General features: G+C 41.3%; 2 protein-coding genes and 1 long non-coding RNA gene across 22 annotated transcripts in view; 1 reads left to right on the top strand and 2 right to left on the bottom strand.

Moving 5' to 3' along the window:
- LOC307024595 (uncharacterized protein) overlaps positions 1 to 12,811 on the bottom strand; it is a 26,846-nt gene extending 14,035 nt beyond the window's left edge. For 9 of the 15 annotated variants that reach the window (XR_013803926.1, XR_013803927.1, XR_013803928.1 and 6 more), the window contains exons 1-4: positions 5,900 to 6,740; positions 5,372 to 5,549; positions 2,149 to 2,490; positions 1,161 to 1,204 (exon numbers count right to left, since the gene is read on the bottom strand). Coding sequence is in view for 5 of the 15 variants with exons in the window: in XM_079658876.1 (XP_079515002.1) it covers positions 1,485 to 1,558; positions 2,149 to 2,490; positions 5,372 to 5,549; positions 5,900 to 6,112 (807 nt within the window). In the remaining 10 variants the exon portion in view is untranslated. The other 6 variants (XM_079658877.1, XM_079658876.1, XM_079658880.1 and 3 more) reach the window with 6 other exon arrangements.
- Positions 12,812 to 21,182: 8,371 nt separating this feature from the next.
- On the bottom strand, positions 21,183 to 27,713 carry LOC307023583. Its single transcript, XR_013803739.1, has 2 exons — positions 25,889 to 27,713; positions 21,183 to 25,816 (listed from the first exon to the last, which is right to left on the bottom strand). It is a non-coding gene; the product is annotated as an uncharacterized lncRNA (long non-coding RNA).
- Positions 27,714 to 41,912: 14,199 nt separating this feature from the next.
- On the top strand, positions 41,913 to 66,016 carry LOC307024456 (pleckstrin homology domain-containing family A member 1-like). Of its 6 annotated transcripts, none has more exons than XR_013803891.1 (14): positions 41,913 to 42,045; positions 44,280 to 44,465; positions 46,516 to 46,572; positions 46,936 to 46,981; positions 49,791 to 49,888; positions 51,325 to 51,447; positions 55,307 to 55,441; positions 56,978 to 57,046; positions 59,327 to 59,391; positions 59,483 to 59,546; positions 60,154 to 60,243; positions 62,489 to 62,529; positions 63,739 to 63,913; positions 65,009 to 65,148. XR_013803891.1 is itself a non-coding variant. In XM_079658572.1 (13 exons), the coding sequence occupies exons 2-13, from the start codon at positions 44,325 to 44,327 to the stop codon at positions 65,244 to 65,246; spliced, it is 1,200 nt and encodes a 399-aa protein (XP_079514698.1). In that variant the 5' UTR covers positions 41,913 to 42,045; positions 44,280 to 44,324; the 3' UTR covers positions 65,247 to 65,380. The 6 variants fall into 6 exon arrangements, 3 of the variants coding, with proteins under 3 accessions (XP_079514698.1, XP_079514696.1, XP_079514697.1); XR_013803892.1 differs by having other exon boundaries at positions 62,489 to 62,562; XR_013803890.1 differs by lacking the exon at positions 62,489 to 62,529.
- Positions 66,017 to 72,089: the final 6,073 nt, after the last annotated feature.

Genomic DNA, 72,089 nt, shown 5'->3' with positions numbered 1-72,089 from the left:
ACTTAAAGTATTCTTTAATGTTTAAATGAAGCCTATTTAGTTTGTCTGTTTTGCACATCCTCCTATTAATATCTTTGGACGTCCTGCACTAAACTGTTTTATTGTAGAGATCACAACAGTATCTTCTTAATATTTTCATCTATATTTCTATGATTGAACTTCTACTTTCCCCTTATGTATGTACTCTTAATATTTTTATGTTTCATCAAATATAATATAATTCAACAAAAAAATTCAATAACGTGCTTTAACCACTAGGCGGTACAGGTTAAAAAAAACTCAACTTTAAAGTGTTAACAAGACAAATTATACTGCTGTTTCCAGTTTAGTTTATGATGGATGTATTTTGTTATCGACACATATATTTTTTTGATATTTGTGACACCAATCTTCGGAAAAAGTGTGTTTGGTATCTGAAATAAATTAGGGTTATGCAGGTAGCTGGGAGTGGACCGGCTCCGTTTCCACGGCAACGGTGGCTGAGGATCATGGGTAATCTAGCCTTCCACTTTCCAAAAAAGACCACAAAAAAACGAGTAAAAAACCTTTGAAGCCCCTGTACTGGTATTTAGAAGTTATCTACTGGCACTTCAGCATAGCTTAGTTAGCTGGGAAAATAATAATAACAGTAAATTCCTTCCATCAAGAGCTCCCCATCAAACACCGCATTGACTTTAAAATATTGCTTTTCACTTTCAAAGCCCTCCACAACCTTGCCCCCACCCGTCGCCTCAGATGTTAGCTGAAGCTAACCTACTGCAGCCCATCAGGACAAAGCTCCGGACCTGGGGCAGCAGCCTCCCCCACTCCCTCTCCAGCCACGTCAGATCCGCCAACACTCTCACATCATTCAAACAATCTCTCAAAACTCACCTTTTGACTCTTGCCTTCAACTCCTAATTAACTAACCCCTTTCCCTTATTCTGTGGTGTAATCAAATATTGACACAGCTTTAATTAAATAAACTACCTAGTTTCAATGTATCGTTGAGTGTGGACTTTGCACATTTAAAATAACTTGTGTATAGCTGGTGGTACAGACAGCAGAACTTTTTGCATTTTTCTTTAACAAATGCCACCTAAGATAATGGCGTGCCAACAATTACCACAAATGTTAACAGCACACATAGATGTAATTGTAAAAAAAGCCAATTAACATACCAAATGGTGCAGGGCTCCCAGTCATAAAGGTGCTCCGTCCCCCCCTGTGGCGGGCAGACAAAGACATTGTACATCTGTATGCTCTTTGAACTTTGTACTTTCACAAGTAGTTATGATATGTGTATTGTTCAAATAGTTTGCATATATTTAAAAATGTAGTCGTGAAAAAAGACATCTGACCGACTAGAGGGATTTACAGAATGTTTACACAAATAGCTTAATATTGTGAATTGGACAACAGCATTCCTTCAAGGTAAGATAAAGTAATTGCTATACAAATTCAGAAAAGTTATGCAACAGCAAACACTGTCATCAAGATAATCATTATCCTAGCTTTCGGTTCCTTGTCTTTATTATTTTGCGGACAGGGAACACCTCGAGATGGTTGTGAGAGCAATCTGTAATTGTATGGAAAACATTATTAAGGTAAAATACGTTTTGTATAGGGCTCGACTCAGAATGCAAACATTTCCACTGTGTGACATAAGCACATTTAGTGTTTGCTACTGAGAAATCACAGAAGTTTAAGAGTCTACACATGGTTTTATTCAAAATCTTAGCTTCTCTGCCATTCCTTCGGGATGTTGCTGTGTGTGCTAATGGACTTATTACATCTTACATTGCTACTGAGTGGATATGTTTTAGTCTTATATTCATTACACTGGGACTTGGGCTCTGTAGCAGTATATTACTTTAAGCAATGATGTGCAAGCTTTCTATTAAATTATAAAGTATAGAAAGGTTTTAAGGAATGTGACTTCAGCTTATCAGACAACATACATACAGGTTACTCTGTTGTGTCTTTGTTTTTACTCCAAAATGTGCATGTGTGCGAAACATAAATATAGCATCCATGCATAACATTTGAAGGCAAATATGAGTCCGGCCTTTAATAAATCAATGTTTGGAACGTCTACAAAAATCGCAACATTAACTTACTGATGCTTGTGTGGCATTTAAATGTGAGTAGAATATAAGCTAAACATACCTTTCATTGTTTTGGTTCTTTTACGTGGCTGCCGCATTGGTGGGATTTGGTGTGATGGTTCCAGCATAATTTGGACCTGGTTTGGTGGTGGGTGGGTGCTGGGAGCCTGGTGTGGTGGTGGGTGGATGCTGGGAGCCTGGTTTGGCGGTGGGTGGGTGCTGGGAGCCTGGTGTGGTGGTGGATCTGCTGTTTCCTGTGGTTGCTGTCTATGGGTGATGGGTGATGGATCACATGGCACCAAATTTAAGATGTAGCTTCCATCGGGCAGTTGGTTGGGTGAGTTTTGGGGTGGTGTTGGTGTGTCAGGGTTCTCCTCTTGGTCTGGGTTGAGTCTTGTCCAACCTACAAAGGGTTTGTAGTACAAATCTGTTTAAAAGCCCACATATTTATTTATTATGTATACAGGACTGTCTCAGAAAATTAGAATATTGTGATAAAGTTCTTTATTTTCTGTAATGCAATTAAAAAAACAAAAATGTCATACATTCTGGATTCATTACAAATCAACTGAAATATTGCAAGCCTTTTATTATTTTAATATTGCTGATTATGGCATACAGCTTAAGAAAACTCAAAAATCCCATCTCAAAAAATTAGAATAGTTCCTCAGACCAAATAAAAAAAAAAGATTTATAACAGCAAAACACAATCAAACATTTGAAAATGTCCATTAATGCACTCAGTACTTGGTTGGGAATCCTTTTGCACGGATTACTGCATCAATGCGGCGTGGCATGGAGGCAATCAGCCTGTGGCATTGCTGAGGTGTTATGGATGCCCAGGATGCTTCAATAGCGGCCTTTAGCTCATTAGCATTGTTGGGTCTGGTGTCTTTCAGCTTCTTCTTCACAATACCCCACATATTCTCTATGGGGTTCAGGTCAGGGGAATTTGCAGGCCAATCGAGGACAGTAATGCCATGGTCAGTACACCAGTTACTGGTGGTTTTGGCACTGTGGGCAGGTGCCAGATCATGCTGGAAAATGAATTCCTCATCTCCATAGAGCTTTTCAGCAGACGGAAGCATGTAGTGCTCTAAAATCTCTTGGTACACAGCTGCATTTACTCTGGGCTTGATGAAACACAGTGGACCAACACCAGCAGCTGACATGGCTCCCCAAACCATCGCTGACTGTGGGAACTTCACACTGGATTTCAAGCAACTTGGATTTTGCTCCTCTCCAGCCTTTCTCCAGACTCTGGCGCCTTGACTTCCAAATGAAATACAAAACTTGCTTTCGTCTGAAAAGAGGACTTTGGACCACTGTGCAACTGTCCAGTGCTTCTTTTCCTTAGCCCAAGTCAGACGCCTCTTCCGTTGTCTTGAGTTCAGAAGTGGCTTGACCATGGGAATACGGCTATTGTAGCCCATTTCCCGGACACGTCTGTGAACAGTGACTTTTGATACCTGGACTCCAGCTTCAGTCCACTGTCTTTGAAGCTCCCCCAAATTCTGGAAGCGACTCTTCTTCACAATGCTGTTAAGGCTGCGGTCATCTCTCTTGGTTGTGCAGCGTTTCCTGCCACATTTCCCCCTTCCAACAGACTTTTTGTGGATGTGCTTTGAAACTGCACTCTGTGAACAGCTTGCTCTTTGAGAAATTTCTTTTTGTGTCTTACCCTCCTGATGGAGGGTGTCAATGACGGTCCTCTGGACAGCAGTCAGATCAGCAGTCTTCCCCATACTTGTGATTTAGTTTACTGAACCAAGCTGAGTGTTTTTCAAGGCTCAGGAAACCCTTGCAGGTGTTTCGAGTTAATTAGACGATTCAAGTGATTCGTTGAACACCCTACTAGTATACTTTTTCATGATATTCTAATATTTAGAGATAGGATATTTGAGTTTTCTTAAGCTGTATGCCATAATCAGCAATATTAAAATAATAAAAGGCTTGCAATATTTCAGTTGATTTGTAATGAATCCAGAATGTATGACATTTTTGTTTTTTTAATTGCATTACAGAAAATAAAGAACTTTATCACAATATTCTAATTTTCTGAGACAGTCCTGTAATACCATAATGTTGCATTGGTTAGTTATCTGTTCATATATAATACATTTATTATACATATCCACATCTGTTTATACAACCTTTTCATTCATGCCTCCCCATATTAGTATTTCATTTTACTTTCTGTCTTATCTTATTCTATTTTATAAGTATATATTTGACTTATTCCTGCATGTTAGTTTTGCACCTACGTTGTTGGACTAGTTTCTTCTTGCACTATTTTATTTCTTCTTTTACTATTTGTATGCTGTATTGTTGGAGGAGCCTGGGAGTTAAGATTGTCATTTCCAACAACTACGCTGTAGCGGTGCATATGACAATAACACCTTTGAACATTGAATGTTTGAAAACAGGAACATGGAATACACAAACATACATTATAAAATATGAAATTAGGCCAATGTGAAAAACATGCAAACAAAGGCAACCCTAATCAAGCTAAACTGTAAAAAAAAAGATTGATTGAGTATGATGTCACCCACAGGTATCTGCTTAGCATCAGGGCAGAGAAGCCAGAGAAGCTGAGGGTTGTCCACAGAGCCACTGCTCAGCGCAATTTATTTGAAGAAGAAACACATTTTTTTTCTGACTGTGTGACTGTGACTGATTGTGGTGGAAGATGTCCCAGAACACTTGTCCCCTCTTAATTCTTACATGCAGGGGGTCCTAGCAGTGCCAGTGGTCCACCATGCAGCATCATGAGTATCATACAGTAATTAAATGTTTACAGCAATCAAACTGATCGCTTCAATATTTGCAAAAGTCAATTGTATTGACACACTGGGTTATCATTGGAAAATGGAAGTTTGATAAGTGAACAAAATGTATTTATTTAAGTTTTGGCCTGCAATATAATTAGGACTCATAGGCTTTATTATATGTATAATGATGCTTATAACATGTATATCTACAATCTGGCTTCAATTCACCACCTCACCATCTGCATAGACAATTTCCCCTGTCATCATAATATTCTGTCAATTAAAAAAAATATATAGATTACAACTTTTGCATGGGAAGTGGCATACACCTCTTTCAAGCCCTGTTTTGTGCATACATAACAGTTATAAATGAGACCCCAGCTCTTTAAAATTACTCTCTTTGTTGCTTTGAAATAAACAGGACAAATCAACACCACACATTGTATAACAGATAGTCAATATATGCATGAGTGACTCGTGCAGATGGTTATTAAATAAATGCAATCTCACCTGCAGCCATCAGCTTGAAAATGGCCTCCACATTGTCGATGCATGTCCTGGCTGATGGGCTAAGCTGGGCATGCATGGGCATCAAAACCTTCATTTTAGATGTCCGTGGCACCCTTTTGGTAGGGGGATACGCCAGCAGCAGCAGGGGCTTCAAGCCAAGGGCATGCAACTTCTCCAGCTGGGAAAATAATTGTTGAGAGGTAGAGAGATCAATTAGATAAATACACAAAACTGTTGTTTACATTTGAATTTATCCTAATATCCTGGCATCATAATAAAAACAATGATTTGTTCATAATGTTTTGTTGGATAGATTTGGGATTTTTAACTTATGAGACACTTCCTAAACTTCCTACACATAATAGTTAATTCTGTTTGAAAATCATTAATCATGAATTATATTCTCATTAATGATACAATTAATACTGTGGATGTGAAGCAATACCAGTTCATTTATAATCCTCTGTCAAAGTAATACAACTACTTTTCACACTTTTGGTGAATGAGATAATTCTGTAAACTACATACCAGAAGGGCGGCGTCATCAAGAACGTGGGACTTGATTCTGTTTTTAGTCATGGATGACAACCACTGCTTCTGCTGGCTTTGGAATTTGTCCATTTTCTTTTTGAGTCTCACATTGTTTGGCTGTGGATGTTCACATAGTGGGCAGATTTTATTTCCACAGTAAATATTTTCTCTACAGTTTGGGCAGGTCTTTTTTTGTGACCCTCCAGCCATTTGTAGGAGTGAGAGTGATTAAAAGAGAAAGTGAGAGAGTGATTGAAAGAGATTAAATGAGAGAGAGTGATAGAAAGAAAGACAGTGAGAGAGAGAGTGGCTCTTAAAAGAGCCGTTGGTTTTATATGTGTGTGTGTGTGGATATGTGTGTGTTGGTGATAGTAAGCGTTGTAATGAAGCTGTAAAACAGGAAAAATAAATAGGATTATTTAGAATAACAGTAACATCTGTGCAATACTCTATGTAATAATAATTAATCTGTGCATATTATGCAATAATAATTAATCTGAGCATTACTCTAGCACACATTATGCATTTATACTGTGCATATCAGTGTTTCCCCTACCATTGTCTAGGAGGGTGTCATGGCCTGGCTCTTGGCCATAACAAAAAGCGTGGGAAGGACAAGAATATGTATATAAAAAGGTATTTATTTGGCAAAACGTAACGTGGCCAAAAAACAAACATAAGGCAAGGCAAAATAAGAATAAGCGCCGCTGCTCTCCGAGGTCCAGTCCTCTGGCGGGGAGAGACCTCGAGGCTCTGGCTCAGGCCTTTTAATCCTCCGGTGCGAGCTGTCAAGTGTCCTCAATCAGTGCGTCAGGTGTCCTCAATCAGTGTGGGCACAAGCAGAGGAGGATCATTAAAGGGCCCTACGCACCATAGGAGACCTCCAAGCAGGGGTCGTCACAGAGGGGCGCTGCGCCCCAACAACGGAGCCCCGCGCTCCCCCTGAAATTCAAGGTGTTTAAAAACACTTTTTTATAAAAATGTTTTAATTTCCACAGTGGGGCAAAAAAGTATTTAGTCAGCCACCAATTGTGCATGTTCTCCCACTTAAAAAGATGAAAGAGGCCTGTAATTTTCATCCTAGGTATACCTCAACTATGAGAGACAAAATGAGAAAAATAAATCCAGAAAATCCCATTGTCTGATTTTTAAAGAATTTATTTGCAAATTATGGTGGAAAATAAGTATTTGGTCACCTACAAACAAACAAGATTTCTGGCTCTCACAGACCTGTAACTTCTTCTTTAAGAGCCTCCTCTGTCCTCCACTTGTTAACTGTATTAATGGCACCTGTTTGAACTTGTTATCAGTATAAAAGACACCTGTCCACAACCTCAAACAGTCACACTCCAAACTCCACTATGGCCAAGACCAAAGAGCTGTCAAAGGACACCAGAAACAAAAATTGTAGACCTGCACCAGGCTGGGAAGACTGAATCTGCAATAGGTAAGCAGCTTGGTGTGAAGAAATCACTGTGGGAGCAATTATTAGAAAATGGAAGACATACAGGACCACTGATAATCTCCCTCAATCTGGGGCTCCACGCAAAATCTCACCCCGTGGGGTCAAAATGATCACAAGAACGGAGAGCAAAGATCCCAGAACCACACGGGGGGACCTAGTCAATGACCTGCAGAGAGCTGGGACCAAAGTAACAAAGGCTACCATCAGTAACACACTACGCCGCCAGGGACTCAAATCCTGGAGTGCCAGACGTGTCCCGCTTCTTAAGCCAGTACATGTCAAGGCCCGTCTGAAGTTTGCTAGAGAGAATTTAGATGATTCAGAAGAGGATTGGGAGAATGTCATATGGTCAGATGAAACCAAAATATAACTTTTTGGTAAAAACTCAACTAGACGTGTTTGGAGGAGAAAGAATGCTGAGTTGCATCCAAAGAACACCATACCTACTGTGAAACATGGGGGTGGAAACATCTTGCTTTGGGGCTGTTTTTCTGCAAAGAGACCAGGACGACTGATCCGTGTAAAGGAAAGAATGAGTGGGGCCATGTATCGTGAGATTTTGAGTGACAACCTCCTTCCATCAGCAAGGGCATTGAAGATGAAACGTGGCTGGGTCTTTCAGCATGACAATGATCCCAAACACACCGCCCGGGCAACGAAGGAGTGTCTTCGTAATAAGCATTTCAAGGTCCTGGAGTGGCCTAGTCAGTCTCCAGATCTCAACCCCATAGAAATTCTTTGGAGGGAGTTGAAAGTCCGTGTTGCCCAACAACAGCCCCAAAACATCACTGCTCTAGAGGAGATCTGCATGGAGGAATGGGCCAAAATACCAGCAACAGTGTGTGAAAACCTTGTGAAGACTTACAGAAAACGTTTGACTTCTGTCATTGCCAACAAAGGGTATATAACAAAGTATCGAGATTAACTTTTGTTATTGACCAAATACTTATTTTCCACCATGATTTGCAAATAAATTCTTTAAAAATCAGACAATGGGATTTTCTGGATTTTTTTTTCTCATTTTGTCTCTCATAGTTGAGGTATACCTAGGATGAAAATTACAGGCCTCTTTCATCTTTTTAAGTGGGAGAACATGCACAATTGGTGGCTGACTAAATACTTTTTTGCCCCACTGTGGAAATTAAAACATTTTTATAAAAAAGTGTTTTTAAACACCTTGAATTTCAGGGGGAGCGCGGGGCTCCGTTGTTGGGGCGCAGCGCCCCTCTGTGACGACCCCTGCTTGGAGTTCTCCTATGGTGCGTAGGGCCCTTTAATGATCCTCCTCTGCTTGTGCCCACACTGATTGAGGACACCTGCATAATTGGTGGCTGACTAAATACTTTTTTGCCCCACTGTATATATAGCACCAAATTGCAACTAATCTATATCTACTGTCACTTTTCACATTGAACATGTGTTCTTTTATTAAATAAATTAAATGCTTTCATTTTAAGTTGTGAGTTTAGTGTTTTTGACCAAAACACTGATGCATTAATCAATAACAATAATCCACAGATACTATCTCACCTCAGCCAGCACCCCCCCAAAGCAGTAAACCTAGGGGAAACACTGCATATTGTTATATTATGCACATATTTTTACATACTTGTTTTTCGTATATCTTGTACTATATATTTAAATTCTACAATGTAAAAATCCCAATTTCCCCCGGAGATCAATTAAGTATTTCTGATTCAGAGTGGGACATTGGGTGGTCCCCACTGGCCAGTCAAATCCTCTGGAAAAACTCCAGTTCCACATTTCTGTTCCACTCCATCACCGATGCCCTTTAGCCACTATTAAAACTCTGTGTTGAACACTGTCTTTACAACACATGTGCAAATACATGCATTTAAACATATTTTTCTAGCACGCTATCCAACTGTGCCGGGGACAGCTAATGTCATGTAGCTGTATAAACTATAAATGCTATCCAGCTAAAAACTTTGACCGGAAGGCCGGAGGCCGCTAGTGGCTGGTAGCTGGACGTGGCCGCTACAGTAGGTTGCGCGTAGCCTATTGTAAAAGCTAAACACACTACAAAACTCAACCTAATATCCAGGAATGAAACGCTATAGAGACTGTGCTACAGTGGAATAAATAAAAGCAATATTATTTCGTGTTTTAAAGAAATAAACTCCCCTTGATTTTTGATACTTACTGTAGTCCGTTGTCAGATGAAATTAATGAAAGTGAGAGGTGATTGTGGGTAATGTAACGTGGCTACGTCACGTTGTCGTCAAGCGCGACGTAACGTTGCCGTGGTAACGACGGAATCTTCTTCTGGTTTATTGTTGTTATAATAAAAAGGATTATTATTACTATTAAACAAAAAGCATTTAAAATACAGTCAGTAGCCATCGTCATTCCGATGTGGGGGGAGTGGTTTTCACCATCATTATCATCATTATATATTTTTTAAATGACTAATATTGGCCTACAATACCCCTTTATTGATCAAATAGGAATTATAATAACGTAAACTAAAGGGAACAATCTATTTGACACAGCTGAAGCTCTGGCCTTCCTTAAAAAATAACTAATTTAATAAAAATCACAGTTGTATTACACACAATGCACTGTTTTTTGAGAACACAAATTTGGTAAATAATGCACCATAATACATTCTGACGAAAAATAAAAATTATTATGAATACAAATAAAATAAAACAAGCCTCCCGTGAGTTACTACAAGCTATAAAGTAGATTTTAAAAACGTTTTATAGAATAAAAAGCTCACTGCAGGACGTTGTAGAAATGCGTGTGTGCACGACAAAGGAGCCTCATTCACTTTACATTGGCGTTGTTTGCGTGGTGCCGACACGTAAATGTAACAAATGTCGTGACTCCACCACGCAATGCGGTGTTAAGGAGTCGTGGTGGAGTCACGCATTCTGGTGATATCAAATAAAAGCAATAATTGTGGCTTTCTATTGAGTAAGAACATGTTTTCATGAACCACACAGCTTCCGGTCTTCCTATAACACGTAATCCCGTGAGATTATCAATAGAAATACATTGCTTTTAAAATCGTGCTGTGCAACACGAATAAAAGGGGAAAATCGTGTTGGTGAACACGAATCAATAGATTAAAAATCGTGTTGGTGAACACGAAATGCCATGAGACTGGGTTGTCTCATGAGCGAGGCAGAAAATAATAGTTTTAACATGCCAAAAAGCTGCTGTGTCGTTTATTGCACCTCAAACATTAAAACAAATCCACAGTTACAGTACGTGTTTCTGTACTTCCTCTAAGAAGAAAGGACAGTAAAAGAAGATCTCCGTGGCTTGAACGCCATTCAAATGACAGCGTTGGTTTCCCTAAAAGTGGGCGGGGCTGTAATGTGACGTAGATTTTACTCTCATCTATTATTCGAAACCATTCTATTTATTCTAACGTAAATTACATGCCAGTGTTTTATCTTTTTATTACTTATCTTTTTATACTTTATTTGTTATGAGTTATATCTGAAGCAAATTATGTTTCTCAAGGAGAGCACTCTGCGGGTACAGGGAAATTATGGCCGGAGTATTACTGTCAGAGAACACACTACGCCTAGATCAAAGACTCCAATGCAGTTTACCGTGGTGGTAAAGGCTTCATTAGGGCGGAGCACGCACTCACACAAGAGCACGGGGCGGTGCGTTCAGGGTCCTCAGTAAATAATCGGCCCTTTCTGTGTCAATCCTCCATGGGCAAATCTTCCCTTCGCGGGGAGTTTTGCGGCAGAACGGGTCACCAGAGAGTATCACAGCTTCATAGCTGCGGCTCCACAGCTGAGGGCTTGTCCATTAACACAATGTTCTGGGGAATGGAAACTCAGCTGTGTGCTAAGGTGGAGGGACAGGACGCTGAAACGGGGCTATTCACTCCAGTTTTGCAGCGTCCCACTGTACCACATGTCTATACACTGTACCACTGTATCACATGGACCACTGTCTTATGGGTGTCCCACACCCACCTCTTTTTATGGGCATGCAAGAGGTAAATCTGTCCTCCCGGGAGGAGATGTGTTTCCTCTCAGCAGAGATTCAGGCTCTGGTGCAGAAACAGGCTGTGTCTGTTGTGCACCTTCAGCACAGAGAAAATGGTCTTTATTCCATGTACTCCCTGGTTCTCAGGAAGACAGGGGAATTCAGACCTTTTCTAGATCTCCGCGTCCTGAATCGCCACATTTCTTGAAGGAAATTCCGCATGTTAACTATGAAACAGTTACTCGGGCGATTGGTTCACCACCATCAGCCTGAAAGAGCCATACATTCATGTAGAAATTGCTCCAGAGCACAGAAAGTGTCTGTGTTTTGCCTTCCAGGGGATAGCCTACGAGTTCAACTGGCTGCCGTTCGGCTATTCCCTATCCCCACACACATTCAGCAAATGTGTAGCCACAGCGCTTCAACCGCTGCGCGCCCACGGCATGAGAGTTTTCTTTTACTAGACGACCTCATAGTCATGGCTGGGTCCCGGGAACAGGCAATGTTTTGCACAGCACAATTGATCACACACCTAACCAAATTAGGCTTTGCGATCAATTGAAAAAAGAGCACCCCCATACCTCACCAACAGGCGTTGTAGTTGGGAGTGGTGCTCGATGCAGGTGTCACAGTCTGCTCCATCTTTCACCAGTAGTTTTCCATTCACCTGTCTCACCTGTTCACCACACCCACGTTTTTGCTCACATACCCGTTGCCAGATCGTACTTTGCCTTATGCTAGTCTTTCACGCGTTTGATATCAGATTGCCTACCCGGTTCCGACCCTGCCTGTCCCCGACCTGCCTGCTCTGCTTGATCCCGCCTGTCCTTGGACTATCCTGCCTTGCCTGCTGTCTGACCCTGCCTGTACCTATGCTGACCGCCTCGCCTGCTCCCTGACCCTCTGCCCGGCCCTGACTCACCTTCTGCCCGCTGTCCTCTGGTTCGTTTGACTGTACATCATCCGGTATCCCTCTGCTCTGGTATTATTACCAATAAAGTACATTACCAATACTCCGGGGTTTCTCGAGTGCTGCATTTGGGTCCTTCATAAGATTGTGACATTGTAAAAGCAATTGGGCTATTTTAATCTCACACACACACACACACCCCCCCCCACACACACACACACACTTCTCCGCCTCATTCTGTTTTCATTTACTCGTTCGTTATCTGACCAGCTTCAATCTTGTAGGCTACTCAATTCGTTTCTTGTAGCCCTCGAAAGGGTTTTGGAGGTTGATGCTCACCGTCGATTTTCTCTTATGCTCCAACCAATATACAGTCTACGGCTCCAACATACAGTTGCAAGGGGTGCAGAATAGTTTCCCCCGACTTTTTGCCCGGTCTTTAGTAGAAATGTTCGTCGGTAAATGAGATGGATTAGATTTTTTCATCTTGGTGTTTTCTCTATCGTGTGAGCTCCACACGTTCACTCTATACAGTGTTGTTTACATTCTGTGATGCGCGAGCTGATGACGTCACGTAACTTTTTTTTCCCTCAACTTTGTGTGGAAAAATGCGGGGATTATGCGGCCTTTTGATAAATATGCGGCCTTTTAAAAATCTGCGCCATTTTGCTGATTATGCGGTAAATTCTGCGATCGCAGAATTGCGTTTTTCTGGAGGGTCTAGACAATGCATCTTCCTTGCATTGACAGTTCTCTGTGCTGAATTTCTGCTGAGTTTCCTTTGCCTCATTTTTTATTTTGTGACCTGTCTGGTTTAAATGAGTGTGTTGCTGCTTTGATGAAGCCTAATTTGATAAAGTTTCAAATGAATTTCTGAAATATTTCGTTAATAAATATTTCATGAGTAATATAGTTGTCTTTGTCACATTTTATTTGGCATTAGTAAATAATTATGCACATTTACAGATATTTTACATGTTATGAGTGATAACACGTGTTATAAGGGCTATTTTGCACAATAGGTGTGCCTTGAGATTTTTACTTGTCCTTTGGTGTGCCTTGGGCACAAAAAGTTTGGGAACCTCTGATGTAGGAAACCGGGAGCTGCTAGCAATGAAGTTGGCTCTGGAGGAGTGGCGTCACTGGCTCGAGGGGACCAGTCAACCTTTCCTGGTGTGGACCGACCACAAGAATTTGGAATACATCCGGTCGGCCCGCAGACTGAATTCCCGACGGGGAGATGGGCCCTCTTTTTCACTCGGTTCAATTTCTCCCTCTCCTACCGCCCTGGTTCTCGGAACATTAAGGCTGACTGTCTCGTCAGTTTGGTGAGGGAGGGAACATTCCCAGAGGCTCGGACACCATCCTTCCGACTCCTCAGCTCGTCGCCGCCCTCACCTGGGCAGCGGAGGAGAGGGTCAAGGCCACCCTGGAGGACCAGCCGGGACCCAGTGCCTGTCCTCCGAACCGCCTGTTCGTTCCGCAGATGTTGAGGTCTGATGTTTTTCAGTGGGCCCACAACTCCAGACTCACCTGCCATCCTGGTATCCAACGTACCCGGGAGGTTGTCCAGCAAAGGTTTTGGTGGGCAACACTTAAGGAGGACACCAGGGAATTTGTTAATGCCTGCCCTGTGTGCAATCAACAGAAGTCTTCTCACCAAGCTCCTGCTGGTTTCCTACAACCTCTGCCTATCCCTCATCGCCCCTGGTCCCACATTTCTCTGGACTTTGTTACTGGTCTTCCACCGTCCAACGGGCACACTGCCATCTTGACGGTGGTAGACCGGTTCAGTAAGATGGCTCATTTTGTGCCGATTCCCAAGCTCCCCTCAGCTAAAAAGACGGCGGAGCTGGTCCTGTTCCATGTGTTCCGGCTCCATGGGCTACCTACCGATGTGGTTTCCGATCGTGGTCCCCAATTTACCTCAGTGTTCTGGAGGGAATTCTGCACGCTCATTGGGGCCACAGTCAGTCTGTCATCGGGTTTCCATCCTCAATCCAACGGTCAGACTGAAAGGAAGAACCAGGAGATGGAGACGGATTTACGCTGTATAGCCTCAAAGCACCCAGCGGCCTGGGCTAAACAACTGCTCTGGGTCGAGTACGCCCACAACACGCTGATCAGTTCGGCCACCAAGTTGTCCCCATTTCAGTGTGCATACGGGTTCCAACCCGCTCTGTTTCCGGCCCTGGGGAGGGAGGTTACCTGTCCGTCCGTCCAGGCTTTCATCCGTCGCTGTCGTCAGACCTGGAATCAAGCCCGGATAACTCTTGTTCGTTCGGCCACCCGGTACGCCTCCTCTGCCAACCGCCGTCTACCAGGTGGGCCAAAAGGTATGGCTGTCCGCCCAGGATATTCCTTTACGGGTGGAGTCCAAAAAGCTTGCACCGAGGTTCATTGGACCTTTTGAGATTATAAGGATAATCAATCCCGCAGCAGTAAGGCTAAGACTGCCTCGGACTCTGCGGGTCCATCCCACCTTTCACGTTTCCAGGATCAAACCTGTCCGAGAGAGTGCACTGGTTCCTGCGGTCCCTCCTCCACTACCCCCCCGGATGATTGGCGGCGGACCTACATACACCTTTCATCGACTGCTTCGTTCCCGTCGCAGAGGGAGAGTAATCCAGTACCTGGTAGACTGGGAGGGTTACGGCCCTGAGGAGAGGTCTTGGGTTCCAGCTCGTCATGTGTTGGAACCCCGGCTCATCAGAGAGTTCCATCAGCGCAATCCCGAGCAAACTTCTAAGGTCATCACATCGACGGGCAGAGACACAGGGAGTGTCTCTACACATACTGTCTTCCGAGGAGGACAGCGAGGGGCCTGCTTCTGATGAGGACGCCAATTCCCACAGGGGGCAGGAGAAGGAGGCCGAAATAACTTTTTCAGATGAGTACTAACCCTACCTCCCACCCTCCTCTGTAGATTAGCGTTTAGGGACGTCAGGAGCCGTCCATTAGGGGGGGGGGGGTTCTGTCACACTCTGCTCCATCTTTCACCAGTAGTTTTCCATTCACCTGTCTCACCTGTTAACCACACCCACGTTTTTGCTCACTCTCTTTCTCTTCTGCACCCATTAGCTTCACTGCCAGTATTTAAACCCTCACCAGACACACACCCGATGCTAGTCTTTCACGTGTTTGTCATCAGATTGCCTACCCGGTTCCGACCGTGCCTGTCCCCGACCTGCCTGATACCTGATCCTGCCTGTCCTTGGACTATCCTGCCTTGCCTGCTGTCTGACCCTGCCTGTACCTACGCGGACCGCCTCGCCTGCTCCCTGACCCTCTGCCCAGCCCTGACTCACCTTCTGCCCGCTGTCCTCTGGTTCGTTTGCGTGTACATCATCCGTTATCCCTCTGCTCTGGTATTATTACCAATAAAGTACATTACCAATACTCCGTGGTTTCTCGAGTGCTGCATTTGGGTCCTTCATAAGATTGTGACAGCAGGCGTGCTACGCGCCACCCTGTCAGAGAGCAGAAGTGCGTCCCTTCTCCGGGCGGTTCACAGGATGTGACAGGGGGCGACAGTGACAGCTTTAACTGTCATGCAGACTTTGAGTCTCATGGCGGCTGCTCACATTGTGGTCCCGCTGGGGTTACTGCATATGCGCCGCCTGCAAAGGTGGTTCTCCAGCCTGCGTTTGGATCCCAAGAGGCACAAACGGCGGCTGGGGACCATCCCCCCCTCAGTGGAGGGCAATCTCCGGTTTTGGGGGTCCCCGGATCACCTCCGGAGGGGGTCTCCACTGGGACGGATGACCTCCTACATCACAGTGGCTTATATCAACAGGCAGGGCGGAGTCCAGGAGGCTGCGCCCAGTAGTGCACGCCTCCACCCCGCAGTGGGACCTGCCCCTAGTGCTCGAAGCTCTGGTCTCAGAACCATTTGAGCCTCTGGAGCTCTCCTCCCTAAAAGCACTGTTGTGGAAGACAGCTTTGCTTCTTGCCTTAACGTCAGCCAAAAAAAAAAAAAGTGTCAGAGTTAACCGCTCTGGGTGACCTGAGCGGCGCGACAGTCAGACCGAACCCCTCCTTTGTGCCCAAGAGCCTAAGGAGTGTGTTCAGGTCGAGGGCTATTCAGTTAGGGGGTTTTAGTCTTCTCCCCTATGGTGGGAACTGCGTGCGCTAGCATGTTATGTGGAGCGCACGGCTGCCCTTAGATTCACCGAACAGCTGTTCGTGTGCTTCGGGGGCGGAGTGATCGGGAAAGTTCTGTCCAAGAAACGCCTGGCAGGCTGGCTCTGCGAGTGCATTGCATATGCCTACGGACAGGGAGGGAGAGCCTGCCCCACAGGGGCTCGTGCACACTCCACACGGGCTGTGGCTGTGTCGACAGCCTTTTTCAACGGTGTGAGTGTGGAGGATATATGCACAGCGGCGTCTTGGTCAACGCCAGGCCCCTTCATAAGGTTTTATCTCTTGGACATGTCTGGCTCTTTCTCCTCGTCTGTGCTTGCTGAGGCAACACAGGATTTGTAGGGGGGGGGGGGGGGGGGGGGGGGGTCCCCGGCACTGTTTTTTTAGCACACTTTCTGTGAGGTAAGCACAGCAGGGTGTGCTCTGTCAGCCACAGCCCAGATTTCTCCTCAGTCACAACCGGGTTAAAGGAGAATGTGGGGCAGCAGCTGCTGACCAGAAAAGCCGGTCAGGGACAGTAGGTTGGAATGTTGTTTTTGGACCGACAGTGCGCGTATACATCGGGGCTCCACCCACTGTACCCATAGAGTCCAGTAGAGGGCGGAGCCTGTGAGAGATATAACGTTGGGTTACGTATTGTAACCCTTGTTATATTAGCACAGGCGGAGCCCTCTACTCAGGGCACTGTCTGTCCTATTCCGCTCGCTGAAGAGAGGTGTAGGGTGATAGTCAGGAGGCGAGGCCTCCTTTTATACGGTGTGATGCGCGCGCATTCAGGTAGGCCCGCCCAAGGCCGGCTACGTCTATAGAAGTCTCAGTGGGAGAATGCTCGCAGGGTAAGGTAGTACCCATAGAGTCCAGTAGAGAGGGCTCCGCCTGTACTAATATAACAAGGGTTACAATACGTAACCCAACGTTATTGACAGATTTGAATTTCCTCGGATCAGTAACACATGAACATAACGTTATAAAAATACAAACAACATGACTTCACAATCATAGCAAGGTAGACAACAAGCTACAGAGTCGTTTTTATCAGTACAGTTCGATACGCGCCGTCATCCGAGCTAAACATCAAGAATTGGTCACAATCTGCAGTTTGAGGAAGGAGAGGGGTGCTTAGGGACCGTCTACAAACTGCAATGGGGTTTTGCGAGATATCGAAAAAGTACTGCGAGATCTCGCAAAGGGGTTTTGCAATATCTCGCAAAACTCATTTTATTTTCCAATTAAATTTTTTTTCTTCTCCATGTCCCCTAGGGGGCTCCGTACAAAGTAGAAGCTCAATGATAGAAATATAGAATAGAAAAATTTAAGAAGATACTGTAAGTGATCTCTACATAAAACAGTTTAATGCTGGATGTACAAAGATATTAATATGAGGATGAGCAAAACAGACAAACTAATTAACCTTTATTAACACATTAAAGAATACTTTAGGTTAAGGTCTTCTTTTAAATAAGAAAAAAGCTTTGGGGGTATCTATCTACAGATAAATATTAAGCCTGACAAAGTACTTAACGTCTAATATATTGCTGTCCTGCAATGTTAAATATGTTGAAGCACTTATTTTAACTAATATTATACACATTAATTATACTCTTATGTATGTAGATAGTATAAGAAATGTGCAGAATTTGACAGTTTAATGGTGGAGGTATACACACATATTGATAGATGCACTGTAAGAAACGTACCGTGAAATTCACAGTATTTAACTGGCAGCAATTAACAAGTTACTTACTGTTATTCATTTTACAGTATTTAACTGGCAACGCTTGACAAGTTACTTACTGTACTGTAGTTCATTTTACAGTAAGTAACTTGTCAATTGCTGCCAGTTAAATACTATAAAATGAATTACAGTAAGTAACTTGTCAATTGCTGCCAGTTAAATACTGTACAATGAATAACAGTAAGTAACTTGTCAATTGCTGCCAGTTAAATACTGTAAAATGAATAACAGTAAGTAACTTGTCAATTGCTGCCAGTTAAATACTGTAAAATGAATTACAGTAAGTAACTTGTCAATTGCTGCCAGTTAAATACTGTAAAGGTAATCACAGTATTTATAAGTTTTTATTTACAGTAACAGTGTAAAATAAAACACAGTAACTTCCAAGTACTGTATTTGTGTTTACGGTAATAGCGTTTTAACTGTAAAATGAAACACAGTAATATTTAATTACTTTATTTTTTGGTTACAGCAGTAGTGTTATAGCTGTAAAATAAAACAGTAATTTCCAAGCATTGTATTTTTTTTAAGCTAATAGTATTTTAACTATAAAATAAAACACTGCAATTTAAAAAGTATTGTATTTTTGTTTACGGTAATAGTGTTTAAATTGTAAAATAGAAACTTTAATGCTATAATTTTAAGATACAGTATCAGTATTGTAAAACTATTTATTATAGTATACTTCATGTCATGCTGGTAATTTACAGATTACCAGAAATTCGTAACACAATTTTAAAGCCCACCAATAACTGCAGGGAGACAGCAAACAATACATTTTAACAATGTATTCTTAATTGTTGAATGGTATCAAGACCATGTATTTTCTTATGCTAAATGATAAATATTTTCATCCATAAAAAAATCGATATTAATATCCAAACACATGGAGATTGCATTTTTAAAACAGTGGCGATAAAACACAAAGAATATGAAACTTAAACTAACAAAACAACAAAACCTGACAAGACTGGAAACGATCCTCTCTTTGCTGAGGCCTGGCACGACCACATGTGAGAACAAACATGAACTGACACAGGACAGGGGGAAGACAGGACTATTTAAACATGAGGTGAGTGGGAACAGGTGGAAACAATCAGGGGTGGGGCAGACGCTGACGATGGCGGGCAAACACACAAAGGGATGAAGTAACAGGGCCTGAAATGAGAAACAAGAGGGAAAATGAAACAGGAAATGGAAAAGGAGACAAAAAACAGGGACTTAACTAGAGATGAACGACAGACAGAACTGTCATGACGTGAATAAACATGAAAACCTTACTCAACATGAAATGACAGACCATTATCACTATTCTTAGATAATACACAACATGTGAAAACACTTTGAATACAAACAACCAAATGCATGCAGGAATGGACCCTGTAGCTACTGAACTTACAAACCTTACACGTGTAAGACATTTTGATAAGCTTGCAGAGTACAATTAGCTTAACTTGCTTTTTCACTAAGCGGCCTGACGTCGGACTGTCAAACTTTGGCTAGGGTTACATAAATTAACTCACAAAATTATTTGTATTAATTACATTTCTTTGTCTCTTGAGTTACCATGTCCATTGGGGCAGTTTACTTCCTGGTTCAGCAAAGGGCGTGGCCTAGCGCCGAGGACTAAATACTGCAAGGAGCCAATTGGGACAAACCACCTGCTTCCATGTTAAAGGGGGAATTTGGGTTTTGTCAGTGTCCTTTGTGTATTCTGTTACTATTAATTATCCCTTGGTTTCAACTTGGTTTGGCCAAGCCACTATATAGGTTCCTTGGTTTTTCATTGTAGCAGGTCAACATCAGGCAATATGTATTGTGAGCTTATTACGTTTCTTAGAGAAATTGATAAATTAAAAATAATCTAGAGTTTTGGTTTTATTTATTTTATTTTTTGTTGTTTTTTGTTTGTTTTATTTTGTTTATTGTTTTCTGCATAGTCTCTTGTCCATACTCCAGTCCAGTTGGTGGCGGTAATGCACCTAACATTTGGTTTGCCAACCGCCAATAAACACTAAAGAAGAAGAAGATTGTAGCAGGTCAGTTTGTTGAGTTAACACTAGTGATGGTGAGATGAAGCCTTATGAAGCTTTAAAGCTTTCCAGCCAATTGTTTCGCAAAAGGTTTAACCTCATGAATCTTCATCATGGGCTTCATTTGAACACAAACCCCCTGTTGGTCAAAGTGTGTAAAACAGGCAGATTGGACATCTCAACAGTGTGCTCTATCTCATACCGAGTTCCCAATGAGTAAAGCCTTAGAATAACTCAAACAACGAACATAAAATCATATGTTCATGTTAACAATATTGTTTTTATTCCAGTTGATTGTGATTGAAAAGCCTAAGGAGGCTGACATTGCGAAGAGGGATTTGTATTCCTTAGTAATATTCATAAACTTAACCATGTTGTAACCTGAGAAAGGCTAAACCATATCAAAGAATACATTTATTAACTAGGCTACATTATCTCATTTAACTGTAGCTTTTATAAACAACAAAAAAGACGTATTGACGAGTCGTTGAACCAGGGACCCTACGGTCGTGAGTCAACTGCTTTCCAGCTGAGCCACAGCACACACGCTGAATCTCCCTGAAAACACTAAGATATTTATTCCTGTATTTATTCATGTTTTTATTCCTACATTTATTTATGCTTGTATCTATTTATACTTATGACATGTTCCGACCTCTATATAAGTGACGTTCTGATCTCTTTTAATTCCATCGTGTCACCAGCGGGCCCGGGTACAGGAGGGGTAATATGGTTCTTATTATACATCCATGGGTATTATGAGCGTTGTGGTTCAACGGTTCAACCGATCTGAATCGCTTCCTGAAGCAGTCACGTGGTATCGACAGGCAGCGAGGCTTTGTTTGTCATCGATGAAGTCACTGGCCCAAAACGATACAAGCCTTGATACATGCTTCACAAAAAGCTTCAGGGATTACTCGACACACGCTCCAAAGCCTCGGCGCAATACGTAACATCACTAGTTAACACCTAAGTGTTAAGTTGATGCCATGTTTCTTTGAGGTATTCTCGTCTACTTTTCAATCAATCAATCAATGTTTATTTATATAGCCCAATATCACAAATGTTACATTTGTCTCAGTGGACTTCACAGTTTGTACAGAATATCAGTATGACAATACGACACCCTCTGTCCTTAGACCCTCACATCGTACAAGGAAAAACTTCCAGAGAAAACCCACAGTTTAAAGGGAAAAATGGGAGAAACCTCAGGGAGAGCAACAGAGGAGGGATCCCTCTCCCAGGACGGACAGACGTGCAATAGATGCCGTGTGTAAATTGAAAAGATAATACATTTGCAACATAGGTAGTCCAAATGTTTGGAAATGCATGTGTGTATAATAGGAAGATGAATCCACGAGGATATCCATCCAGGACTTATGATCCAGGACCACGGCCACGACTCAAGATCCAGGACTCACGATCCATGACACAGGACCGCAGGATCACCCATGACTCCGGATCCCGGCGTATATAGACACCAAAAAGAAAGAAATTTGGGGAAGCTGGGTTAATCGGAACATGAGAGTACACAGGTATAGACAGAGAGAAGGAAGAAGTAAGATGTCCCCCGACAAACTAAGCCTATATCAGCAAAACTAGGGGCTGAATCTAATCAGCCCTAACTATAAGCTTTATCAAAAAGGAAGGTCTTAAGCGCACTCTTAAAAACGGATATGGTGTCTGCCGCCTGAACACAAACTGGAAGCTGATTCCACAAAAGTGGAGCTTGATAAGAAAAGGCTCTGGCTCCCATTGTACTTTTAGAGACTCTAGGAACAACCAACAACCCTGCATTCTTGGAACGCAATGCCCTAGTAGGACAGTAGGGTATAATGAGTTCTTTAAGGTAAGATGGCGCCTGCCCATTAAGGGCTTTGTAGGCGAGAAGAAGAATTTTAAATTCTATCCTGTGTTCTATAGGGAGCCAGTGTAAGGCAGCCAGAACAGGAGTAATGTGGTCCCTTTTCCTAACTCTGGTTAGTACACGAGCTGCAGCATTTTGAATCAACTGAAGCGACTTGACTGACTTCTTGGTACACCCTGATAATAAGGAATACAAATAATGATTATTACCTTACTTTTTTCTATTTTTATTCCTCTGTGTTGTGTTTTTAAGGTGCAAAGACACATTCTTTGTATAAATCAGCACCACATTTGTAGTTTGTCCGGTTTGCAAAGACATAGGGTCTTACAAATAATACGTATCTACTAAGTATATAAAATATCTAGCCAAACTAGTAATTACACTGCATCAAGATGATATATATTAAGAAACATATGTTGGTTTATTTTAGCTATAAATGGGGTTTTTCGGTTGGTCCTTTCTTTTTTGGTTACTGTGATCTTCTACAGTACATTGTTGGTTACTGTGATTATCTACATTACATTGTTGGTTACTGTGAATATCTACAGTACATTGTTGGTTACTGTGAATATCTACAGTACATTGTTGGTTACTGTGATTATTTGGAGTACATTGTTGGTTACTGTGAATATCTACAGTACATTGATGGTTACTGTGATTATCTACAGTACATTGTTGGTTACTGTGAATATCTACAGTACGTTGATGGTTACTGTGATTATCTACAGTACATTGTAGGTTACTGTGATGTTCTACAGTACATTGATGGTTACTGTGATTATCTACAGTACATTGTAGGTTACTGTGATGTTCTACAGTACATTGATGGTTACTGTGATTATCTACAGTACATTGTAGGTTACTGTGATGTTCTACAGTACATTGATGGTTACTGTGATTATCGACAGTACATTGATGGTTACTGTGATTATCTACAGTACATTGATGGTTACTGTGATTATCGATAGTACATTGATGGTTACTGTGAATATCTACAGTACATTGTTGGTTACTGTGATTATCTACAGTACATTGTTGGTTACTGTGATCTTATACAGTACATTGTTGGTTACTGTGATTTTATACAGTTGGGACGTTACTACTGCTATTTCTACAGTAACTCCAGAGTTGCTGTAATTTTTGGTTGGAAACACGGTATTATACTCTAAAATGGTATACAGTAATTTACTGTGCACAAACATTGTAAATAACTGTGGATTTCACAGCCATTTTTTACATTCTGTCTTGTAATGCACTGTTGAGGAACCTGTTGTCTGCTTAAGCTAAAACCACACAAACAATTATATGTTTTTATGTTTTTATTGAACACACCATGTAAACATTCACAGTGCAGGGTGGAAAAAGTATGAGAACCCTTGGATTTAATAACTGGTTGACCCTCCTTTGGCAGCAATAACCTCAACCAAACGTTTCCTATAGTTGCATATCAGACCTGCACAACGGTCAGGAGGAATTTTGGAACATTCCTCTTTACAAAACAGTTTCAGTTCAGCAATATTCTTGGGATGTCTGGTGTGAATCGCTCTCTTTAGGTCATGCCACAGCATCTCAATTGGGTTGAGGTCAGGACTCTGACTGGGCCACTCCAGAAGGCGTATTTTCTTCTGTTGAAGCCATTCTGTTGTTGATTTACTTCTGTGCTTTGGGACGTTGTCCTGTTGCATCACCCATCTTCTGTTGAGCTTCAATTGGTGGACAGATGGCCTTAAGTTCTCCAGCAAAATGTCTTGATAAACTTGAGAATTCATTTTTCCGTCGATGATGGCAATCTGTCCAGGTCCTGAGGCAGCAAAGCAGCCCCAAACCATGATGCTCCCTCCACCATACTTCACAGTTGGGATGAGGTTTTGATGTTGGTGTGCTGTGCCTTGTTTTCTCCACACATAGCGTTGTGTGTTCCTTCCAAACAACTCAATTTTGGTTTAATCTGTCCACAGAATATTTTGCCAGTAGTGCTGTGGAACATCCAGGTGCTCTTTTGCAAACTTCGAACGTGCAGCAATGTTTTTTCTGGACAGCAGTGGCTTCCTTCATTTTATGACCAACTTATGCAGAAATCCAGGTAATTCCAAAGGGTTCACATTTCAAGGGTTTTCTTGCAACTGTATATACTAATAAAGGACTGGCTTATCTAAAGCAGTTGAGTAGCACTTGAAATATTTTAGCTCTATGAAACCTGATGTACTTATATGATTCTGCTTTCTTGAAGTTTGTATCTTGTTGGTCGAATGCACTCATTGTAAGTCGCTTTGGATAAAAGCGTCAGCTAAATGCAATGTAATGTAATGTAGTCGGCCAGAACCAGCCATTTCCTCCTGCTGAAAGGAAACAATGTCCTCCAAGTCCGCCTCTCAAGTCACTTATGAAACTATGACTTTAATCGTGTAATTATTACTTTATTCTCGTAACATTACGACTTTATTCTCGTAATATTACGACTTTATTCTCGTAACTATGACTTTATTCTCGTAACTATGACTTTAATCGGGTAATTATGACTTTATTCTCGTAACATTACGACTTTATTCTCGTAATATTACGACTTTATTCTCGTAACTATGACTTTATTCTCGTAACTATGACTTTATTCTCGTATTATTACGACTTTATTCTCGAAGTCTCTCTGTTTCTTTTCTTCTAAGTGTGGCCCTAATACTCCGTCGTACAAAGCGGACAGGCGTCGTCTCAACAATAGCTGGGGATTGTGTGTAGTGTAGTCTCTTTGGCGCTCCACATTTCAGAGAAAACAAGTTGTTTCTCAGAATTGAAGGGGAAAAACACAAAAGCATTGTACACAATTTAAACCTATCAACGTAGTTTAATAAACAAAAATCTGGTGGTTTTGAGTCGATGAGTAGTGGAGATATATCACTGTCAAATCAATCGACAGTAAGGATAATACTTACTTCCGGGTGTAGAATTCTCCGTTATCCAATGGGAATGGACGCTCACATTGCCTTTAAGAGTTGCCGACATAAACGGATGCGGTGCTTCCCTGAGCATCAAATACCGCCAGAGGCGCGGGAAGGTATTTTGAGTGGGGGTGCTGAGGTGCTGGACTCCAGTGAACACTATTACGGGCACTATAGAGCACGCACAAAAAAACTCCCCACACGCAAACACACAGTAAACCCGCGACTGTTACAATGAAGGCTCGATAATCAGCTCACGGCATATAGGCAGGGATAAAGTGCTATTTTTTACGAGTGGGGAGCGGACCTAGCCTCCTCTAGGGGGGTCCGGGGGGATGGTCCCCCGGGAAGATTTTTTTTAAATATTGAAGTTAAAAGTAGGGCTGGGCGATATATCGAGTTTACACGATACATCGTGGATTGCACTCCATGCGATGTCGTAAATGACCACATCGTGAACATCGAGTATTATGTTGTCAAATCAATTTCCCGCCGCGGCCAAAATGAGCTTTCCTTTCTCCCTCATAGACACAGTCACACACGCAGGCACACACGCAGGCCCCGTCTAACTTGCACACAAACATTACACACATGCACAGTGACAGAGAGCAGGGCTCGACATTATAAATGGCCCGCTGGCTCGGAAGCACTATTTAGACACCCCGGGCCAGCATAACGTGCTTTCCACTTGCCCGCTCGGGCCACTAAAAATATTGCTTAAAAAAAATAAAATTGTCTAGTGGTATAGGTACTTTGACAAGCAATTTTGTTAAATTGTTTCGTTTATTAACGCTACAACATAGCGTTTCGTGAGGCGGTTGTCGTTGTTGGGTGAAAGGCAAACGGGAGCCTGCTCGCGCTGGCTCCGCCGCAGCTGTTTGCTGCAGAGCCAGCGCGAGCAGGCTCCCGTTTGCCCGTGAGCGCCGGGCAAAAAACTATCTTCAAATAAAATAAAGTCACCGGAGGAGTTAAAGGAGAGTGACAGGGAGCATGAGAAGAAGAGGGAGAGAAAGTTTCAGCCAGCTTGATCGATGGAGTTGGCTTCTAGTGGTGCAGCGACGCGTCCTAAAACCCTTTTATAATCTATCGATTAGAGTTATGATTCGAAAATTATAAAAGTAGGGTAGACATGTGGAGATTATCCGGCTGAAAAAAACGTGCATTTATCAAACAGGTTTGTTTTCCACAGACCTTATTTCCAGCTATTTTCCAAAACCCTGTGGAGAAATCCCATTGCTTTTTTGTCGAGGGAACCAGCAGCTTCCTTCCTGGTTTAGGACGCGTCACTGCACCTCTCAATATGATGCCCATATAAACAAGGTCTTCTGTCGGCTCTGTACATCAATGCCGACCTATGCTGACAAGTAAGTGAAGAGTAGAAAATATAAAAGGTATTGGCTATAGGGAAATGTCCCAGCAGTTTAGGAGAATGAAGGTTCTAATCTAATCTAATACATAGCCATTACATGTCTAATTCCTGATAATGACAGGAAGACAGAAAGCGCATTATACTACTAATAATAATAATACTACTCATAATAATAGCAGACATTTTTGAACAATGACCACAATATCATTATTTTCATAAACCAAATATGAACAATTGAGGAAAATGAGGAAGAACTGATGATTCAAATGTTGTAGTACAAGTAGTAATGTAGTAAGTGCATAAATTACAATTGCAACAAATGTGTTAATTTTCTTCATTATTAGTCGATTTTTTTTAAATGCAGACATATGTTGCAGGGACTACTAGAATCATCATACTGGCGTGACTGTAAACATCAGGGGGTTAAATAAAAAAAAAATGTTTAGAGGACATTTCAGAATATCGCGATATATATCGTAAATCGCGATATAGTCAGTAAATATCGCGATATCATTTAGAGACCATATCGCCCAGCCCTAGTTAAAAGCATCAATCTGGTGCACTTTGGGAGCAACATTAAGAGATCTATGGATACATCTCTCAACACCCAGATGAAACACAACTGTAAGCAGATGTTCTTTTTCTTTATGGATATTTTACAAATCACTCTCCTTTCAAACTGTAGTCTTGTTTTACTGCCATATAGTATTTCATAACTGTTTTTCCTTTATTCTCTTATTTTTTTTATAACTATAATGATCATATGAAGGTGTGCCGCGGAAATAATCTTTTGAATAATTTTTGACCAAACCGTTTGAGACCCACTGAGATAACTTAGACTAAAGTTAACTATCTAAACCAGACCTGGGCACTGTACGGCCCCCGGGCCACACACGACTTTAGCGCTCAAAAATGTCAGCTGATGCTAAAAAAAGAAAGGTAGATGCCGAATGTAGGGTTTTCAACAAAAATTGGACTGCTAAGTATTTATTTACTGAAGTCGGAGGTAAAGCCGTGTGTTTAGTTTGCGGGGAGCAGATCGCCGTGTTCAAGGACTACAATTTGAGTCGGCATTACGAGACGAAACACGCGGAGAAATACAAAAACTTGACTGATGCTGAAAGGGCGCGCACATCGAACGCTTTGCTAGCTAAGCTGCAAAAGCAGCAAGGCTTTTTTACCAAGCTTCACACATCCAAGGATGCAGCAACCAAGACCAGCTTCGTGATATCCCACAAAATAGCTAAACACAGTAAGCCATTCTCAGAGGGGGAGTTTGTCAAAGAGTGCTTAGTGGACTCTGCAGCACTAATATGCCCTGAAAAAAAAGAAGCCTTTGAGCAAGTCCCGCTGTCCAGGCGAACCGTGACGAGAAGGATCGAGGACATTGCGGGGAATCTGGAGCTTCAGCTGCAACATGAAGTGGCAAGTTTTGACTTTATCTCCTTGGCTTTGGACGAGAGCTGTGATGTCCGCGACACAGCGCAGTTACTCGTATTTGTCCGTGGGATAACGCCGGACTTCAAGATTACGGAGGAGCTGGCAGCAATGCGGCCGATGAAAGGGACGACGACAGGGAGCGATCTGTTCACGGAGGTAAATGCGTGCATGGACACGCTGGGACTGAAATGGGACAGACTGGCAGGTGTCACAACAGACGGTTGTCCAAATCTTACAGGTAAAAATGTTGGACTTTTGAAACGTATGCAAGATAAAGTGACTGAAATCGACGCAGATCAGAAATTGGTATTTTTGCATTGTATTATACACCAACATGTGTTGTGCAAGTCAGTGCTAAAAATTCACCATGTTATTGATGTTGTTACTAAAATAGTAAACTTCATCAGGGCACGGGCATTGAATCACAGACAGTTTGTTGCACTTTTGGAGGAGCATGAGACTGAGCATAGTGACATCGGCTACCACACAGCTGTCAGATGGCTCAGCCTGGGCAAAGTGCTAAAAAGAGTTTGGGACCTGAAAGCAGAGATTCAAGAGTTTTGTGAGAAGAAAGGCAAAGACATCCCAGAGCTCTCAGACGAGGACTGGATGGCAGATTTTGCATTTGCTGTTGATGTGACTGCACTGATGAATGAACTGAACACCAAACTGCAAGGCAAGGGCCTTTTTGTTCATGAAATGCACAGCCTGGTGAAGGCTTTCATGAGAAAGATACAGTTTATTTCAAGCCAACTGGAGAGCAACACTCTCACTCACATGCAAACCCTGAAAGAAGTCACACCATCAGCTGATCACCTCCGCAGGTACTCATCCATGTTGGGAGCATTGCATGGTGAGTTTTCAAGGCGATTTGAAGATCTCCGAACAATCGAGGATGAAATGCTCATGATTTCCTCTCCCTTTACCTGCAGTATGGATAATGCACCCAGTGATGTTCAGCTGGAACTCATTGACCTGCAGTCTGATGCAGTACTGGCAGAGCGCTTTAAGTCAGGATCTCTGCTGGATTTCTACTCTTCTCTCGAGGAGGAGAACTTTCCAAACATGAGGAGACATGCTCAGAAGATGTTGGTTCTCTTTGGCTCTACCTACATATGTGAACAAACATTTTCAAAGATGAAGTTGATGAAATCCAGGTATAGATCCTCTCTCACTGATGATCATCTGTCAGCTGTGCTTCGCATCTCCACCTCAGACATTCAACCTGACTTCGATGCACTCGTTAAACCCCAGCAGAGACTAGATTTCTCTCACTGAACAAGAAAAAAGAACTTAAAAACACCAAATGAGGTGGTTAGACTACAAATGTAGGCATGTAAAGGAACCAACTAGCAGTGAACTGGGACACTTTCTTTGGAAGCCTTTTCTCAAAATCACAGTTCAGTGATGTTCAGTGACAGTTCAATATGATGTATCTTGCTGAATGTTTGGAGCACAAAGACAATGTTGTGATGTCTTAAGAATGCTAAGAACCTTTACACAACTTTCCAACAGTATATGAAACTCAAAATGTGTTTTGTAGTGAATGCGACTGAAAATGTTCACTAATATGAGTCAGAAATGGTGAAAAACGTTCACATTTTGTTTACCATTGTTTTGGGAAATTTGATTGAATAAATTACATTTTTTGTAAGGCAACCTCACTTTTTCATTGCTCAACTATAACATATACTCTTACCAGCTTGTCAAAACAATGCTATTTACTGCTTTTTATAAAGAAATACAATTAATATTATGCAGAATTGAGTTCAGCCTTTTGGCCCGGCCCTCCACAATATTTTTTGTTTCTCATGTGGCCCCATGGAAAAAATAATTGCCCACCCCTGATCTAAACACTCAGAGTCCTTAGCTCACCTGAGCCTCTCAGTCTGAGAGGAGAGCTCTCCTCCAGCTTGTTGTGGAACAAACAGCTCCGTATGTCCGTTAGTGCAGCTAGCTAACCAGATGCTAACAACACGGTCCCTGCTGCTGGCACCGGTCCCTCTCTCTCTCCCCCTCTCTCACACACACTAAATGCGCTATTTCCGCACACACACAGAGCCGCGAGTTTGAATGACACAAGCACACTTTTATTTCCATGCAACTCTCTGATTGGTCTGGTGTCTTGCCTCTGTTGCATTCATTGAACACGGGAAATTACAGTCCTGCCGTCCTTTCTAGTGTCTTGATGAGGTTCACGTAAAGCACGGTTAATGTATTATATTATTGAGGTAGAATTGTCCGGGGCTACAGAAAAAACATTCGGGGCAGGCCAAAATATTATTTTACCAACAATGTGGAATTTATTGGCTACATATTACACAGATTATGCACAGCGGGAGCAGCAATAACCGTCAAATAATAATTCAGACAGGGGAGCTCCGCACCTCCTGCCTGCCGCTATGGGGTGCTGCAGCGCCCTCAGCACCCCCCTTCCCGCGCCCATGAATACCGCCGCCGATGAGAATACATTGCAATCAGTTGAAAGCTCTTTGCGTCCGTTTATGAAGCTGAAGGAACCTCGGCGCGCCCCGACTGCACGCCACGGGGTCCCTGACCAAGCGTCGCTCCTGGACGTTTAGAGGCTTGTTTGAGACGAGCTGCGGCTCGCCTCGAAAGTAGACGAGAATAGCCGATCGCAGCCGGGGGAGGTCTCAAAAAGCTCGCCTGAAGTCGGACAGCTCGGAGTCGGCTTCGGCTTCGGCTTCTTCTTCTCTCGGTTATTTCGCGGATTGCAAACAACTTTAAGGTGCATACCGCCACCTCCGGAGTTGGCTGGACTCGATTTGCATTTATAAAGAATGCACAAATGTGTTTAATCGTTAATGTCAGATATGTACGAAGTAAATACATTTGTTCCTGCTCAAGATTAAATTATACTTTATTGTTATTACACATATTACATGTACCGACACAACGAAATGCAGTTTAGCTTCTAACCAGGAGTGCATAAAGCAGTAAAGTGAAAAGTAATGTACACAATCTACAGAATAAAAGATAGAATGAAGTGAATGATGAATAAACAGTGAGGAGGGGTATGAATACACTAGATATAGCCTACACAGCAGCCTGTGAGCAGTATTAACAGTGTGTATGAATATGTTAAGATATATAAAGTATGAAAACGGTTAGCAGTGCAAGTATAGTATAAAAATATATAGATATTAATTTCATGATGATAAACATTGTGGAACAATGATGAAAAATGTGAATGGAGGTAAAACTGACACAAAACAACAACAAACTTTTGCCGAGCCAATTGGAGAGTTTAATCACCAGCACGTGCAAACCACCAATGAGCGCTCAGCTCGAGATACCAGCGAGTCGTTTCCCATCAAGCATTTCGCTTCCTCAGCCCGTGGAGAGGAACTGCGCCGCCTCGCCGCGCCTCGCTCTCAAGTCTGCGGGCGTCTTTGTCCCGCGAGATTTCAACATCTCATGTAGGCGAGCCACCATAGCAAGTCGGACAAAATGACTAACCATCATGCAACGCACTAGCAAGACGTTGATCGCAACTGCGCAGGTCTCACTTGTCTCAAACAAGCCTAGTGTGTTGGTGAGGAAAGTGCGTATGGCACTTCCTACGCCGGTTTCCCTTTATAAATCACAATCGACTTGAAATGCGGTGCAGCTTTTGCGGGCTTCACGTAACGCCCATATTTACCTATAAATAGTCAAAGAAACGCCCATTCATTCATTCATTTTGACTAGGCTTGTTTGAGACGCGTTGCGGCTCGCCTCGAAAGTATATGAGAATAGCCGATCGCAGCCGGGGAGGTCTCAAAAAGCTCGCCTGAAGTCGGACAGCTCCGAGTCGGCTTCCAGAGCAAGTCGGACAAAATGACTAACCATCATGCAACTCACTAGCAAGACGTTAGTAATTTTGTCCGACTTGCTCTGGAGGCTCGCCTGATAAAAACATTATATTAAAAGGTTTTTTTCACAACTGTTTTGGGTTCAATCTTGAAAGCAACTTCCGCCCTAATAGAAAATACCAGAAATGTAATCATTTTCAGGATTTTAACCCTTTAAATGCCATTTTGAATACATGAAACTGCTGGGTTTTTTCATGATGAAAACAGAGAAAAGGAGTTATTTTCCAAAAAATACATATCTGGTGACTGGCTCTTTTTTTTTATAACAGTCTTGGATATGTCAAAGATTAGCAACAAAATAGATTTTTTTCGAATTATTCGTTTTTGCAACTAATCAGATTGCACAAAAAAGTTACATATTAATCATTCGGGACAAACATTTCCAATTCCAAAAACTACTCTAAAATGACAACAGATTAATATTTTTTTTAACTTTTTGGGGTTAAATCTTTCAATCAATTTCAGTCCTGATCAAAAATACCAAATGTTAAATTATGTTCAGGATTTTAACCCTTGAACTGCCAGTTTGAAAACATGAATTTGCATTTTCTATGAAAAACATGCACAAAAAGGCAGTTATTTTCCATATAATAAATGTTGGGGGGTCGGCTTTTTTTTTTTACACACACACACACACACACACACACACACACACACACACACACACATTTCTCAGCTGATACCACTCTTCCACATCCATACCAACACACCTACATCATATTAGTTGCATACATGTATTCCAATGGCTGTCAGGACCCCATTATACAACAGGCAAAGAAACCAAGAAATGACAAGCATGTAATTCAATGGTAAAATGTCACATCTGGTGATGTAGAATAAAAAGGACAAATTGAACTATTTTCCTCCAATATAAAACCCTGACATTACAAAATGCATGATTTTATACCGGTATGGCGGATAGATCAAAAGATGTGGTTATAATGGGAGTGGATGGGACACGAGTGGCTAATGTGTGAGTTTTTTGTTTAATCTGATTCTGTGCAAAAACTAATAATCCACCAAAAATAAATGTTGTTGCTAATCTTTGACATATCCAAGACTGTGATAAAAAAAAAAGAAAAGCCGACCCCCTCAACATTCATTATATGGAAAATAACTGCCTTTTTTTGCATGTTTTTCATAGAAAACGCAAATTCATGTTTTCAAACTGGCAGTTCAAGGGTTAAAATCCTGAACATAATTTAACATTTGCTATTTTTGATCAGGACTGAAGTTGATTGAAAGATTTAACCCCAAAAAGTTAAAAAATATATTAATCTGTTGTCATTTTAGAGCAGTTTTTGGAAGTGGACATTTTTGTCCCGAATGACTAATATGTAACTTTTTTGTTCAATCTGATTTTGTGCAAAAACTAATAATGCAAAAAAATACATTTTGCTGCTAATCTTTGACATATCCAAGACTGTTATAAAAAAAAAAAGAGCCAGTCACCAGATATGTATTTTTTGGAAAATAACTAATTTTCTCTGTTTTCATCATGAAAAAAAACAGCGGTTTCATATTTTCAAAATGGCATTTAAAGGGTTAAAATCCTGAAAATGATTACATTTCTGGTATTTTCTATTAGGGCGTAAGTTGCTTTCAAGATTGAACCCAAAAAAGTTGTGAAAAAAACCTTTTAATATAATGTTTTTATCAAAGTATTTTGCAGTATTCATTTTTGTCTCGAATGACTAATTTGCGTAGTCGATTTGTTACACAGTGAATTAAAGACCGATTTGAAAAATTGAAATTGGAATTTCAAAATAGATCGAGAAAATAGCCTTGTTACAAAAAAATCAGGCCATTTGCACCAACACAACCAAAGTTATTGCAAAAATGAAAAGTGAAAAATGACCCATATGGACAAAAACGTCCACAGTGATACCGGAGGGTTAACATTTTTCATCATTGTTCCACAATGTTTATCATTATGAAATTAATATCTAGATATGTTATACTATACTTGCACTGCTTACCAGGGCCGTGGGAAGTAAGGGTGCTGAGGGTGCTGCAGCACCCCCTGATAGAGGACAGGGAATCTTCACGTCCACAAGATTAAATGGAAATATAATACAAAAAAACGAATTTTCAGCCCTGATGTAATAACATTCATAATTAAGTAAAGATAACACCCTTTTCACCCCGGTTACAGTTTCCATTTGCCCTGTACGATGAAAGTGGGCGATGTTGGCTTATCAGGCGCCCGCAGCTCACACACAGGACAGATATCAGCTGTCTGGACAGGACTGATAGCCAGACAGACTGAGAGGCTCAGTGAGGTAAAGGACTGACGGTTTAGATCAGGGGTCGGCAACCTTTTTGATATGAAGTGCCATTTAAAAAAAATTTTATTATCAGCGTGCCAACTATCGAGAATTATCAACGGGGGCGGGGAAGCATCGCTGCGGGGAAGCAGTGTGTGGACCTGTCAACGAAACTTACACATTTACCACATTTCAATAATTGGTTTAAACGGCATAATACTAAGGACAATCGTCCGTTCTGTGATTCTCCAGGACACACAGGTTATGATATTAGGGTCATGCAGAGTGAGATGGGATCGCTGTCCCTTTAAGAGAGAGAGAGAGGGGTGTGGCTTGTGCTTGTGTGTGTGTGGTTGGCAGAGCGACAGTGAGGGAACGTGTGTATGTTTCTGGAAGTGAAACGAGGAAGCAGAAAAACAGAGGTCTGTGATGTATTTTGTGAAACAGAAGAACAGCTAAATAAATGCAACGGCCTCCCAAGAGCTCGCCTCTCTCCAGTCATTTAAGCTAAAGTGGGTTATTGAACCTGAAGCTTGTTGCTTCTGCCCTCCTCGACTACGGTCTGGGAGCCGACAGGAAAGTTCAACAGAACACACAGATGGCCAGTCCGCCCCAAATTTGTAGCATATTATTTCGATGAGCAGATCGCCACTGGGCTTTCAACTAAAGACAAAGCCACGCAAAAACTGCGGCATTTGTATAGCTCCTTATGGGTAGGCCTACTGCAATGTGTGAAGTGCTTTCCTCTGTGGTGAAACGATCAGCACTGCACCACGGAGGAAAGCGGCAGAACGTCACCTGGAGTTAAAGAGAGCGGGGCTGCGTTGCGTGCATGGCTTCCTTCTGCAGGTAGACGCGCTCTGGCGGCGGTCTCGTTCAAGATCCGAAAATACAATTTAAATATTATTGCACACTTATTCCACTTATTCCTAGTGTGCCACTGGTTACGGTGCCGCGTGCCAATGCTGGCACGCGTGCCAGGGGTTGCCGACCCCTGGTTTAGATAGTTCACTTTAGTCTAAGTTATCTCAGAGGGTCTCAAACGGTTTGTTAACAATTTATGTAAACAAATATTTCCAAGGCACACCTTTAAAATTATTGGGATAAATTAAAACAGGTTTGAAATCATTCCAGTGCATACTATAGGACAGGAAACCAGAAATATTGTTTACATCTGGAGAGATTAAAGAATATGCATAAATAAATAAATGTTAACTGGTCAAATAAGAAATAAATGAACAACAAAAATAAAATAAGTTACATTTACTTGTTATTGGCTATGTTAGGTTATTGGTTATGTCCACACACTTATTTGATTATTAAAATGTAAACCGATCTTTTCGATATGGGTGTTTAGAGTTGTACCCCTTAGATCTAGTCTCTGGCAATTCAGCTCAAAGTGCACCAGATTGAAGCATTTTACTTTATAATGTTGAAAAAAAATCTTCCCCCTTGACCCCCCTAGAGGATGCGATCCCCACAGCACCCCCCATTTGAAACATGTTCCCACGGCTATGCTGCTTACCGTTTTCATACTTTGTATATCCTAGCACATTCATGGTTCATACTGCTCACAGGCTGCTGTTTATATTCATACCCCTCACTGTTTATTCATCATTCAATTCATTCTATATTTTATTCTGTAGATTGTGTACATTACTTTTCACTTTACTGCTTGTTGCACTCCTGGTTGGAAGCTAAACTAGATTTCGTTGTCTCAGTACCTGTAATATGTGCAATAACAATAAAGTTGAATCTAATCTTGAGCAGGAACAAATGTATTTACTTAGTACATATCTGACATTAACGATTAAACACATGTATGCATTCTTTATAAATGCAAACCGAGTCAAGCCGACTCCGGAGGTGGGGGCATGCACCTTAAAGTTGTTTGCAATCCGCCAAAAAACCGAGCGAAGAAGAAGAAGAAGAAGAAGAAGAAGAAGAAGAAGAAGAAGAAGAAGAAGAAGAAGAAGAAGCCGACTCGGAGCTGTCCGACTTCAGGCGAGCTTTTTGAGACCTCCCCCGGCTGCGATCGGCTATTCTCGTCTACTTTCGAGGCGAGCCGCAACGCGTCTCAAACAAGCCTAGTGACTAACCATCATGCAAAGCACTAGCAAGACGTTGATCGCAACTGCGCAGGTCTGCGCAGGTCTCGCTTGTCTCAAACAAGCCTAGTGTGTAGGCCTACGCATGGAGTTTGCGTGGGACCGCACGTTTTCCCGTCAAGTTAGAATTTTATAAATCACAAACGTTGCGTAGAAACTGGCGTACGCCATTTGTTGAGCGTATATCCCTTTTTAAATGAGGCCCCTGCACTGTAAATATACACAAGTACTAAATATAATAGCACTAAATATGTATAGAGAACCGCAGTGACGCGTCGTAAAACCCGGAAGTAAACTTCTTCCGGTTCCTTCTTGAAAAACCAATGCAAATTCTCCATGGGATTTTGGAAAATAGCTCGAAATAAGGTCTGTGGTTGACACACATTTAAGAGAGGGATCACGTTTTGTTCAGCCGGATAATCTCCACATGTCAACCCTACTTTTATAATTCCTGAATCATAAATCTAGTCGCCAAAAGCGAAATGCTAACGTTATGCTATAAACGAACTACAAGCCAGTACAGCAGCAGGGTCGCACGACTTCAACGTCACGCCAACTTAAGATCGTTTCAACTGACTTGCACTGAAACTGCACTTTGAACACTTTAAATTAAATATATTAACATTTTAAACTGTATACCCCGGTTATCTAGGCCCTTTTGGTTTTGTTTAATGTATACCAAGTTTATCTAGGCCCTTTTTGTTTTGTTTTATGTATACATGTCACTCTGTGGGAAACGATATTTCTGGATGTATAAACACATGTAGAATTTTTGACAATAAAGCTGAATTTGACTTTCGCATGCTTGCATATTTTAACAACGCTTTTCATTTTAGCCACACTGAATTTAACTAGAAGTCATGGCTGTGTCAATTACCAGTCTGATATCGTTTTACAAAGATGACAAGAAGAATGTAGATAGAGGAGAGAACCACTACAAGTCAGGACACGTAACAGTGCAGCCTAGATGAAGGTGTGCTTACCGGTGTTGTCAGGGCTAGCATGAGGGACAAGGTTTATAGTGTCGGTGAGTAGTGATAGCAAGAGTACCGTTAACCTAGAGTTAATTTATTCACATTAATTCCCATCAACAAATCAATTGTATGCGTCACATGAAATCTTTATTAGGCAAGGCAAGGCACGTTTATTTATATAGCACTTTTCAACACAAGGCAATTCAAAGTGCTTTACAAAAAATGAAAGACATTAAGAAAATGGCATTTAAAATCAGTCATTAAAAAGAAAAGCTAATAAAATAAACATTAAAAGATAAAAGTTGGATAAAAGTTACAGTGCAGTCTAAGATATGAATAGTTCAATTAAAAGCAGCGACAAAAAGAAAAGTCTTCAGCCTGGATTTAAAAGTAGTAAGAGTTGCAGCGGACCTGCAGGTTTCTGGGAGTTTGTTCCAGATATTTGGAGCATAATAACTGAACGCTGCTTTACCATGTTTAGTTCTGACTCTGGGGACAGAAAGCTGACCAGTCCCTGAAGACCTGAGGGATCTGGATGGTTCATAATTTAGCAGGAGGTCAGAAATGTATTTTGGGCCTAAACCATTCAGTGCTTTATAAACAGCAGCAGTATTTTTAAATCTATTCTTTGACACACAGGAAGCCAGTGTAAAGACTTCAGAACAGGAGTGATGTGATCCACTTTCTTAGTGTTAGTGAAGAACAAGAGTAAAGACTTCAGAACAGGAGTGATGTGATCCTCTTTCTTAGTGTTAGTGAGGACTCGAGCAGCGGTGTTCTGAATCAGCTGCAGCTTTCTAATAGATTTTTTATTGAGACCTGTGAAGACACCATTGCAGTAGTCCAGTCTACTGAAGATAAAAGCATGGACACGTTTTTCCAAATCCTGCTGTGACATTAGTCTTTTAATCCTAGATATGTTCTTTAGGTGATAATAGGCTGATTTAGTAACTGTTTTAATGTGACTGTTGAAACTAGGGGTGCACCGAATGGGTAATTCTTGGCCGAAACCGATACCGAAAATAGGAAACAGTTGGCCGAAAACCGAATGCCGAAAATGATTAATAGAAATATATATATATATTTTTTTACGAATGTTGTTCAGCTACCTGATTATGGAAAAAGACATGATTATGGCAAAACTTAACTTAACTAATAATCACTATTATGGGTCCATAAAACATTTATTCAGCACTTTTGAATGCACACAGTACATTAATTCCAAGTCAAGTGCATTTTCTTTTCTCTGTAGGATAACTACAACAAAGTGCATTCAGAACAAAGCCAAGGTGCTTTAAAACGGCATAAACATCTAGACCAGTAGGCCTACAACAAAATAGTGTAAATAAAGACTGCCAGGCCTTCAACAACAACAAATGCACTTATAAGTTTGGTAACCTAACGTGTTGTTGTGATGACGACGTAATCAAAACGCGGCGACAAGCACGGCGCGCGACCATGCTCGCGGCTGGCTCACAGCCAACTTGTCTGCCGCTTGGAGATATTTCAAAAATATCAGAGTGAGAGGCGCGGATTGCGATTTGTAAAACGTGTTCAGCTGACATTTCTCGAGGGGGTGTAAATGCAAAGACTTTCACCACTTCGGGATTACTCCACCACTTGAAATCAAAACACCCGGACAAATATGCGGAGTATGATCAACGTAACCCTGTTCTCGGACATTCTGTGATGTTTTTTCAAGCCGAAAGGGCCTTTTTAAAAAATTTCGGCCGATAATTTTCGGTGGCCGAATATTCGGTGCATCCCTAGTTGAAACCAATAACTAATTTAACCCGCTCACAAGAGAGCCCACCTCCGAAGATCGTGACTGGCTGAGGGACAGACTCGGGGGCAGGTTTTCAGGAATTTCTTGGCTCCTCTCCCCCGAGCCAGAAGAGGAACACTGCAGCTTGGAAACACTTACTGTTCCTGAAATTATCAAATCTGTTGGGCATCAGGGACCTGAGGCAATTGTGGCAAGCATGGCATTGTCTGAGGAGCAACAGAGGGCAATTCAGGTTGCTACCACTGGTCAGCGAACCAACCCAAACTGGCATTTGTTCAGGAAAGGAAGGTTGACTGCCAGCAACTTTGGAGCTGTCCTGAGGTCAAAGCGTGTGACTGCTTCCTTTATCGCCAGGGTGCGAGGGCAACAACAGGCCCTTGATGGTGTTTTGTCTGTACAGTGGGGGACTATGAATGAATGTGAGGGCGTCAGGGCATTCACCACTGCAAACCAGATGCAGGTCCATGAGTCAGATTTGTGGCTCCCCCTATCAGGATTGTTGGGGGCATCTCCAGATGGTCTGGTAGGGTCTTCCGCTGTGCTGGAGGTAAAGTGTCCCAACGGAGCCAGGGAAATGACAATTAGTGAAGCATTGCAAATCAATGGCTTCTGTGTCAGTAAGGAAGGAGTAACATTCAGCCTGCGTGAGGAACATCCTTACTGGCACCAAGTGCAAGGTCAGCTTCACCTCACTGCAAGAAAGAAGAAGAAATAAAAAAATTGTGAATTTTTTTTAATTTACATTTACCGGTACTCGCCTTTGCAATGTTGTGGTTTTTAGAGTGTTAGGTTTCCTGTCAGCTCGTCTGTTGGGAAGATATAAAATATTAGTTTCATGGAAGTCACACCGTGACATATAAGAGCATTAAGACATACAGTACATAGGCTAAAATAAAACATCTCAAGATATAACCTTGCACTTCGATAAGTCTCGGGAACATTTTCACTATTTTGACCTTTTTATAGATGAAAATTGAACTAAAGAAATAAATGGTAGATTAATCCATATTGAAAATAGGTGTCAGCTGCTACACTAATTATAATAGTTATATTTCTTAATTAATTAAGATAAGATATTACTGTATTGATCCCAATTTGGGAAATGTTTGTGTTGCAGCAGCATAACAAGAAAAACAAAATATAAGTTATTATATATACAAAAGTATGTGAGGGATGGAATATTAAATTGAATATAAATGTAAAATGTACATGTGATTTTACGTCCAAGAGAAGCTATGGAGCCGAGAGTTCTCTGCCAGCCAGAGGTGATTTGTTATTAGTTCAATATGTCAAACTGATTTCCCTGACTACAATCTTTAGTTACATCATGGTGAAACGTTATGCTGCTTGTACTAATTAGACTTATCATATAAGCCACGCAGGTTTTAATAGGATGTATTCATTATCTTTACTTATGTTGCGGTCTTTTCAGCAGCGCCATCTCTAAAACGGCGATACAGTCACTACCCATCATTTACATTTCACCGTGACATGGACAAAAATGTAACGTCAGCTTACCTCATGACACGAATCCAGACTCTCCTTTGGAAAACATCGGCCGGGAAACGATAGAACAAGCACGTTTCATGCGAAGACCTGTGGCTGCAACCCGGAGCAAAGCAGCAAACCATTGCGTAGCTAACTAGTAGCGCTAGCTTTAGCTAACGTTAGCTAACGAAACGAACTGCAGAGTAAAATTGGAAAACACTGGTAATTAATGATTCTATAATTTGTAAAACTACGGTGTTAAAAACGACAATTTCAAAAATGCAGATTCTAATGGTCAGATATAGATATACAGATACTAAAGATATGCAGGTACTTGCTTTCAAGAAGAACACAGGGGAAAACAAATTTAGCGGGAGTGTTTACGTGTTCGGCGTAATTACGTAAAACGGCCTCGACCATTTCTGTAGTCCTATTCAGCCACTCGGTAACAACCATCGTTTTTCATACACGTAAACTCTTCAAAAATCCCCAGTGGGGTCACTGCTGATGTATTTAATGTCGTAGAACAAAACGTGATTTATCTCTTAAATTTGTGTCAACCACAGACCTTATTTCGAGCTATTTTCCAAAACCCTATGGAAAAAATGCATTGCTTTTTGAGGAAGGAACCGGAAGTGCTAAAAATGCTAACTTACTTCCGAGTTTTACGACGCGTCACTGCGGTTCTCTATTCTTCATCAAATTAGTGACCCAATATAACATATTGTACCATGTTCCTATAACACATCATTATATATACCTCATACTTAACATTAATTCCAAAATGTTTCTTGTACTCAACTTCTACACACTGCACACTTCTGAATTTCTTTCATTTTTATTTATTCATTCAGTCTCTGTCCTAAACTACTTGCAAATCAAGCACTTTAAATGGAACATTTTATAAATGACGCAAACTTATTTTTAAACAATTATTACCAATTCTATCAAAAGCTTTCCCTGCGAGTGTGAGTCTCTTATAACCTCTATGTAATAAGTATGGTTACCTTTTTAGGCATTTCCATTGGGAAAAATGATGTTCTGAGAAAGTACTTATTGATCAAGCAAGACAAATATTTAAGGTTGAGGCGTGTATATATAAATATACAATATTTTTGTGTTAACATTTTGTAAAGAATAATAAAGTTTGTAAATGTCAAACAGGATGGATCTGATAGATCTGTGTTTTTAAAAATAACTGCTATGTTTTTTAATTGTCAACTCCAAATTCCTCTTTGAAAACACAAAATAATGTCAATTATGTTGATAAAAAAAACTGTAAACCTGCTTGTCAACCGTTTCTATAGATATCTTAGAAGTAGAAAATTACACTAAATGAAAAATGTAAAATGTACAACTAATATAATAGTGCATGTTCCATAATAAAATAAATACTCTTGTGCACACATGTATAATCTTTATGTTTTATTTTCTCTTACATTTAGAGTTAGGTACAAAATATGCATTTGCTACATAATTTGGTCATATGCTACAGTTTTTGGGGTCATCTTTATCCAGTATTATCAATATATTCCACTTATGAACTCATTACATCCTTTTTTAACCCTCACCATGTTGCTGTAATGAAGTCGTCCGTCCCTCTGGCAATAAGGTATTTGACTTTGAAGTCCAAACGGAAGTAACGTGGAGGCGTCAACGCTTTTATTTTTTAAACAGAAACCGGAAGCAGTCTGTAAGTGCTTAATCTGCATGTAACTTTACGCTCGTACCGGACAGCTGCCACACTCTGGACTCGGACTGAGCCGAACTGTGTAAGTAAACCCACAATCCTCCGTTACAGCCCGCGAGCCGCCTAACGGTTACACCGAGCTGTACACAAACAAATGCTGTCCCAAAAATAATAATTCATAAATATGTGATGTCGAGCACAGCGGTAATGGAGGCGGTAGGGAAATCGGTCGATGTTCCTAGGCCTGTGTGACAACAGTTTGATTCGCACAGGCAATAATTGTGTTTAAATGGACTTATTTACCACAGTGATATATACGTGTGTGACTGTATGGGTCCATGATTAATAATGCAAGATAACGTCGTCAGTAATGGAGCTACAGCAGTTAAATTGCAGTGCAATGAAATGTTATACAGCAAAATGAATATGAAGGAATGTGTAGTGTTGTGGATTTCCCTTATCGATAGTGTAGATAAACATCATCCTTTAATATTATCTAGATTTAAGACGTTTAAATCTCCAAATATTGCCATAGAACTGTATATTGAGCCTGTGATTTATTACCGTTAATAAATACCATTATGTTTGCTCCACTGGTTTACCTTTTATGCGGTTTTTTATTATTATATGATATACTTTAATAGTGTCTCTCTGATGTATATCTACTCAGTTAGTCGATAGAAATAACATGAATCAGCAGTTATTTTGATAATTGATTAATTGCTGTGATCTTTTTAAAGGAAACATTTAGAAATGTGATTGATCCAGATCCTGTAACTGGGGGATGTGCTGCTTTTTGATTTGTAAATGGAATATCTTAAGGATTGTTAAATAATAATAAAAAACAGATTATTAACAGTAATAGCTGTTGCCATACTACACGTCCATTATAGTGACTGTTTTGGACTATATGTTTCACCTGTCATTGTGGAGTTTCTGCATTGTCATTTTAATTCAGTATCTGTATGACATTTAAACACTTTCCAACAAGAAAATATGGTAGCCCTCCTAAATCGTTTGTAGGATTAGTGTAGGTATGCGGTGTAAGAAAAAGCATGGTCAAAGGGGGGGATGTGGGTTCCTTGGTAACAAAGTCTTCCTGATTTGAGAGTTTTTGAATGCCAGTTTCCCTGTTCATTGTCATTGGAATATCAAGCGTTTTTCCTTCACACACACGCATTACACTTCCTTTTGATTGTATAGTGTGAACTTTTTTCAGGTGTCTTCACATTGTTTTTGAAATCCCTCCTCTGCTTGAATTGACATTGAAAAAATATCTTTTAGGATCTAAATGGCCACAAAGGTGCAACGTTTTCAGTATCCTTTTAATACATTGAGGTGTATTATCAGGCTTTCTACCAAGGCTGCATTGCAAAAACAGAAAATGTAGGCTGCATTCAAAGCCTTCTCCAGTTTTGTGTTTGAGGCGGTTCAGCTGGTCACCTGCTTGTTACAACGCGTTTATTGTGAGAGGGAAATGAAGGTTGTTAAAGGCATGACTCAGCAGCTGGACAGTTACTCATCCATATGTCGTACAGACCTTACAGATACAGAGTATTTAAAACATATTATGACAATGTATGAGTTGAAATTTGTAGCCCTTTCTTGATTGTTTACGATTGGGTGATCGGAACATTTCTCACAACTCTATAGAAACTTTAAATCCTAAAAATCTAAACTTTTTTAAGATAAGAAAATTCAATAATTTCCAAAATTCACAACACGTTTTTATTTAACGACATATTCTGATTTAATCCATATGTGCAGGCATTTAGTCTTTTAGAAACAACATTTTAGATTAGATCAGATTTAGATATTTTATAGTACTACCACTTTTTTTTTTGTTCCAGCTGCAAAAAACACACAAGAGTGAAACATAAAAAAGTATTGAATACAATTTAAATAGAAGAAAATAAAAGATAAAGATAACAAACACTTTTCACTGAGCTCAGCACACAAAGAGAGGCATTCACCTATATCAGCAATCTAACAAAATTAAAATGACATATGCAGAATGTAGCCACATAATAAAACATGTTTTTCTTTCCATTTCTAGACGTTCTGACGCCAGACATTCAAAGCTTCTTTTAAAGAACTCAATAGAAGCTTCACATGCATAAAAACGTCATTCTTTACAGCCTTTTTAATTAAATTGAAATAAAGCTGAGGTAGGAGCTTCCTATTCATTTAATTTGAAATCCAACTGAGACGAAAACAAGATGTATAACCATGATGTATTTTCATTCAGGTCATGTTATTGCATACGTGCAACCTCCCTGCAGGTTAATTAAATGATGCCCCCCCCCCCCCCCACAGCGTTCCTGTGATGCCCCAGGGCGGGTTGAGCTGCTCGGGGTTGCGATGCCTTATGTGGACCGACAGAATCGCATCTGCGGCTTCCTGGACATCGAGGAAAATGAGAGCAGCGGAAGGTTCCTGCGCCGATACTTCATCCTGGACACCAAACAGGGAAACCTGCTGTGGTTCATGGACAACCCACAGGTGAGGGAGCGTGTGTTTTGTGAGGGAAAGTGAATGAATGGGTGTGTGTACATGATTGACAGCTTCTCCCATGCGTCTGAGTTTATAGAGGTTCTTCTTTGGTTAGTCCGCACTGAAAACATCTGAACCAACTGAGCACACTTGTGTTTGGTGGTATTAAAAAGAGATTGTTAGGGCGCTTTTTTTGAAGTTCAGACGCATGTTTAGTGCTCACCGTCAGGTACAGTGATGAATTTCCTTCCTTCCAGGCAGCTATTATTAACCTCAGCTCACAATGAAAGTCAACTAGCAGGGACTTGCAACTTCAGGGAGTTCTGGGAGAGAATGCTTGCTTTAGTTGCCTTTTATTTTTTCAGCAAAGTCAGGTCGTTTTCAGGCATGCAGTTAGGAGCAGTAACTTCTTTAAAAGCCTCCATGGTGGTGCTTTCAAGGACTCGCAACACCTGGTTGTTGAATGGTGAAAAGGATTTCATTTTGAGTTAAAAAAAGGGAGGCTGTGGCTCAGTGGGTAGTGTGCTGGACTTAGAAACAGGGGATAGCAAGTTCGAGTCCCACTGCCGTCAGATTGTCGTTGTGTCCCTGGGCAAGACACTTCACCCCAAATTGTTCCTGTGGGGATTTTCCACGGTACTGAATGTATGTAAGTCGCTTTGGATAAAAGCGTCTAACAAATGACATGCAATGTAATGTAATCTAATGTAATGTAAAAGGCTTTTTTTGTCAAACAAGCTGAACTAACTTAGTTGGGACTATTTTCATTGACGGATTAAAACATTTGGTACTCTATTGAATTTTGGGGAGACAATAAAGAACATTACCTGCCTTTAAGAGGCCATATTATGCTTTTTAGGGTTCTTCCTTTCCTGTAGTGTGCAACATCGTTTTATGTGATAGGCTAATGGTGTGTTCACAGCGGACGCAATACGAAGATTTGCTGGTGAGAACGGTTGACCAATCACAACAGAGCCGGCCAATCAGAGGCTAACCAATCAGAGCAGACTGGGCTCTGGTTTCAGACAGAGGGTGAAAAGAGGTGCTGCAGCACAGGCAGTATGAGAGAAATAAAGAGCTTTTTCAACATTAAAGCATAGAAACATTTCACAGTAGAGACACTACATACTGATATGAAACTTGTAAATTAACATTGAACTTTTATAAATCCAAACGAAATGAACAATGTGATGCATTGCCTTTAACTCTAAATCACGTCTTTGAAAAAGTTGGTATCAACTAAACTGCTACCCCCTCCCCCTCCATATTTTTAAACTAATTAAATAACATTTCAATTAAATGGCATTGTCAAACAATAAGCTTCAATATATTCTAAAGTAAAAAAAGAATAAACCAAGAAACAGTTGGTAAGGCAGAGGAAGGTGGGGTGGATTAACATTTTGGATGAAAAAGAAACAGGAAGTTGTGGCTTTGTTGGACAGAACTACACCTGACACATATTTTAGTGCGCTTGGTTGAAGCTGTATAACTCACTTGTGTGAGGGGTTTGATAAGACCTTATCAAACACATGCGAGTGGTGTGACAGAAAAACAGGAACCAGAACAGACACTGAAAAGGGTAGTAGTAGTAGTATTTATATTTCCCACGGCCGGGAAATTCCTCAAACGCTGCAGGGTTTTAGCTGCTGCCAGTGGACAGATTATTGATTAAGAATGCTGATAACTAATAATCGTAACTATTTTATTATTATATTCAATTATATTTGCAACAAAAACGTTTTAAATGTTTAGATTTCCTCTAATGTCCTCTAAATGTGTTTTTCTTTAAAGAAAATTATGCTTTCGGCCTTTAGCAGTCACACAGGGAAATTAATACATCCAAATTAATGTGCAAATTCCAACTATAAACTTCTTGTTTTATATGCAAATATAGAAAATATTCTTATATATAAAAACATTTATATCCTACATTTTACCAAGCCGTAATGCAAGCTTTTTTGATGGAATAAGTAGCAAATCCATTTTTGTTTTACAATAATGCTACCAATTTTACTTCTACAACTTCTACTAATATACATCTTTGTGTGTCTTTGTTTAGAATCTGCCTAAAGGTGCAGAGAAGGTGGGATCTCTCAAACTTACCTACATCTCAAAGGTAAGTCCCCTTTCCCTCAAACACACACACACACACACACACACACACACACACACACACACACACACACACACACACACACACACACACACACACACACACACACACACACACACACACACACACACACACACACGTACAATACACACAAACGCACCCTTTCAATTTTTCCATATCTTGGTGTAAGACAAAAACGGATGAAATTCCCTACTTCTTCTATGCTAAGTTAAGATGATGATAGTGTCCTTTCTAGATTCTGGCTTTGTATTTCTAACACATTTTGACTGAGTTTCCAGACAATCAGCGTAAGAAAATGTTAATGAATGTCACTGTAAAGTTGAACTCAACCCCCCATTCGTTCAGGTCAGTGATGCAACCAAACTCAGACCGAAAGCCGAGTTCTGCTTTGGTAAGTTCATCGTTGTTTTCTTCTCCCCATCTTCTTCTCCTTCTCTTGTCTTTTGCTCACTACATTCTCCTTCTATCTTTGCATGTGGATAGACGGCACATTTGCTACCTTTCACCCCACAAAATATCATATTCTTCTGCCTATGTTCCTCATTTAACTGAATCAAAATACAACTGTACACATTCTTCATTTAAAGTGGACCTATCATGCTATATTTGAACAATATGTTGTAGGGCCATACAGTTTTTTTTTCAAAATACCAAACAGATCCTGCATTTTAGCCATGCCTCATTTCGCTCTATTTGCTCTTTCCAGCCCTGTTTTTGCAGGGGCTGATTCTGTGACGTAGCTTTAATGCAATTGAGCTGCAGCTGACCACGCCCCCCTGCAGGAGAGGGGAGCTTGCTTTGAGATCAGCTGCTGGGCCCAGAAGCGGGGGAGAAAAAGAGACCTCCGTCCTCCGTATTTTATTCTTATATGATTATATAGAGTCATTATTCATTTGTTTTAAAGCTCAATAAATAACAAAGAAGACCTTTGACCGTCACTTTTCAAATTTTGTCCGGAAGATTTCAACTTTAATTGACATGTTGACCGGCGGAAAAAAATCTAACTGAAACTCTGCCAACAAATATTTATGTCCATGTCCACATATGGGAGCAAAATTAAGATGTCCACATACTTTCCGACACACTTTTCCCTATTTTCATCCTCTTCCCGTCTCCTCTACCCTTTTTTCCTCCAATCTCCTTCAATTCCACTCTTTATTCCCTTCCTTCCTTCCTTCCTTGTTTCTGCTATTCCTTTTCCTTTCTTTCCCTCTCTAACTCCTTCTTTTCCTCTCCCGTTCCTGGTTTATTTCCTCTCTTTTGTCCCTTGCAGCTTGTTGTTCCTCTGGTGGTCCACAGTAGCTGTTTGTCACTCAATAGGAGGAAACTGTACAATGACCTGATCCCTGCATGTGTTAACGTCCCATCCAGATGCAAACACACACACACACTCAAATAACTTTTCAAATTTTGTCCGGAAGATTTCAACTTTAACGGACATCTAACTGAAACTCCGCAGCACGGTCCCCTCGTTCCTTGGAAGAGGCGGAGAGGTGGGTGTTTGTCATCTGCTGGTGGCAAACCGGAGAGAATTACAGTGCTTGCCTCGACGGGGAGGGATTGCATTGAATTACAGCAGCAGGAGGCGCACACGCTTGCCTCGGGGAGGGAGAAAAAGAGCCACAGCGGAGAATAAACAGAAGGGCAACCATGGCAACCATGCGTGGGAAGTCTTCTTCGCTGCTTTTGTGGCAGACTACAGCGCCACTTACAGGCCTGGCATATGTACTACAGCGTCTCCAGTGCTTTCGAGCCGCAATGGCCGGCCGTGGCCCAACCCCACATTCCCCTGATAGGTGGAGAGTTGGCCATAGGCGGAGCTCCTCGTTCCTGACGTCAGAGAATTTCCAAATTTGGATCAGTCTGTATCAGATCCGTTGCAGCCCCGTTTTTAGAGATTTGGGTATGGAGGAAAATAGAGAGGGTTGTGTTTTCTGACACTTGGTGAGTTCCTTGGAACACCGGGGACACATATTCATGTATAAAAGATGTACAAAAGTGCATTTTGCATGATAGGTCCCCTTTAAGTTGATCTGGTTAACTGAACTAAGACTAGCTCAATGGCTAGGCTTGCTAACTTGTGGTAAACAGTGAACACACATTATTTAAACTCGAAGGAAACAAAGTAAAACATATTGGTTAATCTTATCCCTATTCTAACAATCAACAATTGTGGTTTGGCTGAATTAAACCATTAATTAACGGGTTACATGTGAAATTATATTCAAAGGCAGACCATTAATACGAGTGAAGCAAAAATCCCAAAATCTGCTTTTTTGTGTGTGATTTGGCTAGGCCTCTTTGTAGGAAAATCTGAAGGTTTCTATATACAGTTATATTTGAGACAATCGTGTGCTTCCAGTTTGTGTCTCTTTCCTGTTACAACTTGACAATGACACAAAAAGGTGGCTCCATAGAGCAATGGTTTCCCTCTTTCGAGTGAAAAAACTGTACTGGACTGCACTGATCCCTGACCCAGACCCCATCGAACACCTTTAATATGTATATAAAATCCAAAACAGCTAATGTCTCCAGTGAGTTAAAAATTGTCTAAAAGCTGCAACAAATATATATGTCCATTTCCACATATGGGAGCAAAATTAAGATGTCCACATACTTTCCAACACACTTTTCCCTATTTCCATCCTCTTCCCGTCTCCTCTGCCCTTTTTTCCTCCAATCTCCTTCAATTCCACTCTTTCCCTTCCTTCCTTCCTTGTTTCTGCTATTCCTTTTCCTTTCTTTCCCTCTCTACCTCCTTCTTTTCCTCTCCTGTTCCTGGTCTATTTCCTCTCCTTTGTCCCTTGCAGCTTGTTGTTCCTCTGGTGGTCCACAGTAGCTGTTTGTCACTCAATAGGAGGAAACTGTACAATGACCTGATCCCTGCATGTGTTAACGTCCCATCCAGATGCAAACACACACACACACACACACACACACACACACACACACACACACACACACATACACATACACACACACACTCTCTCTCTCTCATCAGGTCAGAGTCATTGTACAGTTTCCTTCTTGCTTCCTCTGCCTCTGAAAATAATCAAACTGATATTTTTAGTTCATGATTTGCATGAAGCTCAGGGAATTTTTCTTCTTCCTCTTGTGTTTTTCACTTTTGTGTTTCAAAGTTAGAAGCGGGTGACAACCAACACATTGACATTTCTCTGTTTGACTTTCCCTTTCTGCAGTTATAAATGCAGGAATGAGGAAGTTTTATCTGCAGGCCAACGACCAGCAGGATTTGGTGGAATGGATCAGTGTTCTCAACAATGCTACCAAAATTACTGTGAGACACACACACACACACACACACACACACACACACACACACACACACACACACACACACACACACACACACACACACACACACACACACACACACACACACACACACACACACACACACACACACACACACACACACACACACACACACACACACACACACACACACACACACACACACACACACACACACACACACACACACACACACACACACACACACACACACACGGATCAATAGGTGACCCTGTTTCTCCTGCTGTTGTACGCCACTCTGTCTTCTGCCTCAGGGTATGGCAGATGGAAAATTACCCATCAGGCTAGAGAGATGAAGTTCAGTTCAGGCTTACAGAGAGTGTGACAGAGAAGATGGGAGCTTTCATATCCACCTGCAGCTGTTTGTGGTCATGTCTGCACCTTAAAAGTTATTGAATATATCATCATACTATATTTACAGACGTGGCCACAACCACTAACGCCCACCATAGGACGTCTCTGTTTCACTAAATAGCGCGTGATGCAGAATATGAAATGTTTGCATCTGCTACTCCTAACCCTGCTATTAAAGGGTGTCAGGAAAGAAAGAAAACACTGGTTAAACACTCACTAAAACAACAGTTAACCGACATACAAATATTTTAAATTACTCAGAGGTTAAAACTATCTATCATAAAGGACTGAGCGCTGTGCTCAAAGTTTGAATTATTTTAAATTTGGCCAATTTGCCACTGACAAGTACATTTACTTTAGTACTTATTTGTATGTAGTGTCAATACTGTGACATGTTTCCATGCTTTAATGTTCAAAAAGCTCTTTATTTTTCTCATACTGCCTGTGCTGCAGCCCCTCTTTTCACCCTCTGTCTGAAACCAGAGCCCATTCTGCTCTGATTGGTTAGCTGGCCGACTCTGTTGTGATTGGTCAATCTCTTAGAGATGTCTCGCCCTCTCACTTACAATGTGTGGGGCGCTAGCCAATAGAAGAGTGATTGTTACATAGTGATGTCACTTTGTAATATGTAAATTAAATTGTACCTGTATAGCCGAATATCACAAAACACATTTGTCTCAGTGGGATTTACAGATCAACAAACATACATACAATAACAAAAATATAATACAATTCAAGATGGAATGTAAAATAGAAAAAGAAAAAAAAACACTGAAATAGTAGGACCATGGAGGATGTTTCTCCTCCGAAAGCTGAACCAGCCCTAACTATAGACTTTATTAGAATACATGATGATGATGATGATGATGATGATGATAATAATAAGACAAAATCAAAAGGACTCGATCTGTAAGCTTTGCTGCCTGTCCCTGTCCTTGAAGGCATTACTACAAATATAAACCACTTTAACCTTCAACCCTTTGAGGTTATAAAAAGTTTGTTTGACGGACAGGACTGTTGTTTAACTTCCGGATGTTTCTTTAGGTGCCAAAGCCAGACGAGGGCCAAACAACTGCAGAGACTCCCCAAGACGTTCTTGGAGCCATGAAGCAAATCTCCTACAAGACTGAAATTATAGGAGGAGTCCCAATCATCACAGCTACCCAGGTAAGTGAAGTTACCTACTGTAACTCCAGCTTCTATGAGCATAGGCGTAGCCCTCTAAGGCTACCGCTATTAGGTAATCCCCTGCGCACCCCCGCAGCACTGAAAACACTTGTAGTCCACACCCACCTGCGAGGTGGGCCCCACCCTCAGACTCGCCTTTGGAGGCCCGACAATCTGCTCCCACACAAACAGCTTTTCTTCAGCTATTCGTGGAGCCAGTGGGGCCCAGAACTTAGAGGGCTACGCCTATACTCATAGAAGCTGGAATTACAGTAGGTGACTTCATTTCTATTTCGTATAGGCTTCGCCCTCTAAAGCTATCGCTATTGGGTTAAGGGCGAAGCATGATGTAGCCTGCGCCCCACTGGGTCCGCCCGGTACTGTAGGAGTCGGGAGGGCTGATAATTTATTCCGGCAAATTACTCAGACCTACTAATTGACCTAACAGAAGTTATTGAATCCATGTAAGTTTACTGCTTGGCCCAGATCCACCAACGTCAGCAAGATCTCACCTCTATTAACTCCTGAAGAACCAGGTTCAATTAATTGCTGTTTCAATTCAGACGACCCGCTAAATCTGTTTAAGTGATCCCGAAGGATTTTGACATCAGTAACGAGGTGTGGCCCCACCTAAGTGTGAGTGTGAAAGGGTGCAATCTTACCTTTTAAGCAGGAGAGGAGAGCGCAGATGTCTTTTAAGTTGTCCCAGTCCAAAAGGTGGGATCAGTTTATTTGAAGAAAAATGGTCCAAATGTTTACAGGGTTTTTACCTTCTCTTGTTACAACATTATAATCATACTAAACATATCATGCTGTGGTCACTTTCTAATATGCAACTCTAATTCACAGTTTTACATTTATTACCCTAAATTGTAACTTCAACTGCCCAATTCAGTTGACATTTAACATTTAAAATCGTCTGACAGTATTTAGAGGCATCTCCTCATAAATGACCGGTGATAATAAAAAGCACATTCAAACTTTCATTCACCAAATTAATTCACATCAATTCCATACCTATATTCCGTCAGGTGGCGGGAGCTAACATCCACAAACACATACCTATATTCCGCATGAATTCGGAGGAAGATCCTCACAGGTGGAGGGTACTAATACTCAAAAACACACTCCTATATTCCGACAGATTGTGGGTACTAACATTCACAAACACATACCTATATTCTGGATGAATTCGGAGGAAGATCCTCACAGGTGGCGGGTACTAATACTCACAAACACATATAAATGCATTCCACTCATTCAACCCAGAAATTCACTCCGCTTTCAACAAAGAAATTCGAGAGATATTTACCAAGTTTGAGAGAACCTTACCGAGAGCAAAAACCCAGTGTAGCGGCTTCAGAGCCTTCTCTACACACTTTGGAAAAATGTGAGGAGCCAGGGAATATCCGAACGGCAGACGATTGTCTGGTCTGATATTCCCTGAAATGAGAAACGCAGGAATTTCCTGTGTTTCGGGATGATGGGTACGTGGAGTATGCATCCTTCAGGTCTATGGAAATGAACCAGTCGTCCTGGTGAACACATTCCAGCACCTGTTTGATTGTCAGCATGTGGAATACTGACAGGTCAAGGATGGGTCTCATTCCCCCGGTCTTTTTCGGGGTTAGAAAAATAACGGGAGTAAAACCCCTGATTTTCTTCCCTTTGAAGGACCCTGGAAAAAGTATTTTTCAATAGGAGTTCCTGCAGCTCTGAATGGAGCGCAAGACACTGTTCCTGGGATGACAGGAGTGTTTCCTGTATACAATTGAACTGCACCCTCTGCTGGTCAGCCTGCTCATCGATCTGTCCATCAGACATGCATGCGCTGCCACTCTGAGAAATACTCTAAGAGCGGGCATACATGCTCGTGATGTGCTGTGGTCGTCATGGTGACGAAACACGCCAGAGCCCTCTCTGCCGCTGCCCGTCAGGCAACCCAAGGTATGCCTGGATCGAAAGGGCTGCGAGGGAGCCGCCACACGCTCAGGAGATGAGTGGAGGTGTGTGCAGTGCTGTCCACACAAGGCGTTATAAGGGCACTCGTGGGCTTATTATGATCGTGTGTAGGAGGTATATCTGGGACAGAGGAATGCCGCGAGCTCTGCAGTTTATTAATCGATACGTTAAAAACAGCAGGCTTCTGCATCGAAGCTACTAACCGATAGGTCAGAGGCAGCTGGCTTACACAGGGTGGGGGATATGTGAGAAACAGTTGTTACTGATGACACAGACAAACCTTTTTATTTTCTTCACAAAAACCCCCCCCCAAACCGTCAGTATCAGCCCTGCTTCTTCGTAGGCTCTCGCGGAGCAGACCAGGAGTGGGGGTGCCTCGATTCCCTCCGACTCGCCGCCGGGAGACCCTTTCTCTCGGGTGGCGGAGTAGCAGAGACGTGGGACGGAGCCCCCGCGGCTGCCGAAGGGCGACCCTGACGCCGTGGCTGCGGGTGCTGCAGGTGCTACGGGTTCTGCGGGCGATCCGTGGATGGAGGCGGAGACTCCTGCCCAGCAATCGGATCAGCACTCGGATCCAGGAACTCAGGAACTCAAGCGCTTGGTCCACGGAGTAGGACTCTGGACTGGCCAATCATCCTCCTCGGCCGCAGTAGAGAGAGCGTCCGCTCTTCGCTGTCTGTCGGTCAGAGGGAGACGGGCACATTGACAATGAGCAGATGACACCAGCTGGGCAAGAGCTGGGCGAGAGCTGGGCGAGAGCTGCGTGCACTCGCTCTGATCCCAGGCAGGATTCGCATCGTGAGTGCCGGTCATAACTCATTATGAACCCAGTCTGGCATGAGGTGCAAACTCTAACACAACCCTGTGTATTCGTGTTTAAGGATATTTTTCAAGGTGGCTCTTAAAAGAGCCTTTACTCTTTAGTATCTCTACAGTGCTTCAGTACTGGGGTGCTGAAGAAAAGAGGGAGCAGATTTTCGGGCCTCCTTCCTATTTATACCGGAAGTGAATCTGAAGGTGGGCCCACCTCGCAGTTGGGCGTGGACAGCAAGTTTTTTCAGTGCTGCGCGGGTGCACAGGGGATTATCCAATAGCGATAGCCTTAGAGGGTGAAGCCTATACGAAATAGAACACTCACACTGCTGTTGTATTAGCAGCTGTTAGCAGGTCCGGTCCTGTCAGTATTGGTATGCAGCCACACACACCCGACACGCTGCAACACAGACCAGCAATGGTTGGAATTTGATGACTGGAAGCCTAGGTTGCACCATCAAGGAGTTAAGTTAAAACGTCTTAAAATAACCAAAAAAACAGTTTGAACCCGACTTTATTGATTTGAACAGAAATTAAACAACCAATCTATAGATTCTAGCTTATCCAAATAAATAAATGCATTTGCATGCTGTCATCAGGGGCATTAACTTTTGGCTTCTCTGTATTTCCTAACAAAATGCTACACTCCAGGCTAACTAAAAAGTCAGTAGCCAAATATTACTCATGATGACTCAGTAGAACAACTATAATGTATTCTCTTTTGAGAAGTGCAACACAGCCAAATAATATAAGATTTAAAAAGTGGACAAGATCACCTATTTTCATCAGTCCATCTCAAAAAGGCAGCCATATTAAAAGATACTCTTCCTCAACAATAGGTTTAGAATAAAAAAACCTTTTTAAACCGTGAGCTTTTTAAACCTTTTTAAACCTTGTTTGTGCAACCCAGACATAGAGTTTAAAAAAAAAAAGATGTATCACGTGTCTTTGCTAAACAATGCTAAATCAGAAATGTGATTTTCCCCATTCCAAAGAGATGCTAATGTTGCACCGTACTTGCTGAATGTGCAAATAAGAAGCTTTTTTAAATTGTAAAATGTTTTGTTTTATGTGTGTGTTTCAGGAGCAGGGGGAGGGGCAGACCGAGGGGGAGCGGGGAGGTTTGAAGAAAGGTCAGAATCAGCTTCCCTACTTCCTGTCCAGAGGAGTGCAGGACCAGGCCATCAAGGCCGGATACTGTGTCAAACAGGGGGCTCTGGTGAGGACACACACACACACACACACACACACACACACACACACACACACACACACACACACACACACACACACACACACACGCAATTCTGGTCATTTCAAACAGCATCATTCACAAAAAAAAACATATTCTTGAAAAAACTAAAATAAATTGATTAAACTTAAGGTGGAACTATCATGCTTTATTTGAAACATATATTGTAGGGCCATACCTATATAAAACATGTCTGTGAAGTTTTTTTCCAAAATACCAAACAGATCATGCATTTTAGCCATGCCCCATTTCGCTCTATTTGCTCTTTTCCAGCCCTGTTTTTGCAAGGGCTGATTCTGCTTTTGTGGCAGACTACAGCGCCACTTACAGGCCTGGCATATGTACTACAGCATCTCCAGCGCTTTCCAGCGGTCTCTCATTCCCCTGATAGGTGGAGAGTTGCCCATATAGGCGGAGCACCCCTTTTCTGACGTCAGAACAATTCAAATAATAATCAGCTCCGTTGCAGCCCCGTTTTTAGAGATTTGGGTATGGAGGAAAATAGAGAGGGTTGTGTTTTCTGACACTTGGTGAGTTCCCTGACACACCAGCAGAGATGGGGCCGTTACTAAAAAAAAGTAATATATTACATATTACTTTAAAAAAAAAAGTAATATATTACACTACTTCGTTACTGTCTACATAAAGCAACTCGTTACTTTACTCGTTACTTTACTCGTTACTTTACTCATTACTTTACTCGCAGGGCCGGCCCGCCCCTCCCTACAGTCAGATCACGCAGACTGCGGCGCACCTACAGTGTAAGCGCGCCACAGTTTTGCCTCTGCGAGACTCAACTTGCACCCCCAATTACTATTGCATTAAGGAAGACATAACACAAGTCTTTCTTTTGATATGCTCTTTAATAAAATAGGCTACCAGCCTACCACAACAAGCTAACAGTCTGTGAAACGTAAAGACACTAATTAATGAAACCAGTTCAAGACGCATTATTGTTATTCTTATCATTCTTTATGAGCGCAGTAACGGTAAGGTATCTAATTACTTATTTATTTAGTTTTCCATAACTTAGTAACCGAGATGGTCAAACTAAAGTGGTAGAGACATGGCAGAATTCCTACAATGAAGCAGGACATTGAACTGTTCACCCGTGAGAGGGCAATCAAGAAAAGAGAGCGAGCGGCCCCGTTGAGGAAGTTTACAGATGAAAAGCCATGTTTATGCAGCACTGCACGTTACTTTGTAACGCGTTAGACCCAACTCTGCACACCAGGGACACATATTCATGTATAAAAGACGTACAAAAGTGCATTTTGCATGATAGGTCCCCTTTAACCAAAGAAATGGTAAAGCAGAGTATGCTTGAGGACCTTGTGATTGACAGGTTGCTACTATGCGATTGTACTTCGTTCCACTCTCTTTTGACACTTCTGGTTCCTTAAAACCAAGATGGCAGCGGCCAAAGTGCCAATCTCAAGGCTTTAAAACCTTGGTAACCAATGTGTGTACACTTATGTTGATAATTCTGCTCCTCTTCCTCAGATGAAGAATTGGAAGAGGAGATACTTCATGCTGGAAGAAAACGCTCTCAGCTACTACAAATCTGACCTGGTGAGACAATATGTTTTTTCTTTCTTTTTGAATAAACCAATTGTTAAAAAAGTATGATGTTACAGCACACACACACACACACACACACACACACACACACACACACACACACACACACACACACACACACACACACACACACACACACACACACACAGTACTGAGGAATAAAACTGTGCAAATATAACAATTGTGTGTGTGCGTGTAGTGACTCTCTCTGCACTCAGTTAGTTGTGTGTACACGCAGCAGCATGTTTCCTGAATTCCTCCTCATGATATCCACGTGTGGAGAGACTAGCGACTCCTTACCACAGCCTGCCTGTGCACATAAATGGACACACCGTGTGTGTGTGTGTGTGTGTGTGTGTGTGTGTGTGTGTGTGTGTGTGTGTGTGTGTGTGTGTGTGTGTGTGTGTGTGTGTGTGTGTGTGTGTGTGTGTGTGTGTGTGTGTGTGTGTGTGTGTGTGTGTGTGTGTGTGTGTGTGTGTGTGTGTGTGTGTGTGTGTGTGTGTGTGTGTGTGTGTGTGTGTGTGTGAAATATATTCTGAAGCTGCGAACCAAATGATACTATGAAGCTCATGAATGCAAACACATGTTAAAACATACTGTATAGTATCAACCTCAGTGTATCATAAGACAGCCTGACAGCTACAGATGATGCAGCTGAACTAAAGTCTGATATGAGAAGAGGAAATCAATGCAGTTTACCAGAGGTGCTCTTTAAATAGTCTATAATTATATAATGTCAACTATGATGAGTCAGTAACCAGCAGAAAGTTTGAGCTGTGGGTTGGTGAGCTAATCAGCATGTGAAGGTAGAAATGTAATGACAATTAAGCAGTATATAAGTGGCCTCTTTTTTTACAACTGGCAGTTTTGGCTTGATTATGTGATGATATATACTTTGAGAAAGTAATCATTAGTCCAGGGTTAGAGATCCATCTGTATGTATTATAGAGACTTTTACCTCTTTGAGTATCGGACATGGTGTCAAACAGATCATTGAGCAGGAATGCAGACCAGGAATGGTTTTAATAAAGTGTATGAGCTTAATATCTAATGTGTATAGGCGCCTACTTATAGTTTAAAGTGGGTTTTTGCAAGGGAAGAGGAAGCATGGAAAAAATATGTTTTATTTATCAACACCAGAGGCAAGTTTTCTTGGATATAGAGCTCTTAATCAATCACATTTTCTTCCTTTTAGTTTAGTGTATTTATATTGATTTATTATTTGTAATTATATTTTAATAATTAATTAGTATTTGGCCCAAAATCACAAATAACAAATGTGCCTCAGGTTGCTTATCCTTTCCTTAGACTGTTGCCACTAAGTAGGAATCCCCCGCCCACTTTAAAATGTTCACTGTGTGTTCTGTACTTTCAACATTGAGCAGCAAATAAAATAAATAGTGTAAAATATAATCACCACGGAGCTATGCAACCATACACACATCACACACACAGTAGTTGGCGTATCTTCTATTTCTCAGAGGAACAATAATAAGTGTGAGCTGTATAGCTGGCTCTAATGGAAGATGGAACTAATGATATCTCATTAAATAAAAGCTGGCAACTTAATCAAGCAGCACAAATGATGAAGCAGTTTAGGTGAGGAAGGGAGATGTCATTTTAAATTCATATACTACAAAAAAAAACTCATTATGGCTCTATTGAGCTTTGGGGTTTCCCTTTCCTGTATCGGTTACATCGATTTTTGCGCATGTAAATGGTCTAAAATCCATTGGACTCCTTTGCTTACTCATATCACATAATTACATCACTACGTAACACTCATGCTTCTATTGGCTAGTGCACCAACACATTTGACGTGATAGGCTAAGGGGCAGGCCAGCTAACCAATCAGAGCAGACTGGGCTCTGGTTTCAGACAGAGGGTGAAAAGAGGTGCTGCAGCACAGGCAGTATGAGGAAAATAAAGAGCTTTCTGAACATTAAAGCATTTAAAGAAGATGTCACAGGAGAGACAAGAAATACAAATATGAACCTGAAAATGAGCAGAATAAGGCTCCTTAAGAATGCTTTTTAATTGAATTGTCTGTGCGTTTTGGAATCACCATACGTTATTGTATGCATGTTTTTGCTGGTGTGTGTGTGTGTGTGTGTGTGTGTGTGTGTGTGTGTGTGTGTGTGTGTGTGTGTGTGTGTGTGTGTGTGTGTGTGTGTGTGTGTGTGTGTGTGTGTGTGTGTGTGTGTGTGTGTGTGTGTGTGTGTGTGTGTGTGTGTGTGTGTGTATAATAGTTATCTCTTGTGTTCCTTGCAGGAGAGAGAGGCCCTGAGAGTCATCCTTCTGAAGGAGATTCACAAGGTGCAAGAGTGCAAACAGAGGTCAGTGAGTTCCTGTGAGGCGTTCATGAATCAGTGCTGCTGCTGCCAGGCATCACATGGCAGCTCATTAATAACCGTCTCTGTTCTGCAGTGATCTGATGATGAGGGACAACCTGTTTGAAATGGTCACCAGTTCCAGAACCTTCTACATGCAGGTAACACACATGAAGATAAATCTGTCAGTCAGTCAAATGTATATCCAGCCTTTCGTAAACCCAAGGACCAATAGTTTACATTTTTGTGTAAAATCTTGTTTTTTTTAGCCATGCTAGCAAAGTGTTTCTTGTTCCATCTGTTCTGCAATTCAGTACTCACACTGAAATAATATCAACAACTATTGGATGGATGATGGAGATAAAGTTTATTACAAATCTTGACGTGGTGATCCCCTAACTAACTCACTCACTCTTGTGAATGGTCTCTACAACTATTTGATGGATTGTTATGTAATTTGTTCCACAATTACATGTTCCCCTCAGCAAAATTGAATTAGCGAATGTTAGCATGCTAACACGCTACACTAAGAAGATCATGATACACAGTGCGCATGCTGTCCTTAATCAGCCTCATAGAGAACACAGATATGTATTGTTTTTATAATCTCAGTTTGGAATTTCACTTAATGTTTCTCTCTCAGGCTTTTAACACTGTGCCATTATTAGCACTGCAGTAATAATACTATTTATGCATTTACAATTGACTTTTCCTTGAAAAACAATGAAACATGATCCCATCCTGTCTTTTTCTCTCCCTGTGTTTCAGGCTGACAGTCCAGAGGACATGCACAGCTGGATTAAGGCCATCTCAGGGGCCATCGTAGCTCAGCGAGGCCCCGGACGCTCCGCTAACACTGTAGGTACACATAAAAGGGAAAACACGTAGGTAAACTAACAAAGGAAAACACTGTAGGTACACTAACAAGGGAAAACACTGTAGGTACACTAACAAGGGAACACATTGTAGGTATATTAAAAAGAAAACATGTGTATAATAAAATACTCTTGAGGTATACTTATATAAAAATAAATATATGTAGGTATCCTTAAAAAATGTAGTTACCCTTTCAAATTAAAATTCAAAGATAGTGAGTAACATTTTAGTAAATAAATAATGTTATACTCATTAATAACATAGGAAATGGTAAGATATACTGTATATTTGACACTTCTGGCATTAATATTGAACATCTTTAAAAGACATTGAGCCTGCATTAACAGATTTATAAACCAAGAGCAAAACCTTGTACTCAAAACTGAAGTGGACTCTAGTTAGAACTTGAGCATTTACATTACTCTTTTCGACCCCGTAATTTGTGTTATTTTTAATTGAACAGCGTATAGTATGCACAGGACCATATAGAAAAGGGCAAATAGCAACACATGTAATGTCACAAAAATGATATTAACAAAAACAATGCATCTTGCTTTATAGTTTTTTTGAAACCATCCCTCCGATTGGTCAGCAGTGTCACGCCCTACACCCTACCCCTACACACTCCCCCTCCAAGACGGAGCAAACTCCGTGGAGTGACACATGAGGCTCCCTCCTGTCAGATGGAGGGAGTAAATACAGCAGCAAGCTTTGGGACAAACTCCCCTCTCTCCGGCAGAAACAGGAAATGCCGTAACTGTATGTAACAACGCTTTCAAATCAGCATCTCTTTGACAAAAAATTTAAATTAATAACTCCAATAAAACTCCAAACATCTTTAAAAGCTCTTTTAGTTTTAAACCTGATGTTTATAAGCTTCTTAGTTTTTGCAACAGTCTGTAAATATACACAACTTTATAATAAAATGCACACATTTACCTTTTTCTAGACTACACACAGGTACGATCCTAAGTTAAAACATATGAGGCTATCATGAGGTTGTTAACATCGCAGTTTATCAGTGGATATTTGCTGGAACTACTTATAAACAGCGTGTTTCCTGACGGACATACACAGCGTTGAGACCGGTCAGGTAGAGACCGGTCTCAAGTCAGCACCGATGCAGACTCGCTGTTTGAGGGCTTGATAGCCAACTCCCCCTCCACACCGCTCCACACTCGTTGGTTTGGAACAGCACTTAATGTGGCGGACCCTCTGCGCAAACGCGCAAACGGAGGGGTAGTGTGTAGGGGTAGGGTGTAGGGCGTGGTTTGGGATTGGGCCTAAACTGTCTGGTCCAATCACTCGCTTGTTGTTCCAGTCAAGTAGCTCCATCTTGTGGTGGGAGGATGTAGTGCAGTTCATCAAGATTTAAAACAACACAAGGAACATTTTGATTAAATCACCTTTATTTATTCAGAGAAAAATCCATTTGAACCTCAATTTCAATCGGACATAATTTGTATGATGATGACAATGATGATGATTGTTTCCAAAGGATGATAAGTGTTTGTTTCCTCTTGCACAAATTGTCTCGACACATCTTACACTCTGAGCTACTATTTATGTCTATTCTCTCACTCACTCAAACACACTCCCTGTCTTTGCTGTTCTTACTCTCTCTCTCAATCTCTTCACTCTGTTCGAAGAGTTTCCTTCAAAGAACACACAGTTAAGTCGTGGCTACTCACGGTTTGAAACCCATGGGAGATTCTTTCTAGTGGACAGGAAAATACTCCCCAACAGCTTTACATTTATTATTATGTTCAGTTCATGTTATATTGAATGATGTTATATTCTAACCCATTGTATCCCAAAAAAAACATCCCCCAAAGCACTGCATCTCACCTGTATGCTTCCAACTGTGTACTCGATGTGTGGAATTTATAGTTTTACAATTAAAAGGTTAATAATTTTACTTCAGAGAAAAACTAAGTATCAGTATCCAAAGTAAGTTGTAAAATGGCACAACAGTGAACTGCAGTCAAAGACACACTGTTTATTAATATTGAACATATTTCCAAATTGAACCAAATTCAACACTGCACTTTCTTGCCTTCCCAGCAATGACAATGACATGAAACATATGACAACATTTGAATGGGTTTCATTACACTTGTTCCTTGGATATTCCTCGCTGCAGTCAGGCCCCTGGATGGCTGTGTGGTGTTTTGGAGAGCAGCTCCTCACATGACTGTAACCGAGCTGTGCTGTAAACTGTTTTCAGATCCGTCAGGCCAGAAGGCTGTCCAGCCCTTGTATACCGAGGTATACGCCATTCTGCAGTGGTGAATGCAGCACGTATGTGACCCAGTCCCTTTCTCCTATGCCCCCTATTAACCCCTGCCACCAGCCCCCCCAATCCCCTACCCAGCAGTAACCCGCTCACTACAGGAGTTCTCTGCGTCTGTGTCCCACTGAGGCCCTTGCATTTTTACAGTTAACTCATCATGTTCATCCATCCTAAAGCTACTGACAGATACCCTAGGAGTTTGCTTTGCAGTGCGGTCCATTGACAGTATTTGAATATATGATTCAAATTGAACAGTTTTCTTGACAGTTTGCTCCTCAAAATGTCTTAAAAACAAAAATCAATGCAATAAATGATGCGAGTGCTGCATGAAGTGTTCCTGGTTTTTGACACACAAGATGTGCTTGCAGAACTCTGATGATGTTTTTGTGCCTGTATGCTGTTTGTTGGCAGTATCCTCATCCTCCATCATAACCCCCCCCCCCAGACATCATGCTTATAATTGTGCTAGATTAACATACTGGTCCATCAAATCCTACAGTAGCCTCGGAGATAAAAACAGCTTTGGTGTTTGATTTTTTAAGTCTGATCTTCAATTCTTTCTTTCTTTACACCGGGAAAAATAAAAAAGTCCTTTCTATTTGGAACATGGGTTAGTGGTAAACTTCAGCCTTTAGTGGTCATAATAAGTATTACAATAACAAGATGTTTATAAAATGGGGGAAACAAGTGTTTTCGAGAGATCATTCAGGAAAAACTTTTTTTTTTACAGATAAAAAAAAAAATTCAGGAAGATAAACCTGATGAAACATTTGTATTCATTAGCCGTAAATAGGATAGAAGACAATTGAAGTCAGACCCTGATTTGCCTCATGCTATTGTTCATCCCGGCCACACATCTTTTCAAAAATACATTTTAAACTTGCTTTACGTTGACATCTTGGCATCATAATTGGAGGAAATCCACATAGGACTAAACCCCATATTTTCCTTATAACATGACCAATCATCTCTGAACGTTTTTTGTCTTTCTCCTCTTTCTTCCTCCCTGTCTCACATGTTTTTGATGCTTCATGTTGTGTGTCATTATTCACGTCTTAATAACATTTACAGCATACCTGAATCCCAGCGGAACTTCCAAAATTCATTATGAGCTTTTTCTTTTTTTCCCGCTAACCCTCTCTGTATTTCCTCTGTGTGTGTCTGTGTGTGTGTCTGCTTTTCAGAGAGTAAGGTGTGACAGTGAAGTACTAACCTTCCCCAAATGAGCCCCGCTGCCTACTTCCTGCCCCTCCCACCGCTGCTCATCGTCCAATCACCAAGCCCCACTGCCTCTCTGCTTCCTTAGCAACCGCTGTTTGATCTTGCCCTGCTCCTTGGCAACTGCAGCATCACTCGTTCGTACGTGTTGCTTCGAACTGCATGGACATTGGTGTCACAGTAGCATTTCACAACATTTATGAAGAAAACGTATTTTGCGTGACACCTAGCAATTAAGCTAGCAGGTAACATGTTGTCCTAACTGGAATTATTTACAACTCTGCTCTTTCTTTACTAATATATAATGTTGTCTAACATCTAACCCATACAACCTGCATGTTACATTTTTCTGTTCATACCAATAATGAGTGTCATCACATTTGAAAGTATTTTAGGGAAATGTTTCCTTGATCACCAGAAATCAAATTGATGACAAAAGCTTGGATACCTGCTGTTAATAAGGGTTGGATGCTTATGATGATTATTATACTGCTTACACTATTTTTAATTCTAGTTTCTCCATATCCTAAATATTCTCTTGTATAACTACACCTAAAAAAAGAGGGGCATATTTCACTACATTTTGCTTTATTTAATGGCAAATGTAATGCAGAATGCATGCTGCAGAATACTTTTTTCATTTTGCGATTCTGCGATATTTGATCTGTTTATAAAAGGTAAAAAAAAAGGTTTTGAATATAGCGGTTGGTAGTACTTAAGCATCTAGTGGCCTTAATCAGGATTACAACATCAAGATACAAAAAATGACTCCATAAAATGATCCTGAAAAGACGTTTTCTTTTACAGATACAAAATAAAATCAAGAAACTTCGAAAGATGACGTCAAAAATGTAATGTGTTTAAAAATGAAAAAATATATTTAGAACATAGTGTGCTGCTACACTTAAGCTTCTGGTGGCCACAATACGTATTACAACAAGATAAAAAAAGTTATGAAAAAAATGATTTTTGGGTCATCTTGCAATACATAAAGTGGTTGTGTAAATCTCAAATGTTGTCACTAGTAGCATTTAGGCTCTGAGTTTACTGGTGAACAAGGTGGCGATAAGTTCCTTATTTTGACTTGATTTCTTTTTTTCCTTTCATTTTTCCTCTCACTGCACTCCTCATCCCTCCAGCCTCCATCCATTGAGCCATCGCTGTCTTCCATCCCTCCATCCCTCACAACCATCTTCCTCTTCCACCTCTCACTTCCTCTTCTGTTTATCTCTCCAGGAACACAGTGGCAACTCCTCCCCAATATCAACATCCTCCACCTTCTACTACCCCTTCGACACGGATCTACCCTCCCCAGAACCCCCCACTGGCCCCTCACCAGCGGGCCCTCAGCTTCACTCTGGACCCCCACCACCAGGACAACTTCCTGGGTCTGCTGCCGTGGAGGCTGAGCGGCGGTCCGCCCTCTGCGCGCTCCCGCCTGTCGCTGCAGGAGACCGTGCACTCCTCCAAGTAGCAGAGGAGGATCAGTCACCATGGAAACGGCGCAGCGAAATCGCCAGGCCGGGGATTGTGGGCAGCGACGGTGACGAGGGGCTGAACGGTCGCACCATGGAGAAACCTGGCCTCCAGATGACCCTGATCTGAGGACGCTGAGGTCTCTAAAGGAAACACTCACTTCCTCCATGATTGGCTCCTACAAACCTTCCTAGGATCTTTTGTATGTGTGTGCACTCGTGGAATAGGACCTGCTGTTTTCTTTCCTTCACTATCGTCTTCCCCTGATATTATTTACACATTGCGATGCAAGGAAATCAAATTGTAGATATTGTTTAGTGACGTTTTTTCAATGTTTTAGTAGCGCTCATTAACCCCGCTGGTTTCATGAAGCATGTTAGAGACAAACCAAAGTTGTGCCGTCGTTTCGTGTCGTTGCAGCAGCAGCTTCTTCAAACTCTGGAGGTGTGAGACGCCTGTGTGGACTCCACTGTCTGAGACCCTGACTAATCCGGCTTCTCAGTTTCTTTTTCAAGACAATCTCGCTTGATGCTGTAAGCTCTTTCATTCTAAATTTCCCTTTTTAAAATGTGTTATTGTCTCTTCTCTCCCGCCTAATGTAGAAAAGGTATTCATGTTGGTGTTATGGCTCTTTAAAGCTCCAAAGTTTAAATTCACAGAGGGTGCATTTCTGCTTTTAATTTTTATGCCCAAAAATTGTACGTTTGTTGACAGATGATGTCTTAGACTTTTCAAAAAATAAGGAGAAATAAACTCATTCAAACAATGTGTTATTTTTGATAATGGATTTTTCACAAGCTCCTAGTCAAATGTTTAGCAAAATAGCTTCATTTCAGTGTACTGACTTCAATCAGTGGATTCACTTGTTGAGGTGAGGTATTTCTGCACATAGCTTCTGTGTGTCGTTCCACTTTGGAGAGTCTAACATGTAAATCCCTGTACTATCCAATTTTAATGACCTCACTTATTAAGTGTTAAAGTGCACCATATAAAATAACATATATCTCAAAGACAACAATATCTCAAGATGCCAGTTTAAAAGATTAGATTATTTTAAGGAGCGTCTAGTCATTGCCTTATACTAGAAACAATGTGGGTTTTAAATCAACATTTCTGAAATGAAAAACAGTTTTGCATAAAGAATTAGGAATTTAAAAACTTTCCTTTAACATATAGGAAATCATAGATCACCAACTGTTTTCATAAGTGGTTTTCAGCTTCCTGCTTCTAACTGTTTCATTTCAAATTAGAGTGATTTTTGGCCGGTTTATAGACCAAATGATTATTCAATCAATCATCAGATTTAATCAATGATAAAAATATGCCTGGTTGCAACCCTAAAATGTATCAACGACTTATGTGGCTTTAGTAAAAGAGTTTAAGAGCTGCTTTTATTCACCTACTACTCACCTCCTGCACTGTGTCACCGTTCCTTTGTAACTCCACCAGATGTTGACGTATTTGTGTTAATAATCAAAATTGTTCGTCTGTTAAATATTTTTTCTGGACTTTTGGGAGTTGAGATCCAATGATTTACAGACGTTTTCCTGTTTTGTCATGTTGGGCTGGTTGTGGGTGTTTTTCAGTTTTTATTGATTTTATTATTCACAGTGATGAGATGCTTTCTAAAGGATGTACATGTGTTGTTTACTGACTTTTATGAACACGTGTGCACGGCTGCATGCACACAACCCCCTCACTGCTGTGTTCCTGTTTGACAAAGATGGGTAAAGTGCCTGCGTTGTTATTTCTAAAGAGTTGATAAAAGATTTGAGCGGTTCCCTTTTTATTGTGATTCTAGGACCATGTGCTCCGTTTATTAAAATACATTTTAAAATTTGTTATAACTGCATGTAGGTGTCTTTCTTGCCAACAGGTCGATTGAAGGAAAAGCAGTGGTACAAAGTAACTAAGTATATTTACCCAAGAACTGTAATTAAGTGCAATTTTGAGGTAATTGTACTTTACTTGAGTATTTCCATGTTATGCTACTTTGTACTTTTATTCCACAACATTTATTTAAAACCTTTAGTTACTTTACAGATGTGGATGAATGATGTGAAATATAATCAAGTGTTAAATCAGACTTTACTTCCACCTGGAGTAAATTCACAAGCTACCCTGCAGTACACAAAGTCATTCAAACTAGCTGCACCTTTACCAGCTTTGAGGACACTTTCATGATCAATCATTTAGTGGGAATGCTGTTGGCAGCATTCCAACTATCTGATCTTCTACGCACGAAATTCTTTAATTTTATTCCGCCTGTTATTTTGCCGGCCTTCTCCTCCCGCATTGAACATAGCAGAAACTCCCTTCAAACATCAAAACGTTCAGCTCGATCGGGAATCGAGTGCTATTACTTTTATCATTCATAACTTTCATAATTCCAGAGATACATCCCATAATTCATCACATTTTGAATGGAGAAAATCTTCAGACTTCAACAATCTTCATGCGACTTCAACTGCTAACTGTTCCTTCATACTCAGAAACCTCATTCCAACTTTAAAATGTTAAACATCTTTCTGACATTATTCGTGTAACAACTTTTAAATCTGATTCTTACTTTTAGAGATATTAAACATTGTTCAGACCTTGTTAAAGAGGTTTTCTTCCGATTTTAACGTTAACTAGAGTGCGTGATGTCACAGAGTGTAGGAAATCTTGAATTTGCCTTCATATTTCTTTTTAAAACGGCCATAATTCCCAAACCCTACATTCCTGAGACATCATTTTCATTATTCATGACAAACGTAGGAAAACATCTCGTAGCTTGAAAAATGACAAAAAATGAATGAAAAATGCCTCTTGAGGGCATGAAGTGACAAAAACGTTCAACATGCCTCCATTAAAGCCCATTGTAATTTCAGGCTGATATTTCCTCACAGTAGCAGCCGCACACCTTTAGTTAAACTGCCAAAAAGGCCACATTATTGACCCGAAAGTACACACAAATTACACTTCAGATACTCAAGGTCCTTGACATGCTTCACTCTTTGAAATTCCACCGATATCTTACGGTTCTTCAACAAAATGTTCACATGTAAGAGGTTTATCTCTCATTCAGAACAATGAAAACCTTTGATCTCTGGACAGCTTGTTAGCTCCAATATAAACACGATGATGTCATAATGCTGTGTTCACACCAGACGCAAAGCAAACATTCGCTTCGCTCTAATTGCTCCTAGTCCTATCGCATCGCTCTAAATGCTCGAGTTTCACCGCGGCTGCCAGCTGTGTTTACTCGCGTCATTCAAACAAGACGCGCTGGCCCGGGAGCTACAACTACAACAAAATGAACATATTTTACCGTGATTACATTGTAATACACGTTTCTAAATTATGCCGAAGTAACAACATACTGATACCGGTTAGTAAAAACCATGAATTAATGCTTTGACAAGTCTGCAGACAAGACGGCAGGCGAAAAACCTTTTAAAATGCTTGTTTTCTGAATGAAGATCGGATCGACCAGGCTAAACTAACGTTGTATGTTCCGTCCACACTCACAACAACGGCCTACAGACATAAATAAACGAGCGACTGTATTCGCCATTACACAGACAGTCTGTGGTTTGTACTTGTTTAACTTTTGTCCAGTTTCTGAACAGATATGAGGAGATATATAAATACATAAAATATATAAAGATTGATAGAGCTGTGAGCTCTGTGTGCTAACTGGTAACAGATAATGGCTGATGTTTTCTGGTTGAACGTCAGTGACGGCAGGCTGAGATCCTCACCGCTGATTGGCTACCGCGAGATCGCGTCACGCGAATATGACGCTCGAGTTGAAAAAATTGAACTTGTGCGTTTGTCGTGGCCCCCTTCAATCGCAGAATTCGCGTCCAGCACTTCATGCTTGCCGTCGGAGCGAATTCGCGTCTGTCTGCGTCTCTGCATTGACTTTACATGTAATCACGACGCCCCCAAACATTGCATCGCGTCCGATGTGAACGCAGCATTACTCCAACTGACATGCTCAGAGCAGCAGACTTCAGATAATGGTTAATGGTCCTGCCCTCAACAGCTCTACTTCAATTATGGGGTGTCATCATATGCCATTCCATGGAAACGCATCCAAGATCAAGAGGGCAATCAAGAGGAGAGAGAGAGGGCGATCAAGAGAAGAGAGAGAGGGTGATAGAAGAGTGAGAGGGTGATCAAGAGAAGAGAGAGAGGGCGATCAAGAGAAGAGAGAGAGGGTGATCAAGAGAAGAGAGAGAGGACGATCAAGAGAAGAGAGAGAGGGCAAGCAAGAGAAGAGAGAGAGAAGAGAGAGGGTCAAACTAAAGTGGAGACATGGCAGAAACCCTACAGTGAAGTGTTCTCCTGTGAGAGGGCGATCAAGAGAAGAGAGGGCGATCAAGAGGAGAGAGAGAGGGCGATCAAGAGAAGAGAGTGTGATAGAAGAGTGAGAGGGTGATCAAGGGAAGAGAGAGAGGGTGATAGAAGAGTGAGAGGGTGATCAAGAGAAGAGAGAGAGGGCGAGCAAGAGAAGAGAAAGAGAAGAGAGAGAGTGCGATCAAGCGAAGAGAGAAGGCGATAGAAGATTGAGAGGGTGATCAAGAGAAGAGAGAGGGCGATCAAGAGAAGAGAGAGGGGGCGATCAAGAGAATAGAGAGGGCGATCAACAGAAGAGAGTGAGGGTGATCAAGGGAAGATAGAGGGCGATCACGAGAAGAGCGAGAGTAATGTAACCTCCTAATGTAATGTATAACTCCAATAAAACTGTTCAAAGAGTGCTCAAACTTCACATTTGTGCTAACAGTCCAGCCGTGAAGACATCTACTGGACAGTTTTGAGATTTCTTCAAATGCCATTGCCATGGCAACACAATGCTCACCATGAAGCACGGTTTTCGCATAACTTCAGTGAAAATGCCCCAAACAGCCCAAAACTTCACAGGTTTGGTAACGATGCAGCCATCAATGCATCCAAGCATATCATGGGATGTCATCAAATGCCGTTGGCATGGCGACAGATCATTCACCATCAAGTTAGTGCATTGACTTTACATGTAATCGCGACGCCCCCAAACATTGCATCGCGTCCGATGTGAACGCAGCATTACTCCAACTGACATGCTCAGAGCAGCAGACTTCAGATAATGGTTAATGGTCCTGCCCTCAACAGCTCTACTTCAATTATGGGGTGTCATCATATGCCATTCCATGGAAACGAATCCAAGATCAAGAGGGCAATCAAGAGGAGAGAGAGAGAGCGATCAAGAGAAGAGAGAGAGGGTGATAGAAGAGTGAGAGGGTGATCAAGAGAAGAGAGAGAGGGCGATCAAGAGAAGAGAGAGAGGGTGATCAAGAGAAGAGAGAGAGGGCAATTAAGAGAAGAGAGAGAGGGCGAGCAAGAGAAGAGAGAGAGAAGAGAGAGGGTGATCAAGAGAAGAGAGAGAGTCAAACTAAAGTGGAGACATGGCAGAAACCCTACAGTGAAGTGTTCTCCTTTGAGAGGGCGATCAAGAGAAGAGAGGGCGATCAAGAGGAGAGAGAGAGGACGATCAAGAGAAGAGAGAGAGGGTGATAGAAGAGTGAGAGGGGGATCAAGGGAAAAGAGAGGGTGATCAAGAGAAGAGAGAGAGGGTGATAGAAGAGTGAGAGGGTGATCAAGAGAAGAGAGAGAGGGCGATCAAGAGAAGAGAGAGAGGGCGAGCAAGAGAAGAGAGAGAGAAGAGAGAGAAGAGAGAGTGCGATCAAGCGAAGAGAGAAGGTGATAGAAGATTGAGAGGGTGATCAAGAGAAGAGAGAGGGCGATCAAGAGAAGAGAGAGAGGGCGATTCAAGAGAATAGAGAGGGCAATCAAGAGAAGAGAGTGAGGGCGATCAAGAGAAGAGAGAGGGCGATCAAGAGAAGATCGAGAGTAATGTAACCTCCTAATGTAATGTACAACTCCTATGAAAATGTTCAAAAAGTGCTCAAACTTCACATGTGTGCTAACATTCCAGCCGTGAAGACATCTACTGGAAAGTTTTGAGATTTCTTCAAATGCCATTGCCATGGCAACACAATGCTCACCATGAAGCACGGTTTTCGCATAACTTAAGTGAAAATGTTCCAAACAGCCCAAAACTTCACAGGTTTGGTAACGATGCAGCCATCAACGCATCCAAGCGTATCATGGGATGTCATCAAATGCCGTTGGCATGGCGACAGATCATTCGCCATCAAGTTGGTTCAAAGGTTTGCAGTTCAAATATTCTGCTGCTTTTCCAAGCCTTTTTACTTTCTTTTCTTCTCTCATCAAACATTCAAGCCCCAGTGTTCATGCATCATTTAAATCTAAACACTTTCTTCTTACACACTACATTTCAGCATAGCAGTTTAGCGTCAGCTTTTCAGCATAAAGCATTCCCACTAGCAATTTCTTCACGAATTGCATTCTCTAGTTATAAAACATATCATATACAGTATATTATTCTGAAATGGACCAATCTGCACAATGACTACTTTTACTTTTGGTACTTTAAATATATTTTGATGAAAATACTTATGTACTTTTACTTGATTAACATTTTGAATACAGGACTTTTACTTGTAACAGAGTATTCCAACACCCTGGTACTTCTACTTTCACTCAAGTACAATATCGGAGTACTTCTCCCACCTCTGAGCAATTGTTGCTTTCCATTTCACATTAAAAGGTTATCTATGTAACTGCACTGTGTGCACATTTCTAGAAGGGACCATACAATGTTAAATATTTGGCCAAATGCTTAAAAACAATAAAAAACATTAAACAAAATTTTGTTTTTGGTTGTTTTTTTAACTACACTTAAATTTCATGGAAGTTTTGACCAAGGGCGTGTGGAAATGCGTTATCAGAG

The sequence above is a fragment of the Notothenia rossii genome (assembly GCF_949606895.1).
Source record: "Notothenia rossii genome assembly, chromosome: 11".
NCBI classification, from domain to species: Eukaryota; Metazoa; Chordata; class Actinopteri; order Perciformes; family Nototheniidae; genus Notothenia; species Notothenia rossii.
Note: the sequence above shows the minus strand (reverse complement) of the source record. Positions and strands in the feature narration are given on the sequence as shown.

Coding starts and splice junctions, on each gene's coding strand:
- LOC307024456 (XM_079658570.1), top strand. CDS start 44,325: ATGCCTTATGTGGACCGACAGAATCGCATCTGCGGCTTCCTGGACATC. Junction 46,982..49,790: donor GAAAGCCGAGTTCTGCTTTG/GTAAGTTCATCG, acceptor CCCTTTCTGCAG/TTATAAATGCAGGAATGAGG. Junction 49,889..51,324: donor ACAATGCTACCAAAATTACT/GTGAGACACACA, acceptor ATGTTTCTTTAG/GTGCCAAAGCCAGACGAGGG.